Source organism: Cupressus sempervirens, chromosome 1 (genome assembly GCF_028749045.1).
Source record: "Cupressus sempervirens isolate cs-2001-9-10 chromosome 1, ASM2874904v1, whole genome shotgun sequence".
NCBI lineage: Eukaryota > Viridiplantae > Streptophyta > Pinopsida > Cupressales > Cupressaceae > Cupressus > Cupressus sempervirens.
This window is the reverse complement of record NC_143118.1, coordinates 349,050,773-349,122,861: the sequence shown is the minus strand read 5'-3', so window position 1 is coordinate 349,122,861 and position 72,089 is coordinate 349,050,773. Positions and strand designations below refer to the sequence as shown.

At 33.2% G+C, this 72,089-nt stretch overlaps 2 protein-coding genes and 1 pseudogene across 4 annotated transcripts; 1 reads left to right on the top strand and 2 right to left on the bottom strand.

The window, feature by feature from the left end:
- Positions 1-2,967: 2,967 nt before the first annotated feature.
- Positions 2,968-9,048, bottom strand: LOC149577667 (beta-fructofuranosidase, insoluble isoenzyme CWINV4 pseudogene; annotated as a pseudogene).
- A 32,758-nt stretch (positions 9,049-41,806) lies between these two features.
- On the bottom strand, positions 41,807-53,224 carry LOC149577666 (uncharacterized). 3 transcript variants are annotated; one of them, XR_016363750.1, is made up of 3 exons: positions 53,068-53,224; positions 48,003-48,120; positions 41,807-42,153 (listed from the first exon to the last, which is right to left on the bottom strand). XR_016363750.1 is itself a non-coding variant. In XM_089824938.1 (2 exons), the coding sequence occupies exon 2, from the start codon at positions 43,111-43,113 to the stop codon at positions 42,748-42,750; it is 366 nt and encodes a 121-aa protein (XP_089681064.1). In that variant the 5' UTR covers positions 43,114-48,120; positions 53,068-53,221; the 3' UTR covers positions 42,161-42,747. The 3 variants fall into 3 exon arrangements, 1 of the variants encoding a protein (XP_089681064.1); XM_089824938.1 differs by lacking the exon at positions 41,807-42,153 and having other exon boundaries at positions 42,161-48,120; positions 53,068-53,221; XR_016363747.1 differs by lacking the exons at positions 41,807-42,153; positions 48,003-48,120 and adding an exon at positions 49,773-50,145.
- Positions 53,225-54,205: 981 nt separating this feature from the next.
- On the top strand, positions 54,206-58,980 carry LOC149577665 (3-ketoacyl-CoA synthase 12-like). Its single transcript, XM_089790636.1, has 3 exons — positions 54,206-54,647; positions 56,297-56,693; positions 58,142-58,980. The coding sequence occupies exons 1-3, from the start codon at positions 54,230-54,232 to the stop codon at positions 58,821-58,823; spliced, it is 1,497 nt and encodes a 498-aa protein (XP_089646762.1). The 5' UTR covers positions 54,206-54,229; the 3' UTR covers positions 58,824-58,980.
- The last annotated feature ends 13,109 nt before the right edge of the window (positions 58,981-72,089 follow it).

The window sequence follows — 72,089 nt, the reverse complement described above, 5'->3', positions numbered from 1 at the left end:
TTGGTCAAAATTTCGAACAATGCTTGGTAGAAAACTACTAGGCATTGGTCAAAATTTTGATCAATACATTAGTCAAAATTTTGACCAATACATTGGTCAAAACTTTCAAAACTCATAATGTGATTTCTACTAAGTGTTGGTCAAAATTTTGACCAATGTTTGGTAGAAAACTATCAGCATTGGTCAAACTTTTGACCAATATGTTGGTTGAAACTTTTACAATTCTTGGTGTGGTTTCTACCAAGTATTGCTCAATATTTTGACCAATGCTTGACATTTTTCTACGAAGCATTGGTCAAAATTTTGACCAATGTTTGTAGAAAACACCCAAGCATTGGTCAAAATTTCAACCAATGTTTGTAGAAAAGAACCCAAGCATTGGTCAAAATTTTGACCAATGCTTGGTCAAATTTTTTTTGAGGCATTCTATAAAATAGTTCACATGCCTTGCCTGTGATTTGACATTTTGCATGCATCCTACAGTCTCTCATCCTGATGATGGATTACAAAGAGTGATCTGAAATGATGATGCTAAAAAACACACACAATCAAATCCAAAATGAACTTGCCTTACAAATGGATTGTGGAAATCTAATATTGTTAATTTTGCATGCATGTCTACCAGGACAATCACAACTTAAACATATATAAAGAATTTATATATGTTTAAGTTGTGATTGTCCCGATAGACATGCATGCAAAATTAACAATATTAGATTTCCACAATCCATTTGTAAGGCAAGTTCATTTTGGATTCTATTGTGTGTATTTTTTAGCATCATCATTTCAGATCACTCTCTATAATCCATCATCAGTCAGATGAGAGAGTGCAAGATGCATGTGAACTATTTTATAGAATGCCTCAAAGAAGATATGAATATTGAAATACTTACAAGGGTGTGAGGCACTTCATATTTTTTGATTGCATAATATGGTTTAAGAACTTCTCCACATTGGTTAACTTGCACCATAGACCAACAATCTTCATCTTTGTTGTGGGCTCCTATCCACTATGTGAGTGTTGATGTAGAAGTTGAAGTGGAAAAAATAAGTGAAAACATGTTGAATAAGGTTTCTAATCTCAACTTGGTCAACATTGTTTATTTAAGGGCTATGGACTGAGCAATTCCTCAATGTTTGGCAATTAGGGGTAGCATTGCATCCTCTTTAACTGTGACATGTACAGCCTTAGGAGGAAATAGATTGTTGGCTGCTTCTTTTGGCCTAGAAGGATATTACTATAATAAAAAATAAGCTCAATCAAATACTCCCAAGTTCATTGTAGCTTCTACAATTTCAATTGATTAGCGTACGAATGCAAAAAATAACTATTTACCAAATGTATGTACTAGTGGAGTCAATCTTAAGCAATAGAAGAAAACTATATGTATAACACATTCCATTCGAACACATGACAACAACAAAGATTTTGAGTTCATGTGAATATCCTCAGTTCAGTGCAGTAAGCTCAACAAAATGATTTAATCAAGCCAAAGTGAAACCTTTAGATGGATTCCCATTTGTCTTGTATTGCAACAAGTTTAGACCAAAAAAGATATGATGTCCCATCATTCCCTTGAATCTTTGGAGACAAATCTATGAATAGAAGAAAACTTAGTAGATGCCTTAATGAATCTTAATTGCTTAAAAATGTGACAATGTTAAAGCTCTATTATTTTCTTCTATATTTCTCTTTCTTGGTTGAAAATATTTGTACTTCAAGTGCATATATGTTTAAAAAGAACTAATCAGTGACTAGGGCAGAAAAAGATGTAAATGTATCCACTATGGGTCCCTCCTTGTTTGAAATTATTTGTCATAATAAAAACTAAACATAATATGAACAACAATAAACACACAAATCCTCATTGTTTTCCTATTTCATATCAATTATAGACAGAAAAGCCACTAGTCTATTCCTCGTGTTTTAACCAAGCACAAAGGAAAAGGCATCATCCATATGGAATACATAAGATTGTTTACAAATGCTAAAACCTATAATATAATTCAATTGGAATTATAACTACTTACTCAATCATTAACATTGGAGAAATCTAACAAATTCCTTAAATGCTCCATGAAAATGAAATTTGCTAGAGAATAGTGATGTAGAAGGTAACCAAGTACACAAAAATAAGGTTGCTCACCCATATCAACTAGAATTTAGTCTAAAATAACTTCATCTCCACTTAGATTTATTATTAATTGAGTGTAAGCCATTTTCTTTCAAATAATTGAAACTTCCCTCTAGTCATGTTACCAATTTCATAATTTAAGACAAGTTTCAATGTCAAATTAGTTTTCAAAATATCAACACATTGTTAATGAGAAAGTATTTAAGTAGAAACCTAACTTTTGTGCTTCACCAGTTACTATTGTCTTTGCCTTTTTATCAGTGGTAATTTTAGGTTTTGTAGATGACTCCAACAAAGTCCTTTTCTTGCTAGCAGTCTCAACCTTTCAACAAGGTCTTAAATTAGCTATAAGCTAGAATTAAAAATAGAATAATACCTTCCCAAATGGAAACCTTCCCATCCATCATCATACCATGGGTGTCTTTTGATTTATGTCCTTATCACTTTCATCTTCATAAATTCTTCTGAATCATTGTCACTTCTTCTTACAAAGCAATTAGATATTGGGTCACTTATGAAAACCTTGTATAGTCCAAAAAAAAAAAAATCTCCACAAGATATTAATGTGAAAATAGTATAAGATGAGGAACAGTATTCATTTTTGCATTACTACAATATTTCATCAGTTTTAAATAAAAATGAACCAACACAAAAAAAATAGAGAATCAACCAAATGACAACTAAACAAATTTACATGTACACAATATATTCCAACCAAAAAACAATGAATAGCCAAAAGACTAAAAGTCATCAAAACACATTCAATACAATTAGTTTCTAGGTAATAAGACTACATAAATATATAGAAGGGAAATTTTGGATTGAACCTTACCTAAACACTAGACCACCACTTTGCAATATCATCCTAAACATTGTTTGACTCATTGATCCATCCCTAGAAGACCCTTCAATTCTTATGACTATCAAAAAATGTTTTGGATGCATAGAATTTTCCATAATCATATCTCAATCCATATTTTTTGTCAACACTTGTATTGTCTAGAACATACTCATCAATGTTTTTGAAGTCCCAATTGTATAATACTCAAATCTTGTTTTATCAAGGGATGCTTTCAAGACATGTTTGATCTTAGGCCCAGTAATAGAAGTATCAAAACCAGGTTTTCCCAATGGAGAAATAGGATTAAAATTAGGGCACTCCCACATTCTTTTCTTCCTAGAGGAATGCAGAGGGTGCTTCTTTTTAGTCTAGTGAACAAAATCTTCGCTTGTGTAAAGAAGGGCCTTTCCATTGAGATGTCAATCTTCCTTGCTTCTTACAATAATTCTCAACCTTCCATCTTTTCCAAGCCATCCAGTGGTTAGATCTCTAAAAGAACTCCCATTGAGTCCTTTCTCTAGAACAATGATGGGATTTTCATGGATCTTCACCCATTCTTTTAAGTAGGGATCAAATGGGTCTTTAGGAACAACCATGTTTTGAACCTGCCTAGAGGAGTTGTCCCATCCTGTGTAAATAATCACTAGCTTTTCTCTAGAAAAAAGCATAATAGAGCCAAACCAATAACCTTTTATGTCATACCATTCACTTGGAATGATTGTGAAATATAATGACTTTGTAGTGCTTGCCCTCGTTCACATTTTTTCTAGATACATTTTTTCTATCATGGTCAAACTTTATTAGACTAGTTTTATGTTGATGGTTAGCAGCATTGTTTTGAGACTATCAGATATTGTGTTACAGATTTAGTTGATATATGATGTGAATACTTAGACTCTACATTTCATGTATGCATGATGATGATTACATTACTTTCAGTTATTGATGATGATTAGTTAGATTGTTTATTATCACATGTGTTTTCTTATGGATACTTACCCCATACTCGCATGTGTATGGTGTGCATGTTTTTTCTCTTTATGTATGGCATTTTTGATGTGGTTAAGGAAGGGAGATGTAGTAACCTGCTAGTCAGAATCTACACAATGCACCACTTCGTGCTATTGCCTATTTAGCTTAGCATATATATATTGTATGTACATGCATAGATTTTATGTAGGTTGTAGGTACCGGGTATCGACTTTCCTGAATTGCCAGGATGAGCATACCCTATCGCACTGTCTCAATGGTAAGAGAGGGGAGATAAATTCTCAAGTCCAAATCCTCAACCCTTAAACCATTTTTCCTAGAAAGGTAGGACAAGTATCTAATATGTTTTACCCTCTGAATGTGTCGGATGACATAATTCGTGATTTTAACCCCTTAGACTAACTTTGTATGGATTGTGCTTTAATGGGTTTTTATATTTTATCTTGGAGGTCTATGGTGAATTTTCTATTAATTAAGTCTAAAATTAAAAGATTTAATTAATAATTTAATTATTTTAGAAAAATTAATATAATATCATGATCTTTAGATATTTTGATTTTAATTAATCAAATGGGAATTAGTTGAGAAAAAGAATTAAATAAAAAAAATTAAAATTAATAATAATAATAAAGAAAAATAATAATAAATAATAAATAAATAATAATAGAAAAGATAAAAGAGTTAAAATAAAAGTTATATGTCTACCTAGGAGTAAGTGCACCTCTTGATTGCACATATGTCTACAACACAGGAGTTAGTGCACAAATTAAGCACATGGTATCTACAACCTTGTGACTTATCTAAAAGGTTGGAAAAGACGCGTTCTTAGTTGTCAATGCTTATCTCATCTTCTGGTTGTTTCTAGAGACATTCTAGGTGCTTCCTGAGAGTTCTTTATATTCAGGCACTCCTAGAAGCTTGGGGAGCATTTTTGGAGGACTCGGGAACATTGGAGAAGGAAGGAGCTTGCTCAGCAATTTCTGAGGAGAAGTGATTTAGCATTAGTGTCTAGGTAGACATTCATGATTTTTGCATGTTTTATTTTCACTTCTTGCACTTCCTATCTTCTTCGTGTCTTCTGAATGCTTTCTGAAGATTTTCATATGTTGAATATCTTGGTTGTATGCATTTTGTCATGGGTAGTTAAATTCTATATGAGAAGATTCCACATGCGTAGATCCGAAGAATTTAGTGGATTGGAGTTTTAGATGCTTATGGACAAACCTATTAGAAGGATTAATGGGTAAATTTAGAGAACAATTATTTTAAAGGGAAATTCTTAACTTATAGAATTGGAAAGCCCCTTTTGTTTTTTAAAAAAAAACTGTGTATGTTTTCTTTTTAAAATATACAAATTTTCTAAAACAAATACATACATACATACATACATACATACATACATACATACATACATACATACATACATATATATATATATATATATATATATATATAATTGTTAGAAATAATAAGATCGAAATGAACTAAAAAATAAAGAATCATAAATTAATCCAAGAGAGTTTGTAATGAGCATAATTACCATACTTTGCAAGAGCTTTCCAAGATCAACACAATAATGGAGGCACAGATTTTTGAAAGGGGAAAGCAAAGAAAACCCCTTGTGAATTATATGAATGAGGCAAATGCCTAAGAATGAAGAGGGATAGAGAGAGAGGAGATAATGAGGAGCCATAGGGCTCATTACATGAACTACATCATAATTGTGTATTGTAGAATGAGAGAGAAGCATCTCTTATAAAGAGATGAGAAGAGGAGTTATTTGTAACTCCCAAGTGAATGATTGCCTCATTCATAAGTGTGTGCATAACAAGTGTCATGATCCTCTTAAGGAGGAATAACTATTTTCCTTAATAAAGGAATTACAAAAAACACTTGTCCTCACATGTGGACTAGAGGACAAACAACATAAGGGATGCCTTGGTTTATCCCATTTAATAAATACAACCAAAGAAAGATTATGAATTCTAACAAAAATGTTGTAGTGTTTATTAACAATCTGCATATATATATCTATATATATATATACATATATATACATATATACATATATATACATATATATACATATATATATATATATATATATATATATATATATCAAAACGATGCTTATTAAATCGCAATGGAAAAAATATTATTAAAAAAATCCAAATCGCATATGGGAAAGCATTTTTAAAAAAAAGTTTATAAATATATATATATATATATATATGGGAGGGGCGAGATATACACCCCCTGTACCCCATGCTTACCTTTGCAAGCCAACAGCATCGTACCTGTAGTTGTAGGTACTGCAATAGTAGGCAGGGCCGCATGGCCCGCTGCCTAAAGGCGACGGCCTTTTTTAAAACAAACGTCGTCATCAACATTAATTTGTTTTTTTTTTAAATAAATTTTTATGTTATGTTATATAAGTTATGAAATGAATTTTTGATTAATTCGATTTTCATAATTAAAATTATTAAATATTATTAAATTTTAAATATTAAATATTATAAATTTTATTATTTATAATTAATAATTATTATATTTATTATAAATATAATTTAATTATTAGTTTTTCTTTAATAATTAATTTTCTTTTAGATTATTACTTTTTTAAAATAATTAATCATTTTATAATATTTTAGTCTAATAATATAAATTTAGTTTAATCGGATTTAAATGAAGGATAGATAAATGAGGATGAATTGTATTTGTTTACATTGAATTTTCTTCATGTCTTAATAGAACGATGGGGGTATTTTTCAAATATTGTATAATCTTAGAAACATCTTAAAATATTGATTTAATGGGTTATGGGAAAAGTACTTTCATCTATCAAGCAAATATGTGGGTTAGGTAAAATGTACAGATTTCTCCACTTAATATCTAAATTTGAAAATGAAAACTAAGACCTCCACACTTTATTCAACTATGTAATTTTAGCAAACCAAAACATGTGCTTGCATTTGTGTTTTCTCTATGCTTCTTGTTTTGGGTTTTTGGCTTGACTAGTTTGTTGACCAGTTATAGGATGTTTATCAAAAGCTCGAGGGTTATGATTGTGATGTCATGATGATGTCTTTTGATCTCGATCTTTTAAATCCAACCATGGTTATGAGATGGTATGCTGATTGATATTGTTTTCAGTCTTCTTGTGTAAGCTGTGAAATATGTAACCATTTATGAGTTATTGATCAATTGTATTTGGATTAATTTCTAGTCACTTGATGGGATTGAATTGTTTATCTGATCTTTATGATGTCATGTTGTGACATGATTTGACTCAACCATTTTTGGAGTCTTCAATCAATATTACTTTGAGATACTTTTTGGTTGCTTGTTGAGAACCAATGGATATTGTGATTATCAGTGATACCTTCAGTTACCAATAGAGAACTGTTGTGGTCATATTATCTATGGATGCTTTTCAGTTGCTTATGGAGATTTGATGTTCTTATTATGGATTATCTTTTGGTATTTTTCTAGTTGCTTGTATAAGACTATGGTGATTTTGTGATTTATGATTCCATGAGCTTAGGGTAGGTTATCTACTTGTAGTGTTGGGAAGTGGCTTGCAATGGGGGCCGAGGCCCTAAGTGGCTGCCAGGGTAACTCATTGTAAGTTGTTTTAAAAAAGTGAAAACTTTTACACTAAATGGGGATTAAAATGAACCTAATAAGATAAGTGTATGTTCTTGCCCATGCCTCGAGTGCTAATACAGACTAGGATGGGAGTAGAGAGAACACTTGGTTGCGACCTTGCATTCCGTAGTATGCCTCATCAATATGAGAGGATACTAGTGGCCGCATAGGGATCACTAGGGGGTCAGGGTCTATTTAGAGACTACCAGGGTAACTCTAGCGTGATCCATGCAATGTCACTTTTTTGCTTACATAGTAGGTTTCCTACATGTCTTTGTTGTGCCTCTGGGATTAGATGTCATTTTGTGATTGAAACCTTTGAGTTAGTATACTTTTAGGATTCCTATACTTAGAGTGTATTTGTGTTATGTGGTTTGATAGCCTATTTGGGACTTGAGATTATCTCCTCATAATGTTGGGAGTGGACCACTTAGGTTCCACGTGGTCGGGTGGTAATGCTTTTTCACTCTTACCATTTGAGATCCGTCTGAGACACCATGGCTGATGCATTCTTGTTTGATATCTATCTTCATTCTATTTATGGACTATTATGGAGGACACATATCCTTATATTGATGATTAGCATATGATAGATGGTGTTATTTACTTGTCTTATGCTTAATTTTGCATGATTAGATATCTTATGCATGTGTGGTAGTATGTTAAAATTCTTTCTGCATATGTTGTAGTATGATTTAGGAGTGACATTCCTACTATGTTAATACTGATGATCTCTTCAATGATTTGTGATGTTACGCATGGAGGGATGGCTAGGGCTCATGATGGTCTAATGATGTTATTTACGATTGGGAGGAACCGTGCACTTAGTTAATTATGTGTTATGATTTATGGTTATCTCTTATGATGATGTATCATGTATGACATGTGGTTTCATTTACTTTAGTGCACTTGCATCATGGATTAGATTGGGATGATGTACATATGTATATTCTTTTAAGCCTTTCATACCCTGTGACATGTACAGTGGATGATTAAGCATTCTAAAATGTAATTTACCAAGGGATATATGGACCAAAGTATATTGTTTAAGAACATTGGACTTTTCATTATTATTTCATGATTTCATGTGGATGTGGTATTAGATGGAATTAATATTAGTTAATTTAATGGTGATTCAACGTTAAGGGATCCTTAAAGAATGTAACATGTTATGTATGTTTATGTTTACTTTCAGTTGAATGATGTTATTGCTTTCGCTACTATGTTGTGAATGGTTTTACTTTCATGATTCAAAAAAAAATTCTACCAAACTTAGTGAAACTTTAGGTTAATCCTTTGGATCCCTTGGTAGGGCGTTACAACCTTCTAATTAATTAGATCCTTCGACACACCATGCCCCTGCACAATGTTTCCCCATACTACCCCATGAGGATTGTACTATTAAAACAAATGGTACAAACCTTTGTAGAACATGGGCCCTGTAGAACACCTTGGATGTTATACTCATTCTCTTTTTGAAATTTTAGATGAGCCATTTACACAAATCAAAACTTCAAAATGAAATTACCAAACCAATGAAGATGAACAAATAAACTCACCATTTGGATATGTTCGCAATTTATGATCCAATAATAGACATTGAAAAGATCAAATAGAGAAAAATAATCAGATTAAAATGCCTAGAGCACCAACTATATAAAAGATTGAACTTCAGAGTTATTTAGCTTGTTTGCAAAAGAATTTGATGAACTAAAAGAAAAGTAGAAGATTTCTAATCATTTTAACCAACCAAAAAATAATGAATAGCTAAAAGAGTAATATATTCATTGTCTTCATGTTGCAAGATAAATTTCCAACTTTGCATACTCTCATATATTTGTGGGCAATCTTAACCCTATATCAAAATAATGGACCATTTTATAGATTTCAATCCAGCTACATCTAGGTAGCTTTTTTATTCATCTATCTTTTATCAATCCTCTTACCTTTTGAAAATTACTAGATCTCCCCATTTTTGCACAAAGACATAATGTGTTCCATTATTTGGATATAGGATTAAGATAGGAATGATGCTAGAAAAGGTTACAAAGTCGCACTTTGTACCTTACAATTGTGCTTTTTTAAGAAGCTCCAATTCCCTTTCAGAAAAACCCCCTATGTGCATATCCTACAATGATTGTAATCTATGTGACCATCTTAGGTTGACACATTTTGTCAAACATTTTATGTGCTTTCTATATGTTACCACATTTCACATACATGTCTATTATCCTATTCCCAACTCTAGCATTTGATGAAAATCTACATTCAATTATGCTTTCATGGATGTCCATGCCATTTTTCAAAGCTCCCATTTTAGCACAAATGGGGGAGATGCTAATGAGGTTTAACTAATTGAGTTAGATATTAGTTTATTGTACTTGTTCAAAAAGCTCCATAGATGTTTCAATAAGTCCATATTGTGCATATCTAGATATTATTACATTCCATGAGACCACTTTTGGTTGAGGCCATTATTTGAAAAGTCTTAATACCTTAGTGAGATCACCATTTTGTGCATTCCCTAAAATCTTTGCATTCCTGGAGACCATGTCACACTGGGCATTCTGTCAAACAATGCACATGCCTTCCCTATACTTCCATATTTTGCATACATGTCAATCAGGGAATTCCCAACAATGATATTAGAAAAAATTCCATTTTTTATTATGTTTAGAATGATATATGTGCCCTTTTTCAAATCTTCAATTTTATCACAAGTTGAGAGGATGATAGAAAAAGTGAACTGATTGGGTTTGTTACCAATTTGTTGCATTTGACTAAAAGCATCCAAGACTTTTTCCACAACCCCATTTTGAGGACATCAAAAAATGATTGCATTCCATGATCCCACATTTGGTTGAGGTATATCTCTAAAAAAAAGTAAAGCATCACCAAAACTATCATTTTTTGCATATCCCACAATCATTACATTCCATGGAACCACTTCTCATTCAGGCTTTCTATCAAATAGTTTGTGTGCCCTTTGCAACCTTCTGCATTTTTCATACATATCCACCAGGGCACTCTCAATTATAACATTTGGAAAAAGTTCCTTTTTAATTGTGGTTTGATGGATATAATGTCATGTTTCAAATCTCCCATTCTAGAACATGCTAGGAGAATACTAGAAAATGTGATCCAATTCAATTGAACACCTACACATAGAAATTTCCAAAAATATCTCAAAAGAATTCCCAACAAGACCACATTGTGTGTATCCACAATAATTGCATTCCATGAAATCACATTTGGTTGAGGCATTTTGTTAAATAGCATTAGAGCCTCTTCTAGAAGACCATTTTGAGTACATCTAGCAATGATTTCATTTCATGATATCAAATTTGATTTAGGCATCTCTTTAAAAACCCCTAAAAGCTCATCAACAAAACCATTTTGTGCATATCATGTGATCATGGTAGTGCATGAAACCACATCTTGGTTGGGTGATTTATCAAATAATTTGTATGCCTATTGTATACTTCCACACTTTGTGTACATGTCCATCAGGGCACTTACAACTACAATATTAGATAGATATCCATTTTATTTTATACTTTTGTCTAAATCCATGCCATGGTCCAAATTTGATGTTTTGGCACCAACTAAGGGCACTGGCTAAACAACTAAAGATTTGCACCTCGACAAGTACCCCACATTTTTCCTGCACTACCGGTTTGCTATGAAACACAAACGTATTTCCTGTGGGGTGTATATGTGAAGCCCAATAGTATTTCATTTATTATGTACAATTTATTATTGTTTCCCTCCAATTTAACAACTAAAGTGAACAACTAGACTAAATATAATAACGCTAACACATCAAAGATATGTAAATTGATTAAAAAATCACCTTATTTGGATGCACATACACACAACATAAAAATTGCAAATGTAAACTTACTTCAAGTATTTTCGGCCATCAAAGCCACCAAGAGCATACAAAGCTCCACCCAAAACTGTACCTACTAAAGCAAATCACTGCCAAAGTAGAGATCTAGACAAACAAAACACAAAACATTTATATTAGCAATAAGTACAAATAGATTTAGTAAACAGGAAAAAACTACAGTCAAGGGAAAACAAAATTGAAGTATACCATGATAGAATTATAGGAACCCTCCTCCTTTATTTTACTGAAAGGGGTTAAATGTTTTCTCAAAAAATCAAATTCAAGAAAGACAAAGGCGATATGCTTATTCAAAAGATGCTCTAATGAATATAATTAATTTTATTGAGTTTCACTAACATGTTAGCAATAATGATTAGGGAGCAAAATATCAACTTTCCAACTCATCATTTGATTGAGTTTCACTAACATGCTAGCAATAGAGTCAGTAGTCTCGTTGGACGCACTATAGACATGAGATAAAAAATAATGCTCTATAGTGCTAAGGAAGCACTTAGTTTCTTGAATTATATAATTAGTAGTTCGTGAAGGTTTTGATATCCCCTTTAAGCAATTTATAATATTTTTTGAGTCACCTTCCAACCAAAGATTAGAAATACCCATGTTCTTCACCATTTCGGTAGCTTTTAGAGTCATCATCACCTCCACTTAATGATTGGACTCCCTAGTTAATGATCTGTTCTTTTGGAATTTCTTGACAAGAACTACCTAACTCTTGGATTTTCAAGTTACATTATTCCTTCTACATTTTTATTTAAGCATTGATCTTTGAGGTCATGAACCTTGAATACCTTAAACTGGATTTGTTGAAACTTGGACATTTTCAACACTAGACATTGGACATCTGGAGAAATTTCAAAAGATTTTGTTTTAAAGTGTTTTAATATTATTGGAGCCTTTAACCATGCTTTGTGGCCACAAATTATGCCCTATTCATTTCGTTATCACTTGTGATTTCTCCAGCTGAAATGAAAGTTGTTGTCTTCATCTTAATAGGGTTTAATTAAATTTTTCCAAGCAAATTAGAATTTGCAATTGAAACTTGGCCTTATTCATGCAATGCTTCAATGCCATGGAAAATAGAAAGGTTGTGTTCATATATTGAAGGTCTTGTTGCTATATCACCTTGTCAATGTTATTCAATCCATTCTTCTTTCTCACTATTTCATATTTTAGATTGCATAGCTGACATAACTGGAAAGAAATATTAGTGAAGCTACCAATCCTTCATCTAAGAGAAAAACAAATTATTAAAACAATGTAAGTGGAGTGGATATTTAATAAATGGTATATAGTGCAAAAATAAAAGGTAGTCAACAAAGCATGGAACTACAAGTCCTTCCTAAAAGGTAAGGTTTAAAACAAAAATATCACAAGCAATTGCTACAGCTTATGCTATAAAGCCTTTCTGAAATTATAAGCATGTATACATGCATATGAGTTCTCCCTAGCCAAGTACTCCAGAAGACTTACTGGGCTTACAAGTAAACTCATACATTTTAGGAGATTTCTATGGCTCAGTTTATGATGCTAGTTTGAGATGGAATGCTTCTCATTGACAAGGTATTTAAAAATGCAAGAGTCTATTGATAGTATTGAAAGTGAAATAACCATTCCATTTATTTTCCCAACATGTAGAGGGAGGAATTTAAAAATGCAAGAGTCTATAAAAGGAAACCATTCCAATACTACAACAAGCTAGCCTTTATTATGGGCAATGACATGGTAGATGGTAATATAGCTGGCACTACTATAGAAATGGAAGAAGGGCACATGATGGATGAGACCCTCTATCTAGATGATGATGGGGATTTCTGTATACTAGTTGATGATAATTTGGATGATGATTGTTCTCAATCCAACCAATCAACTAGAACTACTAGACAAATAATATCACCATCATCCTCAAAGAAGGGAAAGAAGAAGAAGGCAAGCATGGTCAGTTCCATCGATACTATTTATGAAGCCTTGAATAAGATCCATGAGGGCATGTCAAAGCCTTATGTTATCAAAGTGGATCAAGAGGATTCTAATTTAGTCACAAAGAAAATGTATGATGCCCTCAAAGCCATTCATGGGTTTACTAAAGAGACAATGATAAGGGCATATGACGCATTCTTGGTTGAAACAGAAAGAGCAAAAAGCTTTTTCATAATGACCATCTCAGAGAGAATGAAATACATACTACTTAAGTATGGAAGTCTCTAGAAGCAAGACAATATATTTATGGTTGCTTGATAGCATTCCTTATGACTTTTATATACAATATATTTTTGATTATATACATTTATAGTCGTCTTTAAATATGGTTGCTTGATAACATGCCTTATGACATTTCTATACAATATATTTTTGATTATATACATTTACAATCATCTTTAAATATGGCTGCTTGATACTATGCCTTACAACATTTTAATCAGCTTTAAATATATCTTCCTTTCTTAGGGTATGGTTGTATGTTGTATTTTGATTGAACTATTTTGAATATTTTCTATGTTATATGAACATGTTGCCTATGTCATTGGTGGTATTACAAGTTGAACAAGTGGCTCCTACTATGGATGTAGTAGCTCCTACTATGGTTGTAGTAGCTCCTATTAGAATTTGTGTTGATGCAAATCCTACTATGCCTATAGTCACTACTATGGTTGTAGTTGCTCCTACTTTAATCCATGTTGATGCAACTCCTAGTTGTAGCTACTACTGTGGTTGTACATTTACAGTCATCTTTAAATATGGCTACTTGATGGCATGCCTTATGAAATTTTTATACCATTATAATCAGCTTTAAATATATCTTCCTGTCTTACTATATGATTGTATGGTGTATATTGATTGAACTATTTTGTATATTTGCTATGTTATATGAACATGTTGCCTATGGCATTGCCGGTATTACAAGTTGAACAAGTGGTTCCTACTATGGTTGTAGCAGCTCATACTAGAATTCATGTTGACGCAACTCCTACTATACCTGCAGTTGCTACTATGGTCGTAACTACTTCTACTATAATCCACGTTGATGCAACTCCTAGTTGTAGTTGCTAGTATGGTTGTAGCTACTACTATGGCTATCTTCAAATGATAGTTTCTTTATGTTTTATAATGAGAGGTCCATTTTGAAGCTACTTTTTAGCAATTTTAGTTCGTACCAAAATAATAGTTGTTACTTGCCTTCATTTTTACATTGTTTGGGTGCTTGAAAATTTGAATATATTAGTTTCTTTCTACACATTAAGACCTTCAAATTTACTATGCTATTTTATTAGTCACAAAGAATAGCAGTTGATGTGGATATTTTATTTGTCAGTTTGATTGCTTATTTTCTTTGGTCTTGTTTGTTCATAATTTTATCTTTTGTGTGATTAAGCTGATTGAGAGTGTGTACATTGAATAAACTTGATTGATAGCAGTCATTCACAAGACAAATGGTGGCTGATCTGTTGACATCAATGTGAGAATGAATTAACTCAGTTGATGGGATCAATTGGAATATTTTTTTACAAGGAGTCATACTCACTATGGAACCTAGCTACACATCCATGGTTTAGGAGGTAGACCATGACAAGAGTTGTATAGGCAAGAATATCAATCCTCTGGTCCATATCTTAAATATAAAAATGTTGTTCAAAAGAAACAAAGGCGAACGATCTTGATCTTCAACTACTGTCATGATTTCCCTTCTGATTTCAATTGAATGTTTAATTTTCTGAATAATTGTTTTGTGTTTTTACTGATTTGAGTATCATTGATATAGATTCCATGAAGTAAAGAGAAAATATGATTTATAAACATTTATTTATGCTAATATATTTGATTTTTTGTAGGGTTTATGGCTTTAATGAATGTGCCAACATGTCGTTGTGGTGCTAGCCCATGTTTGTTAAAGACCTCTAATACACCAAAAAATCTGGGGTGAAAATTTTGGTGCTGCTCAAATAGAAAAAAGGGTGGTTATTATAACTAATTTTTAAAAAATTAGCATAATGAATAATTAATTATTATGCTAAGAACTAACAAAGATTTTCTATTATAGGGAAATGATAGATGTGGATTCAATGGTTGGGTTAGTGATGCACAAATGACAAGTATGGTGTGTGATGAAGGAACAACAAGGTGTGATGAAGGAACAATAAGTACAGTGCATGATGGAGGAATAGAGTGCAAGTGTTGCAAGACTTAAAAGGCTGAAATTTACTTTTTACGATGTTTACTTTGCCTTGTAATTGCATTTATTTGCTGGGACCATATGCAAAAAAGACCCTAAGTAGAACTTGTATAGAATTTTTCTAAAATGACAAAAAAGACTCATATTAGATTTGAGATCTTTTATCAACATTTACAAAATTATCATTACAAATAAATCTTATGTCTACTTTTTAATTAAAATCATGTTGAAAGATCATTTAAATATGACTAATTTGTATTTTTTTAAAATATTTAAGTTTTAATTTTTAATATTTTAATTTAAACTAAGTTGAAATGTCACGTTAATGCTATCAAAACTATTTAAATAATAAATTTTTGATTTTTAAAAAATAATAAACCAAAATATTTAAAAATCAATTATAAGTAATATTGAATATAATGTTATTTAATTTTAAATACTTCCAAAGGTTGTGCTATACATTAACGTCAATTTTATTTTTTTTAAATGATACTTTCTTTTAAAATAATTAACAAAAAAAATTAGTTTTAAAAAAAAATTATTATTATATTTAAAATATAACCAAACCTCAAAAATATAAATTATTAAAATTTTAAAAAAGAACTTATTCCAATTCCTATTTTAATTGTTGCAACCAAACAAAGAATAGACATCTTCTGATTCCTCTTCCAGGACAACCAAACATGTTCAAATGCTATTCCTAAAGTTATTTTAAGAATGCACAAATTCTAGAAGAGGGTTTATTTTTGCATTGACAAATGTCGCATTCAACAATTCCTGCAACCAAATGGGCCCTAAGTGAATTGGTGAATGCATGAATAGTATTATTTTGCACTACTATGGCCTCCTACAGTTCACATTAACCCAACTAGAAAACATGCTAACATTATGTTTCGCACTGGCACACCCTCCAAGTATTTAATGTTAATTTTACTTGTGAATGAGCAATGAAAAGTGTCACATGTCATCGCAGCCTGCAATAATATTCATATCATTTAACCTGCATTCCAGCGAATAGTAGTGTTTTGCACTTTCGTGTCATGCAAAAAATTTGATTTATATGATTCTAAAAATGTGTGAACAAGACATTTTCATTTATATGATCGTGCATACCACCGAAAAATATATTTTCAAATTAGAGGTTGTTTGGTCATTTTATGGAATTAGAATTCAATTTTGAGAAGTCCCCATAGTCATCAATTGAAGAGGAAGACAGATGTGTAAATTGAATTATGTTTTCATCTCTATAAATTGAACAATGAAAATGTTATGCATTTTTTATATTAGCCGATAGCTCGAAAACATATTTTAGTGTTTTCTGATCATTTTGATGCCTTTCAATATACATTTTCTAGATAATGTTGATTGTCAATTTTATATTTTGAATTTACAAATAACTTTAATAATTTTAGAATAAATCTAAATATTTATCAATACATAATAATTATTTTATTATTAAATATTATAAAAAGATTTAACTACAATAAAATTTAAATAATAGAAACTAGTATTATTTGTAAAAGTTGCAAATTTAGAATAAATCTATAAATTATATATTTTATTATAAAATATATCAAATTAATTAGGAAAATTCCTAATTTCATAACTTCATATGTTTTAATCTATCTTTAAAAAATTAAGCCTAAAAGTATAAATGAAGCAACTAAAGATAATCATTGGATCTAAGCAATAGAGGAAGAATTGGATCATATAGTGAAGAATCTTACATGGGAGTTAGTTCCTAGACCAAAAGACAAGAATGTGATAGGAAAAAGTGGGTAGTTAGAAATAAGATGAATAAGCAAGGCGAGGTTGTGAGGAATAAAGCTAGACTTGTATGTAAGGGTTATTCATAGCAAGAAGGAATAGATTATGATGAAACATCTACACCTATAGCTAAAATAGAAGCAATAAGGATGTTCCTAGCTTATGTAGTGAACAAGAAGTTCAAGGTTTATCAGATGATAGTTAAATCAGCCTTTTTGAATGGAGAACTTGAAGAAGAGGTATATATTGAGTAGCCTAAAGGTTTTCCCTTATCAAAAGACAATGACATGGTATGTAGATTAAAGAAAGCTTTATATGGTCTAAAGAAAGCAATGAGAACTTGGTATACAAGGTTAGATAGTTACTTGGCAAAGCTTGGATTTGCTAAAGATATGGCAGACATTAAGTTGTATCTAAAAGAAGTTGAAAATGGTTTGTTGATTATTGTAATATTTGTTGGTGACATAATTTTTGGAGGTAATGGTAATGATGAAGCTAGTGATAAATTTGTTGAAGAGACGAAGAATGAATTTGAAATTAGCATCATAGGAGAAATGAAGTTTTTTCTAGGATTGTAGATTGTGTAGAATAATGATGGTCTATTCATTTCACAAGCTAAGTACCTGAAAGATTTGTTGAAAAGGTTTGTTTTGGAAAGTTGTAAACTTGTTAGTACACCTATGGTAACTAGTCACAAGTTATCTAGCAAAGATGAGACACCTGCAGTTGAGCAGAAGAAGTACAGATCCATGATTGGAGATTTACAGTATCTAACTTACACTAGACCAGATATAGAAAATCCAATTGGGATTGTAGCTAGATTTCAAGATGATCATAAGGAATATCATTTTGTAGCAATTAAGAGAATATTCAGATATCTAAAAGGTACATCTGACTATGGAATTTGGTATGATAGATTGAGTGATTTCATTATATGTGCATATACTAATGTAGATTGGGTAGGCAGTATGGATTATAGAAAAAGAGCCAATCGTGGAGCATTCTTTCTTGGAGGAAGATTGGTTTCTTGGTTAAGCAAGAAGCAAGATTGTATTTTACAGAGTACTGTTAAGGCAGAGTATGTTGCAGCGGCAAATAATTGTAATCAAGTTATGTGGATGAAGCAAATGCTGAAAGATATCAAAATTAAGATTGAAGAACTTGTTATCATTTACTATGATGACACAAGTACAATGAGTATGTTTAAGAATCATGTATTCCATTCTAAGGCTAAGCATATATCTATTAAGTATCATGTGCTAAGAGAGAAGGTAATAGAAAAGTAGATCATATTAGAGTATGTAAGTACTAAAGATCACATTGTAGATATCTTTATGAAGCCTTTAATTAAAGATACATTTGAGTACTTGAGAGGTATGCTTAGAGTTATGTCCCTCCCTACTTCTGAGTAGATGATGCTAAGAGAGGATCATTCTAGTGTTATAGAGCACTATTTTTTGACTAGATTGAATGTTTATGCTTCCCATATGGGGGAGTTTCTGTAATGGACTGAATCATTGAGGACTCTTGGTATTTGTCATTGAATAGTGTCTTTGGACACTCAAGATGATTGAATATTTTGTGCAACATATTAGCAATTTGTATGTAACAATTGGTACATTGAGATTGAGGTCTTTTACATTGATGTCAATGGGGGAGAATACGCATGAAAAAAATCTCCTAAGGCATGGGAAGAGTATGTATGAGAAGAACTCCTAAGTTATGGAGGAGTGATATCTCTTTAGAGGAGCAAGAAGAAGCAGCAATAGAGTACTACCTGGTATTCTTGGAACTTAGATGTTTTTCATCTATGTTGTCATCAATGCCAAAGAGGGAGATTGTTAGCATGAATGATGATGATGATACTACTCTGGGGAGTATCTTGAGCATTGGAGAGTATTGATATGTTGCATTCATGATTGTGTTTCTCGTTGGTGTGAACATAGCACGGTTTCTATAAAGACTGGTTGTGTAGCATAAAAAGATCTTGATGGTATGGACAATGGTTTGATTGTCTCACCATGCTTAGTTATGGACATATTCAGCATAGTATCTTGATGACATGGTCAAGTGTGTAGAGTCTAAGTAGAAGACATCCAAAAGTTGTACCCGATTTATAGAGAGTAGTTCAGAGTTAAAGTAATTGGGAAAGTAGTTCCTGATGTTTGTCGGTTATCTTACATCTGGGATGTAATGAAGAGATGCAAGGTCAAGTAGTTACAGAGGACATTCCATTGATGATGCTAGCAAGTGTGCAAGCCTTAGTATCACACATGTGAAGTTTTGTATAGACTGTGAGCCAACAATGCTATCATAAATGTAATTAATTAATTACCTTATTTTGATTAATTGGGAAAGCCTCAAGGTCGACTCAAGGAATTATTATGAAGATATGGTATAAAGAAAAGATGTTTTCCTTGATTGTAAAATCTATGAAGTGTATGATGCATATTGAGATTATTGTTGAAGTGCGAATTACAAAATAGAGCACAGTGCTTATTGAATGCATATAAGCGATCCAAGGGATTATTGGATGTGAGATTTATGATCTAGTTACAAGATTAGAAGGAGCAAAGATCTAGTTGACAAGACATAAAAAGAGGAAGGAACAATATAGTACCATTATATTATTCTGCAAGGAATAATACAAAGATCAGTTGGACAATGGGTTCATTGGTCTTGCCCTTGAAGTTTTTTGGCAAGTGGGTCCAGCTATCTTCCACAACTCCTAGCAGGGTTGACACAACTCCTAATAGGGTTGGAATCTCCTAACAGGGACTCATATGTATTGAATGTTGTAATAGACTCCTAAGAGGGTCTATCCTCTAACAAGGAATATTTATATTAGTACATCATCTTGTGGGTGCCATCCCCACTAGGGTTTTCCCTCTAATCAGGGGTTTCCATAGTTAATGTATCTATTGTTATTGTGTGTGAGTATCTTTTTGTGGTTTTAGTTTATATTACTCATATGGTTAAGATTCTTTAAGGTTGTTAATTGTGATATTAGTTGGATAATTGATTCAACACCCCCCCCCCCCCCCCCTCTTAGTTATATCAATGGACTATATATTGTAACAAGAAAGTGAAGGAATTGTTTCCACACTTTGAAATATATAGAGCTCAATATAATACAGAGAGGGAATTAAATTTTTGAGAGTATCCAGTGGTACAAATTTTGGATTGTCGAATTGAAGCAATCATATAGTTCTAACTAGCTTTATCGATCACTCAACCAAAGAATCATGATACATTGTCTGCAAGGAGTACAGGTCCTGGTCAAACACTCAAAAGGCTACTAAGTAGGGACTAACATCATGGAGAGTCGCTTGGCATTGAAAAGCCCAAGCTCAGATCTATGTAGCTCAACTCCCTCAACGGAAGGCCAATACACCGTGTACCTCAACTCCCTCAACGGAAGGCCAATACAAAAAAGTACCATTTTATTATCTTAAGTTTTATTACCAGTCACACATTTTCTTTAATTATCACTTATTTAAAACTTTCTATCCTCCGCCAACCCTATGGGACTAAGGTCACCAGGTTGCGAGGTAGAAGCCCCCTCCATATGCTACCCTACCCTACCCTACCCATGCTCATCCTATGACAAGTGCCTGTGGGCATTCATACTCCCATCTCAACCCCCAATGATAATAACTTCCAGATGTATCACCTATTTTAGTAGAGTAAAATGAACACTAATCTATAAAAAGCATTCTCAATACTAAAAAACAAATAAACACTTAAGATAGGACCAAAGAAGACAAAATTGAGGAAAGTAGACCAAAGATGGTAAACTCCTCAAGTGCTTCTCATGACGACGAAGCTATGTCCCTGATGGATAGTGGATGTATGCTCACGATGTGCTCAAGCTCCAAATGGATGAGTGATAATAAAATATGAGTGTGGATGAATGATTCAACAATGAAGGTATGGAGGGTTTTCAGCATTATAATAGTATTTTGGTAGTTTTTAGGCTCTCAAAATAGCATTATAAGTTTGCTTCAAAAGTGGATGATTTTAGTGAAGGGAGAGGCTTCTATTTATAGGCCAAGGGGTGGAAGGATGGACAGTCAGGATGCAAGGATGGCAAGATGGTAAGGGAGGGCTAGGATGCACTCAAAGGGGAGCACATGGATTGTGCTTGTTTAAAGCCAATTAGGAGGTGACACATGTCACAAGGTGATTGGATGTGAGAGGGTAGGATATGGGTTGGTCAAAGGAGTAATGAGGGAGGTTGAGCCATAAATGGGGATGGTTGGGTCAAATAGAGATGGTTGGGTCATAAATAAAGATGGTTGGAAGGAGGATGAGATTGTTGACTTTGGCTTAGAGGTGGTTGGGAGGAGGATGAGATTATTGACTTTGGCTTGGGTTAGCAAGTCTTAACCCTTGCTTAAGTTGTGCACATGATTAGAAGAGGGATTAGGATTAGCTTAGGAGTTGGCTAACCTTGTTTAGGGAATGTGACAAGGTTAGGAGGGGATTAGGATTAGAATTGACATCTTCTAGAAGAGTCTAGGCTTTTAGGATGAGGATAAATAAGATTTTTTAGAAAATAAATAAAGTTTTATTTATTTCAAGAGTTTAGGTTGAGAAAATATTTATTAAAATATTTTTAATAAATATGAGGATTAATATTTAATCTTAATTAAATATTTTGAGTTGGGATTAGGGGTAGGAAATGATGGGATTAGCCTTTAATCAAAATTAAAGAAGGATTTAGAAGATTTTGGAAGAGGTTAGTGGTCTTAAGGAAATTGGCCTAGTTTTGGACAAAAAATAAATAAATTATTTATTTTGAGATTTTTGGTTAATTTATAAATTAAATAATTAATAAATAAGGAAATAATGTTTAAATAAGATTTAAACATTTTTGGGAGGGATTCCTTAATTAAATATTTTTAATTAAGATAAAGGGATTTAATGGCATAAAAATAAATTAAATAATTAATTAATTAATTAATTAATTAATGATGATGTCATCAGAGATTTTTTTCAGAAAATAAAAATACTTTATTTTCTAAAGGATTTTTAGGTGTCTACACCAGAAGTACCAAAGAAGATCGAGCCTCACAAGTCACCCGAAAAGTGTACGCACATGTACTCGTGTGTGGCGCACCACCATCACGAAGATCAAAACACAAGGACAGGAATGAGAACACAATGCAAAGAAAACACCCAATTGAAAGCAACATGGGAAGGACGGATTCTAAACGAATCCCAAAGCCAATAAAACCATACATCATAAAATCACTCAACCGACCTCAATCCGAGAGTATGGATTTTACACAAATCTCAATAATGCAACAAGACCAAACATCATGAACTCACTCAATTGGCCTCAATCCGAGAGTATAGATTCTACACGAATCCTAGCATTCACAAAACAAAAGAAAAGGTCCAAAAGAAACCATAACAAGTAACAAATCACTCAACCGAACACAAAGTCGGGCGTACGGGTGTGACATGCATCCCAATGCAACAAAAGGTGCAATAGTGGTCTGACTGATATCCAAATAGATCATCCAAGTCCACGACCCACATTGTGCCAAGAAAATTCAAGAAAACAAGGTGACATGCAAAATGAGGTAAAAACCCCAAAAATTTGGAAAACTTCAAAATTAAAACCCATTTGACCTTTGGGTTCAAAAACCCCAAAAATCCAAAAATAAATGGAATCGAACACCATATGCAAAAATAGCCAGCATAATGGTGTAAAATCCCAAACCCTCATCCCAAAAAAAAGAGAAATGTTCATACCCGCCCAACTGGGTAGAACTAACATACAGAAATGGAGGGGAACACTAGTTCTCAGCCTCCAAACAAACAGCTACCAAAAACATAAGAAAAAATGGAGCAGAAACAATAAAACAGGAAAGCCCTACCTCACAGCCAAAAGGACAAAATGGGAATCTGAACCATAAAATAAATATCTCGTAGAAGTAGCTGAAAATCGTGGCAATCCAAGGTTTCCCTGAGCTGGATCCAACAAGCCCAACCTCGCGATGATCCCACGCCTGTAGCTCCCATAACGAACAAAATAGTAAATCCTCATGAAGAGGATTTTGGATTTTACTCTCCAACTTTCCAATTTGAAAGTGAGAAGTGAGGAAATTAAATTCCTCTTTGGATACTTATTCACTTTTCGAGTGAATAATCGATTAGGGAAAATAACCAACCATCCTAGTTAAACCCCGAATCGACCCAAATGAAAATAGGCTATTCTTATAAATAGAAATTCATCTATGGCAAAGCTGCCAAAAATTAAAATAAATCAATTAAAAAGCCCGAAAACTCAAAAACACATAAATCTCCTTAATAACTTTCGCGACAATGCGAACCTCTAAATGCACAAACATGCTTACTGGTCTAATCACATAATGCAAATGAGTTCGGATTTAATAATCACCTAAAGCTTTAATTTAAACACTTTAATTAAGGATACGTTGACCATACTAGGACGACATTGGTAAAATATGAAAGGATGAATCACTAACTCCATGTGCCACTGCCAAGGATATAAATCCTGCACACTAAACAACACGATCAAGTGCAATTGCATATAATAACATAGTTGAAGCAATAATGCGTTAAATCACCTAATTTAACCATTTATTTAATTATATTAAAATAATCTATTTACATCACTCACGTCCGCATAAAACATAACAACGCAGGAATGAAGTAAATAACCATAACATTAATTCCATCACAAAACAAAATCAGAGGTATGTCCAAATACCAGATAACCAGATATCATCATAAAACACACTGTCATCTCAAAATGGCATCATCATGCAATATGATTAACGAAACAAAATAGTAGTCTAAAATCCATGATACTAGAATCAAAGTGTAACATTTGACCTCCAAGTCCTCTCAAATGTAAACATAACATGAGTAACAAATATCTCCCTAATCAGAAATATAACAAGGTAAATGTTCGCAGCACATAACCAAATAATCCCACATGAACAATCCATTTCTAATCATTAATGCATTTAATAAAGATTGATTACTCTACATTAAAAAGGCATTTAAAACACATAAGAAAACACAATCATAAACATGACTAACCACTGCTACAGGAACCTAGTCCAGTGTAGCATGGTAATAGAACATAGTGCAATCTCTGCACACATCTCAAGGTAATCACGAAACAACCTCATGATACCACATTGATCCTAGTAACCACTGGCACAAACCTTAGTGAACCAAAAATTACATCATAATCTCAAAGATTAGTCAAAAGCATAATAAAAGCAACTAATACAACAACATAAATCCAAACACCTCGACGGTGTAGACCACTCAGGGTCACAATCATGATCCCATCACAACAAAAGATCAACAAGGTTGCATCCATCAGGATGACTTACAAAATTCAAACGGGAGAGGCACTACATCATCCCCCCCAAAGACTAGGCTTACTCCTGGAAGCCTACAATCCAAGAATAGAAACCAAACACACCAAGAACAAAATAAAAAATGAGCAATAGGAATGACTCAAGAAACTCTCCATAAGTCAAACCAAATCACTCGCACATCCTCAAACCATCACGTTAACCCCCAAATAGATTAACCACGAGAGAATGGGTGTCACACAGACACAAGGTCCTTCAACAAGGAGCCTTCTATGTGCTACGAAGAACCCATCTAGCCATAGAGTCAACAATACAAGGTAAGGAAAAACCCTCTCTACCTCGTCAACAGGTGCCCAACTACAACATGCACCAACTACAAGACCACAAACAAAGTCAAAACAAGACACACTTCCAACAAGAGTTGGAATCATGGGGAATAACCATTCCAAATTTCCCAAGAATACTATCATGTCACACATGGTCATTCTAGAATCCATGTAGACTCACCCTTAGAACAAAGAGGATGAAATTTTACCAACAAAAGGACACACTCCAAAGGACTACTCACCACCAAGTGTAGGAGCACAACACCTCTCCAAGGTACAAAAGCTCAACTATCACGGGGAACTAGGGTAACACAACCCAACCAGACAAGATATCACCTTGTCACAAGGTTCAAAGACTTTCATCAGTGGACACAATCATGAAATGTCTGCATACCAACTCACGAGATGGTAACATGTGTCCAATGATACTATGTCATATGACACTGCAAGAGTGTTGTACGCCTTCTTGAGAAGTGTCGTACGACACTGGAAGAGTGTCGCATGCCTTAAGGAGAAGTGTTGCCCTCCCTTAGTAAAAAGTGTTGCACGGTTTTTGTAAAAAATTTGTGCATGCTGTCAGCGGGCACTTTTCTTCGTGATCCAACTTTCTGAGAGTTGTTTTGGATACCCTTTTGGGCGTTCTTCAACCCTATGTTGTTGCATTTTGAATTCTGTCGGTTTCTCTTGAAATCCTATTTTTGTGTTTCTGTTTTAGTCTCTTGGGGTTTAAAATATATCGTTTAAGTATCAATTGATGTATATTTTAATATAAGTTGACGTTAACTATACATCAACTTATATTAAAATATACGTCAACTGATACTTAAGATATATTTTAATATATGCGACAAATCTTTTGAGATAGGTTTCAAACCTCTCGGAGATAAGTTATGGATTCTAGGAAATTTCAGGGCTTCAGAAATCCAGACTTAGCTAATTTTCAGGGCTTCAGGATTTCAGGCTTAGCCAAATTTTAGGTTTTTGCATTTTACCCCAGCTTGGTGTTTTGTTGATGAGTGTTTGTTTCTTGTACCCTCATCATGTGCTTTGTCATTGTTGGCTTTGTTTGTGTGTGTCAGTTTGGTAGTGGCATTTGGAGATTCGTTGGTTGCCGAGATTGTGGTGAAGTCTTCCGTTGCGATCTTTTTTATCCCTGTATGATGTTGTCATGTGCATTCATACTTGTAAAAAAAAAAAAATCTTGGCTTGTATTTCATCCTTGTTTCCAAGGATCTCCGAGCAGGGCATTACATCGTGACATTTGTCCTTGCTATTTTCTAGCCCACAAAATTAGAAAACCACTTTCTCAAATTACACTAACTTAAAAATAATATTCCTTTGGGCATTAATCCAAAATACATTACATACATCTCCATCTAGATCCTCCATCATGGATGTAGTGTTAAAGGAAACACCAGCATTGTTCACCTGTATTACATATAACCAAACAATCTATGTATTAAATCTTATGGATGCCGCTATCAATAATATGTACACTAAAGTCTTTATCAATCATTAAATTATATGTAAACATACCACTTCTTTGAGATGTTAAACACCATCATTACCATTAAGAGTGGGTTATAACGAAATTCACAACACTCACAGTGGTACACTAAAAACATATGTATCGAATAATGTACAACCTATGGCAACTAGATACTACTTGCCCCATCTTCAATCTCTTTTTTATATAACAACATTGCTTGTTTATGATTTCTTGTTACAAGCTAGGGTATTTATTGCACCAAAAGATTGACCTATTAATGCTCGATGCAACCACTATACTTGTAGAACATAGGAGGTGATTAAGCCATGTCACAAATCTTGAAGGGGAATGTTGGTAGTTAGTCCAACAATCCCCACCTCAATGTTACCTAAGGAGATTTGAACCTATGACCAAGCTTTGATACCACTTGTGACAAGCTAAGGTTGTTGTTGCACCAAAAGATTGAACTATTAATGCCCAATACAACCATGAGACTTATAGAACATAGGATGCAGTTAATCCATGTCATGAATCTTGAAGAGGAATGTTGGTGGTTAGTCCAACATTCCTAACACCAACTTATGTTCACTCCTATATTTTATTGATGTGGAATTAACACTCTAACTCGTAGAAGCTTGAAGTGCAAGGATATGGTCCATCTTTACCATCAAATAGTCTTTCTATATTATCTTCTTTAGCGAACAATGACAAAGAATAAAATATTTATTTTGATTCTTTAGATATCAAACCAACAAGTTCACAACTACAAAGTGCATGAGTGGTGAAAATAAATAAATAATAATAATACATTATTCAATCTTCCAGAAATAGAAAATGAATCTTTTGAGTTCCTCCTTACCTCCACTATCACACTTATTCCAACAAAGGGTGTCTCCCTTTTATCCTCAACAAACTGAATATTATTTTTACTATACTCAGCTCTACAGAGGTTCTTTTCCTTCTACCAAACTTATTTTGTCATCTACAAGATCATTGTGTGCAACTCTTGTCACCAGCAACTAGGGTAGAAGGTAACACATCTATTACTCTTTGAAGAGAATTTTCCATGTAGCCTATATTAGGTAAAGATGAAGTTCCATGTCACTGGCACATTTACTAAATATCAACAAATTTCTCTAAAGTGGTAGAGTTTTTTGTGTGTATTTTCCACATAAAGGACAAAATATTATATCAAACTGATCATACCTTGTAATCTCTTCCCTTCACCAATGCTACCACCCTTTTCTATCTCTTCTTCCTTAAATAATCACTCTCATAATAGCACATTTCTTCTTCAATCTTACTTTGACCCTCTTTTGGAAGGAGGTCAACTAAGGAGACCTTGTATAGTGTGCATATGCATTGCTCTAAACACTTTGTTTGCCCTTCAAACCTGATCCTAATCTAGTAATCAACACTTATCGCCCTCTTATAGATGTACCCACTTGATTTTGATTCATAATGACATTGTTTTGTACTTCTTATGAAAGGTTGCCCACAACTAGGTGCCTTAATAAATGGGAGATTGTTAATTTGCATTCTACGCAGGTTCATTCATGCAAAGTCCCAAAACTTCTTTCCTCCATCAAGAGAAAATCTTTCAACCTGGTAGTAATATATCCTTCTTTGGGTGCACCTTTCAATTATATATTGACCCACCCCTTACATAGATGAGAACAGAACATAAATATAAACATTACTATTCAAAGGAAACTTATAGTGAATAACTAAAAAAAATCCAAACTATATATAATTTTGATCTTCATACATATTACATCATTTATCAACATTGAATACAAAGTTTGAACCTCAAAATACCATTCAAGGACTTGTCACACGTTACATCACTATCATACTTGGCAATGTCATCATAATCTATGACACTTTAAATTTTAATTCTCCTACTAAACCCATGACCAATTGGAACATCTCCCACTACTATTGTCATTGAAATAACCATCATACTAGATGTCTTTCTTTCTCTCTAAAATAAATTGTAAGTCGGTTGAACTATCCACACGCCATTTGTTTGAACTATATGAAATCAAAATGACTATAAATGATAAACACATTAATTGTTACACTCACATGGCCACCTCTAGAAAACCTAGGAGAAGTCCTAGTCAAAACAACCTTGGTCTCCTGAGAAGGTGAATAAAAAGTATTAGAGATTTTTCACACTTTTTACCTACTTGGAAGATAATCTTTTTGGGGGTGTATTCAAACCATGACATCTTACTAACATCTTTCTTGTATCCACATAAGGCATCACTCTTTCTCTAATGTAGGTTGCCTCAACTAAACCACTAATCTTTATTTTGTTGCTTAATTTTACCATCGTATAGAGTCTACCATAATATAACAAGTCTATTACTATAACCACAACTTCATGATACATTTAGTGCCCTGAAAATCCCAATAGTTTCATGATGTTGTACTTTAAACATAACACACTACAAATTATTGCTTCATGCTCTAAAAAATTAAACCCAGAGTTAATCCAATTTTGTATCTATCTTTATTTGAACTTATTTCATTTGGGAATATACAAAGGAATTATTGCAATGGTACATACACATTTATATAGGGATTCTCAATATAGTGAACCAATATATTTATGCACATGATAGTCCCTTTAGTTAAACAAGTTGGTATGTTATCAAATAAGCTTGAGAAGTTATCATATTTATAAGGTATTGTTATTATTAGGCACAACTAAACAACTACCCAACCATGACTCACATTTCCATTGACAATGTAATAATCTTATGGAAAAACCATCATTTGGCATAATTTCGTCTTCTAATGAGATTAACAAACAAACAATTTATTCATAAATTTTTGTTTTTGCAAAATATATTAACATGATACAATATTCATTGTGTATAGTAAGGTAGCACATTGTAAATTTAAATCTAAGGCACATGAACAATGTATAGTACAAAAGTATTTGTATAATAGTTCACCATTAAGAACCTCTACAATATTATTTATCAGAGGATCAACACACTTTTTTGTTCACATTATATAAAACATACTAGTTCATAATACGCAAAGTACATATCTGCGTACATCTCAACTATGACACCAGCATTTGGATTTCGGTAGCAATCTCAACCATTTAAATAATGCAAACCACAAAATGAGGAACATTCATATTTTCAAAATATTTCAAGAACACTTGTTGTGTATGCACAACTAAGACAATTGTTATGATGTCTACAAATCTCTTTACAATAAGTTTTCCTTGGGGCCTTGGTGGCATGCAATCTCTTTAGGACATGCTAGTTCTCAGGCAACTGAGATTTGCATTTTAGAGTTGAAAGGTGGCCCCTTAAAGTGACTCCTTTTGGCTGGTATACATTTTTATCCACTTACTTTTTTGTATAGTCCATTAAGTTCCATTGCATATGTAGCCTCTTTTCACCATTGGCAAACAAACATACTATGGACTTGTGATTTGCAACTTGGGCTATTAGCATAATTGTAGTGGACACAATTAAGCCATAAGTAATAAATGTTGTGAAAAGTTTATGGAGAACATTGAGCTAGATCTAAGGTCTATAGCTAGCATAAATGGATGAAATTAAATTACTTGAGAATAATTTCTTGAGACATTCCATAGCCCATATTCCAATTAGTGAGCTCCATTTATGGTTTCCATGAACTAGGGTTAGTACTTTCTTCCCACTAGTTACCTTCATATGCATATCCTTTATTTGGGACATTAGAAGCCAAACTTATATTTTCCATTAGAGGTATTCATAATTGGCCATATATCCCTTTTATGACATTGTAGAATGTATTTTAATTGGGTATATAATGCCTTTTGCTTTTCTATTGGTCATTCATTTGAAAAATTCTTGATAGACTCCTCTACATCATTTCCTTAAGGATTTTGTGAGCTTAAGGACTTTGATATTTACCTTAGACCAATGGCTCAAATTAGTTTCTCTTTTAGATCAATAATTGTAGGTCATCGATGGACTAATAGAAGTGCTCACTACTTGATCAACTAGTCAATTGCAATTGATGGAAACCTAAAATGTTTTCCCTCAAATATTGTGGTGTTTCCTTTCTAAACTAGGATTTAATAATACATAATAATAATAATAATAATAATAAAATTAAAATATAAAAATCAATGATAATAAATATATTATAATTATAAGACAACTGAATATCTCAATTTTTGAAAGTCTTTAAGAGTGACAAAATTGAGATGATAATTCTAAAGATTCAGGATGATCATTATATAAACTATGATCTCCAATGAATAACAAAAATAGTAATGGTAATATCAATATTGTATTTCTAAAGGATTGATCATATATTGAATTGATCATACACTAGTAGGAAGATTAATCACATGCCAGTTGAGGAAGTTGCAAGATGTTGACCATCAAGAGAAGTTGATTAACAATATCACCATCCAAAGGGAATTGCATCATGATATTAGTAAAAATAGCAAGCCAATATTATTAACATAATTGTGTATCCAAATCACTCAAGAAAGGATAATATTGGCAAAGGCAACAATAGATAGATTGAGCTACGATAGTTTTAGACATATACAAGTATAGAGGTTAATTTGGTAGTATTGTCAAGGTGTTGGAATCAGTTGAAATCCTATGATGGGTTCAAGAAGTCAAACCAATATTAACATCAATTTCTACTACTCACACGATAGTTTACATAGATGTCAACATGGTGCGATATCATACTATCAACAAGGAAAAATAAGAATTCCATATACTAATTACCAACACTTAGACAAGTATAACAATTGATCTTGAATCGTCATGATAGAGTTATTATGATAGTTGTGATTACAATAGTAAGGAATGGCTTAAACATCACACACTAAGCTTAATTCCTAGACAAAAAGTGTTAAATACTCAAAGTTGATTTTTTTCCCCAAGCTTAATTCTTCCCTTAGTGCCTATTTGGTAGCTAGAATTAGAATGGAATTGGCATTTAGAATTCTAAAAAAAATGAATCCATTATTTGGGTCCACACAATTAGAATTCGAATTGGAAAAAGTAGAATCTGGTATCCCCATTTGACCCCAAAAACAAGAATTCCAAATTCCTCCAAAACACTTGTTATTTGAAATTATCATTTTAATTCCCATTTTTTGAAAATGAGGATTTCAACTAAAGTAAAATTTAATTGGGTTTGACATCTGAATGCACATCTGAAGGCACTTTTTTTTTGCACAAATTTTTAAAATTTAATTTTTTTAATGGGGGGGAAAAATTTTTGCTATTACTTGCTCATATGTTTGTCACGTCTAGTTGTCAATTCATTCCACTTTTCAAAGTATTTTTTCTAGTTCAAGGCCATTAGGGAGTCAGATTATTTTTGAAGTTAGGGCGAACAATTTTCTCTAAATGCATTGTCATTATTGAGTAATTTATCAATCTTTTCTGCCTGATCCACCTCAGTACTTACTGCAAAAAAGTTTGTTTTAAATAATTTTCAGTTAAGGTAAATGTATTAGATTTATAGCATTGTTTAGTTTGTGGTCACTTATCAGGGAAGTATTGTACTACTTCATAATTCATAATTAATTATAACCCTAAAGTGGTAGAAATACTTGTATAAAAGGGCTTAGGGTTAGGATTTTTTCATAAGGTGTGATGTGAAGATTTCTTCTTGTGGTGGTATTGAGTTGTAAGGGATTGTCGATTGTAACCAAGTTGTAATCACTAGAGCATAATAATATTGGACTTGTTGTTTGGTGGATGTAGCCTAGGGTTTGGGTGAACCATATTAAATCTTTGTGTCCTATGTTCTCTTCTATGTGATCTATTGCTTTTTGATATTGTTTATATTTACATGTAATTGTTATTTGTGTATGTGGTTAAATCCTAACAAGTGGTATTAGAGTGAGGTTTTTTTTCAATTATCCTCTATAGGAAAGTCTCACAACTAAGTGGGAGTGATGGCAGATGAGAGTAAGATGAGGGTTGAAAAGTTTAATGGGTAGAACTTTCAGTAATGGAAGATGCAAATGGAAGACTATCTTTATCAAAAGGATTTATGGAAGTCATTGGAAGGAAAAACCAAGAATCAAGGATCTATGGCAAATGATGATTGGGATATTTTAGATAGAAAGGCACTTGGAAGCATTCGATTATGCTTGGCACCATCGGTGGCATTTAATATTACAAAAGAGAAGATGATAGAAGAGTTGATGAAAACCCTAATGAAATTGTATGAAAAGCCCTCCACTTTAAACAAGGTATTTCTCATGAAGCATTTATTTGATATGAAGATGGTAGAAAGTGAGTTTGTTGTAGATCATTTAAATGAGCTTAATGCTATTACTAGTTAGTTATCTTATGTGGGTATTAATTTTGATGAAGAAATTAGGGCTCTCTTGATTTTGTGTTATTTGCCTAAAAGTTGGAATGGCTTGGTAATGGTTGTGTGGATCTAACACCCTAAAATATGATGATGTGATTAGTGTTATTTTGAGTAAGGAAACTCATAGGAAAACCTCAAGTGGATCTGCATTAGGAAGTGCTTTGAATGCACAAAGAAGAGGTAGAATGACTGAGAGAGCAAGTAATTCTAGAAACTGTGGGCAATCAAGAGGAAATTCAAAGGGGAAGAGGCTTCAATTTAGAGGACTGAGAGATTTCATGGGAAACCAAGGCATAAGAAGAAAGATTGTTGGACTCGAAAGAACAATGAAAGAGATAACCAAAAGGGAACAAGGAGGCAAATGTGTAAGTAACAAAGTCAAAGAGGGTGCTTTGCTTCCATATTTAGAAAGTGTTGATGATTCATGGGTTTTAGATTTTGGTGCTTCATTTCATGCTACACTTCTTAGAGGTTATTTCATTGATTATGTCCAAGGAGATTTTAGGCTTGTTTATTTGGGGGATAGTGAAGCTTGTCAGATTGTTGGAAAGGGAAAAGCTAAGACTAAGTTGCAAAATGGGAATCATTAGCTACTACATGAGGTAAGACATGTTCCAAAGCTAAGTAGGAGTTTAATTTCAGCAGGGAAACTTGGTGATGAGGGTTGTGTAGTTACTTTTAATGATAAAAATTGGAAGGTTTCAAAAGGTTCCCTTGTAGTAGCAAAATGTGTGAAAGTGGGAACCTTATATCTTTGTACAGGTCATATTTTTCCTTCTACTTTAATTGTTTTGGAGAAAAATGAATGTTAAGAAATAGTTGCTACAATTGAGCAGGGAGAACAAATAGTAGTTGTAGATTCTAATATAGAGTTGTGGCATAATAGAATTGGGCACATGAGTGAGAAAGGTATGAAAGTCCTTCATTCAAAGAAAGTTTTACCAGGTCCAAAATGTGTTAATATGGATTTCTGTGAAAGTTGTGTGTATGAAGAATAAAAGGAAGTGAGTTTTGTGAAGACTGGGAAGGAAAATAAAAGTGAGAAATTAGAGCTTGTGCATATAGATATATAGGGACCAGCTTAAGTATCTTCTCTTGGTGGCTCTCATTATTATGTTACATTTATTGATGATGCAACTAGAAATGTATGGGTTTATTTCCTTAGATAGAAATCTAATGTATTTCAAACTTTTAAGAAATGGAAATGCTTGGTTGAAAATGAGACTAGTAAAAAATTAAAATGTCTCAGATTTGATAATGGTGCTGAGTATTGCGGTCATGAATTTAAAGACTACTGCTCCACTAATGGTATTAATAGAAAAAAAATTGTTCCAAAGACTCCATAGGAAAATGGAGTGGTTGAATGCATGAATGAGACAATAATAGAGCGTGCAAGGAGCATGAGGATACATGTTGGGCTACCCAAAAACATGTGGGTCGAGGCTATCAATACTATTGTATATTTGATTAATAGAGGTCCCTCTACTCCTTTAGGTTGTGGTGTTCTAGAGGAAGCATGGACTCGTAAGAATGTGAGTTATTCTTTTCTCAAAACCTTCAGTTGTGAAGCATTTGTTCATATAGATTCTGAAAATAGAACCAAGATGGAAGCTAAGCCAAAGAAATGTGTATTTTTTGGATATGGCATTGGTGAATTTGGTTATATGCTTTGGGATTTTGAAAATCATAAAATTGTAAGAAGCAGGGATGTCATATTCAATGAGAAAGTGTTGTACAAATATTTGTTGCAGCAACATGAGAAAAAAAAGATGATTATCTAGTGTTGGATGATACTCCAAAAGATGATATCCCAACAATTCCTCATGATGTACAACAACTACAACATCAAATACCACACACATCATTGAATTTTACATGATAAATAAGGCTAAGTAGACCTCCATAAAGATTTTCTCCGTCTTTGTATTATATTTTACTAATTGATGCTGGCGAACCTAAATGTTATGGTGAAGTTGTGCAGGTGGATACAAAGATTCAATGGGAGTCTACAATAAAAGAAGAAATGAACTCTTTGCTGAAAAATAAGACATGGGATTTATTCAAGTTACATACAAGTAAAAGGGCTTTACAGAATAAGTGGGTTTATAGGTTGAAAGAAGTAGATGGAGGTAAGAAAAAATTTAAAGGCAGGTTAGTTGTGTTGTGGTTTCACAAGGCACACCTTATTTATCCTAAAAATGGGGACCCCTAGTATATTTTTTAGTTTTCTAGACCCCTAGTCTAGGGTCTGAGTCTTTTTTAGGGTCCTATCCAATGTCTAAGCCTATTCTAACCCACTATTTGAAAAATCTAATTGTAAAAAATTGGAGGTTTTTAGGGGAAAGTTAATTTTGGTGTTGAGGTATGCACTAGCCCACCTAGTGCACTCAGCACACCCTTCAAGGTGCACTAGTGCACTAAGTCCACTTGTTGGGAGCACTTCCCTTTGGAAGTGTGCACCTACACACATGTGCAGTGCTCACCTCCAAAGGTCCACTCCATCCTGGGACCCCTTCTCCTCCTTACTCACTTTCTCTTCTACATCTCTAATAGGCACACCTCCACACCTTGAGAGGTGTGCTTCATCTTTAGAGCTTGAAGACATAATACATAAAAACCTTCATAATTAGGGTTTGTTTTAGGTTATATTTTTAGCTTTCTAGACTAATTAATGTTTGCTTCTTTGTGCAAATGAAAAGGAATCCTTAACTTGTCGAGGTCATGACTTTTGATCTAGAGCTCAGAATTCAAAACTGTTTACACCATTGGAAAGAATAACTAAAAATATAATTTTAGTCCCTAAAATAGGGAGCCTTTGGCTACCCAATTTTAGGGACTAATGAAAGTTTCATCTTGAAATTTTGAGTAGAAGACTTTTGAAAAAGCCAACTAAAAGGACCTAGAATATATTGTTAACAAAAGATATGAAAAAGTTTCAAACATCTTATCATTTTGGATAATCTAGATCACCTAATCTCTAACCAAGAAGAATTAGGCAGAAGGAGAGAAGAAAAAATCAAGCAATTTGCACTAAAGATCAAAGATACAAAGGTTGGACACATGAACCGGAATAGGTTCCTCATCTTATGTAACTATTAATGATAAGATTCAACACAAGTGCCTTAGAGTTTCAAATAGAAGAAGTAGGAGGAGTTCAAATCTATGAAAATGTTTGGCTGTAAAGAGGGCATAAATCATCAAAAAGAGAAAAATAAGTACACTAAAGTGCTTCTAGACATCATCTAAGAAAAACCCAAAAACTATTTGCAAAAGTGAGAACTTTGATTTTTTGGTGAATTGAGCACCTTGCACAAATTTTATCAAGGTGCACAAGTGCACTGGGTGTGCTAGGTGCACTATTCATAGAGGTGTGCTGACATTTAACTACCAATTTTTAATTTAGAGCTTTTCATGCACTAAAAATGCATTCTAACAATAGTTCAACTCCAAAAAACACCTAGAGAAGGTCAAGCTTCCATTTTTAGAGTCTACAGAGACTCCTACATCATCTAATGGCTTTCTTCTTCTTATTTTCTCATGCTTTCTTTGTTTTAAGACATTTAAAGGCTCATGCACCCATTAAATGATATAAACAAGGGTGAAGTCCTACTTAGCAAAAGTTAGAGAGTTAGTTTGTACATAAATAAATTTGTTTTATTAGTTTAGAAGCATATGTTTGCATAAAGAGATCTCTCACTCTCAACACAAATTGATGAGAGAATTTCTTATAAATTCAAGAATGTAATATGTATTCCAGGCCATTATTTTGATGCAATAATATATGTTATTGGTGCTCTCATTTATAGTGTAGCTATTCTTTATTGAGTGTGTTATTTTTGTGGATTCTTGTTCATGATAATAATGGAGCCAATAGTTTTGTTGTGTTGATTTGATTGTGTGATATTTCTATTCTGGTGTTTTTCGCATGTTGACAAATTTTGTTGATGTACTTAGTTGGAGAAGAGATCACCCTATTATTCTTGCATAGCTTTTTGTCTCGAATGAACATGTTTTCTATGGTCTTGTGATTTGATGAAAAGTGGAACATCTTATAGTTACTAAATTCCCATCAATAATTGCATCACTAGAATTAAGGAAGTGTTGCTCCTATTTTTATTGGTTACCTACCGATATTTTCAAAGGATTAACTCGCACACATTTTGTTTTTGTGGCTTATGTCTGTTAGGAATTTACTTTTCAAGTTATTTTCTTAAACTTCTCATTACCTTATCTTTGTTATTTTCTTTTACAAACCCTTGGTTAAATTAGGAACTCATATAGTTGCATTGTTAAAATTGCATTCATTCAAAATAGAAAATACCAAAGAAATAATAATTTTTTTTGTGGTTAATTTTGTAATAGCAAGTAGATTGATCATCTTATCAAAAATTGGTTCGAACTAGAAAAGGCCTCTTTGTAAGCAAACACATTTATCTTCAACTAAGCAGATTTTAGTAGGTCGTAAGATTGCCTAGAAACTTGGAGTAGATCCCAGATCGGCTTTTCAAGAGAGGAGTTAAAAAGGATTCTAGTCATTAAGCATCGTGCAAAATGATAGCTCAACAAGTTGTAAAAGAATTTGCACAAAAACAAGGCATTGATTATAATGAGATATTCTCTCCTATTGTTAAAATGACTTCTATTAGTATTGTTTTAAGTATTTTGGCTACTGAAGATTTTCATTTGGAGTAGCTTGATGTTAAAACAACCTTCCTTCATGGTGATTTGGATGAAGAGATATATATGGCTCAGCCACAAGGATTTGACGTCAAAGGTAAGGAGAACTTAGTGTGTAGATTGAAGAAAATTTTATATGGCTTGAAGCAAGCACCTCAGCAATGGTATCTAAAATTTGATACTTTTATGCATGAACATGGATATAGTAGGTGTCATTTAGATCATTGTGTTTACTTTAAGAGGTTGGATGATGATAGCTACATTATTTTATGTTTATATGTTGATAATATGTTTTAGATGGGTCTAACATGGATCACATTAAGGGTCTAAAATGCCAATTAGCACATGCATTTTCTATGAAGGATTTGGGGGCAATGAAACAAATCCTTGGTATGAAAATTTGTAGAGATAGGAAGAACGAGAAATTGACTTTATCTCAAGCTAATTATATTGAGAAGGTGTTGCAACATTTCTCTATGGAGAATGTTAAAGCTATCAGCACACCTTTACTTGGTCATTTGAAGTTGACTAAGGAGATGTGTCCCAAGACACAAGAAGTGGAGGACAAGATGTCCAAGGTACCTTATGCTTTAGTTGTAGGAAGTTTGATGTATGCTATGATATGTACAAGGCCAGATATTGCACATGTAGTGGGAGTTGTTAGCAAGTATATGAGTCATCCAGGAATTGAGCATTGTAATGCAATTAAATGGATTCTCATATATTTGAGAGGAACTTCCAATACATGTTTACACTTTAGGGGCTCTACTATTGATTTACAAGGATATGTTGATTCAAATTTGGTAGGGGATATTGATACTAGGCAGAGTACTACGGGTTATGTATTTCCTGTTGGTGGGGTAGCAGTGAGTTGGGTTTCTCATTTGCAGAAGATTGATGTTTTATCCACTATAGAGGCAAAGTATGTTTCTGCTACAGAGGCAACCAAAGAGATGATATGGCTTCAGTTCTTCCTGGAAGAATTGGGACACCCTCGGAGGGATAATTATTTGTTTACAGATAGTTAGAGTGGTATTCAACTTGCAAAGAATTCAACTTTACATTCAAAGACAAAACACATATAGTTGGGGTACGATTTCATTCGGTTAGTTTTGGATGATGGATAGTTAAAGTTGGACAAGATAGATACATATGACAATCCAACAAATATGTTTACAAGGTAGTGCTAAGGAGAAGCTAAATTCCTCTTTAGTTTTGGTTGGTCTTCTAGACTGAACAAGAATAAAAGAACAACAGAGTCCAAGGTGGTTTGATACAGTGGGAGCCCCATGTGGTAGTGGTATTGCTACAAGATTAGTCTCCAAGTGGGAGATTGTTGTCTAGTGTGGATTCTAATCAAACCCCAAGTGGGAGATTGTTAGTTTGTGGTGATTGATCAAGGAAGTATTGTACATATTGTATAATTCATAATTAATTATAACCCTAAAGAAATAAAAATACTTGTATAAAAGGGCTTAGGGTTAGGGGTGTTTTTCATAAGGTGTGATCTGAAAATTGCTTCTTGAGGTGGTATTGAGTTGTAAGGGATTACGGATTGTAATGAGGTTGTAATTACTGGATCGTAATAATATTAGACTTTTTGTTTGGTGGACGTAGCCCATGGTTTGGGTGAACCATGTTAAATCTTGGTGTCTTGTGTTCTCTTCTGTTCTCTTTTGTGTGATCTATTATTTTCTAATATTGTTTATATTTGCATGTAATCGTTATTTAGTCTATGGTTAAATCCTAATAGCATTGTCTCAATTGAGTTATTTACTACACTTTTTGTGCCTAATTAGTTCTTGTAAAGAGTATTATTGTTTGATTGTGTTGATTAGATGGAAAAGAAAAGATTAGTTTTTTGAGAAATTGCATATGATTGGCTATCCATGCTAGAACATTTGTCAAAAAACTTATCGCCATTTGAATCTAGAACCATCCTGACTCCATAAGCTACAACTAGATTATCATATTTTGTATGTTATTTCGGCTAGTATTCCAATTCCACAATGTGCAACCAAATGGAGGATATTTTTATTCTCACAATGAATTATTGATCAACCAAATAGTTCCAAATTAAATTCCCTAATCATAATCTAGATTCCAAATTCTATAATCCTAAAGCCAGCATTCCAAATGCCAATGGTTAATTTATATTCCAACAACCAAAGGGCTCTTAGTGTGTGATGTTTAAGGGTGACCCAATATCAAGTGATGTAATCCAAACTACTAGGTCAACAGGGAACAAGGTGCTATGTAACTCATCAGATGGAAAAGGACATTGATCCATGTTATAAGAGAAAACAATTAATAAAAAACAACAATATGATAGGGTCGATAATGATAGGACAAATACGTAGCAACAATCTAATGTAGTTAGTGGTGGTAATAAGTAATGAAAGTTAGTAAATTACCAAACAATTTGATTTGTATTGTTAGTTTGCAACTTTGCAATCAATGACCAGTGACTAAGCATGGAGGAGTATTATTGTAAGTAATGAAGTGAATATGCATTAATAATGGGAAATTAGCAACTGGGTTAGAGTAGTCAACTTTTAGACAAATACGATTTTAATAAGATTTTTTAAAAAAAAAAAAAATTGTGGAAATGTGTGATGAAGTGAAAGTTATGTCACTTCACCATCTAGGACTGAAATCGTTGAACCTTGTAAGGCATAAAAAGGGTCTCTAATTCATTCCTCAAAAGATCACCAAAGAGGTAGAAATAAATGCATACCCTTAATGTCGATATGATTTTCTTATTTATGTTGGATTTAGACTATTTAAGGGGTTTATACACCTGAGAACAATAGTTACCAAAGCTATAAAACTAGCACTTGCATCCAAAGGAGCAAGGGGTATGCCAATAGTGACAAAAAGTGGATGCTTATATAAGATGGTTTCACATATATTATTTTTGGTTGGAAGGATTATTTTTGTTATAATATGAAAGGATATTTAAAAGAGGAAAATAGAATAAATATAGTTTTATAATAAATATTGGATTGCATACATACTTAATTCTTAAATTATTTTTTCATTCTTATCAATACCACTAGTTTGTCGTAGAAAAAAATTTCTCTATCACTTCTTTGCAAAAAATTGTGAACCTTTGATGCAAGAATATGGATGTGGTATGCAAGTTATTAATAATATTATTTGTGTGTTATTTGTTACTTTTAAGGATAGATGGAATGCCACTTGAAAATAATTATTGAAATTCTGGTCATTTAGTATCCACAACATAAAGGTGAAGAATAGAGTATAGGATTCTAGAGTTAGTTAATCATATTTGAAATCTCACCACAATATTTTTTCTAGTAAACTTGAGTTCCCCACAAGGAAGATCCAAAATTCATCTATTCTCTAGCCAATTGAGTTTTGGGAAATTGTTTCATGTGGATGCGAAGGTTTTCATGGTGGTTGGGATGCATTCATCTAGATTTTTCTTTAAAAACACATAGAAATTGTCAAAGAAACCTTTTAAAAAAAATTAAAAACATGGCACCCCTTCTCACTCTCCATAATTTGACACTTCTCCAATAAATGAATATAGCAGTAAGGGTCTTCAAGACGTGGCTTTTCCCAAACTCTTCTCTAATGGTACTACATGACACTTGCAACCTTGATGTAAACAAGTTGAGATATATGAATATGTTTTGTACTTGATGAGATTTCATGATAATAGATTAGGAAGTCATTCAAGGTTCAAATATTTTGATTTGAATCTTATTATGGGACATCACAACCAAGGACTTTCTTCTATTTCCTATGAAGAAAAGTATAGAGGTTACATGCTCACACTCCTTGATAATCTTCACATCCACTCATAACAATTTAGCCACACATGATTAGATGAAGATACTTGGAGTAAGCAATTTATTTTACAAATCTCATTATTTGAAAACTTTAAACCAATGTGAGAATCTTAGGAATTTCTTCGTAAGAAAGGTAAAATCTAAAGTCCAAGATCTAGTTCTATTAAAGTTAAATGTTAGAAATGTAAATTAATGCAATCTTTGTATTTATTTTACCTTATTGTTTGGGTTTGTTTATAATTTAACAAATGAAATTTTTTATAACCCTTGTGCTCAAAATCTTCGACATAAGAAATTGGTAAAAGTTGTTTATAAAATTTCTCAAGATATAGAATATATTATATGAGGTTGTCAACATCTAAGAAATTGGTCACACAAATGTCTCCTACCAATCCATATGAATGCAAGGATCAAATCTATCCAACAATAGATTGAAACCTTAGAAATCAAAACCATTCAAAATGGTTTGGACATGATGAAAGGTAGAGTTGCATTTGATCCTCCATTTGTAGAAGCTCAAAACAAAGTCATGTACTTCTATCTCAATCCATATATATAAACATTGCCTACTTTTCTTTCTCTTCTAGGTATGCTTGTCCATTCATTGCTTGCTATTCTAGATACATCTTCAATATATGGAATCTGTGGAAGACCAAGATTTTTTACCATTACTAAAGGATTGATCATGTCAGTCAAAATATTCTCTAACCACAATAATTGTTACAAAAATGATTGGACTTCATACACTTAACAAACAAAATATAGAATAATACAAATAAAAATCAATTAGAAAAATGAAAGTCTATAAAGTATCCTAGCGTTAAGCCTCAAAATCGCAACTCAAAAATTTGTTCAAAATCATATGATGTAAACACACACTCAAGTGATTTGAGATGGAAATGAAATGGTCAAATCCCAAATGCACATAGTATTTAATTATTCTTCGAGAAGAATTTATGTTCTTAATGTTGTTACATTCATAAAGTTCTTGTTCACTCAACCATTTGGTTAGATGTTTCCTTTTATTATGGGATTTATTGCCAGCCAACAATAGGCATAAATTTAAATAATAATATTTAGTTTATAATAAATAATTTTTGATGAATTGAAATAACAATGTTAGTTGATAGTAAATAACATTTGATGAATTAAATCTAGACTGAAAATGTCCCCTTCTTGGTGGAAGGGGGTCTCAAAAGACCACTACACGTATGAGAAGGCTGCTGAGAACTCTTCTCAGAATCTGTCTTCTCCTGGCATCTTGAAGAAGGTTCTTCCTTCAACTCTTTCCATGGTGACTACTAGCCTGTCTCTGGTTTTTATTCCTATTCCTGGTTTTCCTACTACTGCCCCTGTTTTTGGGGTGGATTCTACTTCTGTCTCTATTATTTTGTCCCCTCCTCTAGCTCCTTCAGTGGTGACAGCAGGTCCATCTCTAGATTTCCCAATTTCTGGTTTGGACTCTGCTCCTGTCTCTGTTGGTCTGCCCTCTTCTGAATTCTTGTTGATGGACCCACTTTTGGCTCCTTCAGTTGTGGTTGTTGGTCTATCTTTTGGTGTTTCCAAGGCAGTTCCTCCTGTGGTACCTTTGTTGAGTGCCATTGTTCTGTCTTAGGTCTTTGGTGTCACATCCTCTTCTTCGACCTTTTCCCTAGCTTCTGGGGTTTTAGGTTCTGGCTGTGATGGTGCTGATTTTCAATGGTAGAAGGTTTTTGGTTTGGTGGAGGAAAGATGGACTATAGTAAAAGGAAAAAAGGTAACTCCATCCACTCCCTCTTTTGACATGGCAATGAGTTCTAACAAGAAGGGTTCAAAAGGGAAAGTCTGACTCTCATGGCTTTTGGCTAGTTATCCCCTGGCTCTTTTGGCCTTTTGCTCTTGGTAGTGTGTTTCATTATGGGGTTTTAGGAGCCTAGTAAAAACCTATTTTTGTGGCTATTGTTGTCTTGTTTTATGTTTTGCCATTTTGGTCACCTTTTGTTTGGTGACTTGTTTCATCATTGTTGACTCATATAGGGTTTCAGGCACCCTTCAAAACCTAGTTGTGTGGCTAATGTGTACTATTTTATTTGCGATGCCACTCTAGTCACTACTATATCATGACTCGTTCTTCCTTAGGACTGTAGTTTTGTTTGGTTTGGGCTTCATTGAAAATTATTGATTTGTAAAGGGTTTTAGGGTCCCTTCAAAGCCTGTTTATCTTATCAAAAACATTTGATGAATTAAAATAATAGTTTTTAGTTTATAGAAATAACATTTTTGTTTGTGATGGATGGTTTTATTGATGTTAGTTTTGTACCACTACATAACATATAGGAATTGAATACTTGATATGGAATATCAAACACTCAACCCTCTCTTGAAAAGTAAATACTCATGAAGACATGAGAAAAACTCATGTTCCTTACACCTATGGATACTAACTTAGTTATATTAATGTGTTTTGTTGGTTAATCACATAGGCGACCTTACATTGTTCTTTTAAGGATTGCCAAACTCTCGTTGTGATGGTGATGATGTATGGTTTTGTAAAGTATATGAGTGTCAAATAATGTTGATGGTGATAATGGAGGGTGTGTCTACCAATGATACTTCTCCTTTTCTAACTTTCTAAGAATGAACTCCAACTACTCAACTACTTGTTGCTCTACCTCTACTCCTATGAATGGAAAGACTAGCAAATGGACGGAGATCAAATTTGATGAAAGCTTACCATTAGCTCTACCTCCATAGATGAAATGATTCAAAGGAAAAGGACTAGATTACCATGCAAGGCTTCCTAACTACCCACTAGGATGTTAATGACCTAGTTTATAAATCCCTACCAAACATCCACTAATATCACCATACAACTATCCATCTACTCTTACTTGTAACAAATTTCTTGAAATAAAATCTACTTTAACAACTTCAAAGGAATCTAATTCTAACTATTGGATGTAGAATCCATTCAATAACACCAAGTGTCCCTAATCACGATGCAAGTCACAAAAATGATAAGAGAAGCAATTTTGGTATTATCTTAAGAAAAAGAATTCTTCAAACCTTGGAGGTAGAAAACATGCAATAACACCAAGTGTTCTTAGTCACCATGCAAGACACAACAATGATAAAGAAGCAATTTTGCCATGATCTAATCAACAATTTTCTTAAACCCTTTACAAATGAGAAAAAATGGCCTTATATAGGGGCCAAAATTACAACCAACAATAGAGATTAAGAGGCAAAATCAACGGCCCACATTAGATCCCATAAACCCTAATTACGGTTGCCACCCCATTGACCAATGAGAAGATGCCACCTCATCAATGGACCAATAAAAAAAAGAAAAAAGTGGCAACCAATGAGAAGGCACCAAAATGGTAGCCAATCAGAATCAAACACCTATCCTACCCAAAAAGAAGGAGAATTTGCCACTTGGGCTTACATCAAATGATGCTCTAATATAATTCTACCCTTTTCTTTCATATTTTAAGCCAAGGCAATGAACTTGGCTAGCCTATTATTGACTTCCTTCATGGGAGGGGAAATTGTATGCTTCATCTTGAGCTTAGTTGAATTCATCATATTGCTTCTTACTTGTAGTGTCTTCTCATGATCCTTCTCATACTCTTTCGCATATCTGATAAAGGCATTAAGGGAGGCAAGGGTGTCCAAATGCTTCTTCTTAATGGAAACCTTCCCAACTCATCCAATCTTGACCCAAATTCTATCTCATTGACATTCTCCTCCTTGATATCTTCAAAATCAAGTGTAGCCCCAACATCACTCATCATGGTTGAAATGGAAGTGTCAACACCTAGGCTGTGTTGTGCAATCTCATTTCGTATCTCTTCAAGTATCCTTAACCTGATGGTTAAGGAAAAAACCAAGACTCAACCATACTCTTCATCTACCAACTTGGTTCTCTCCAAAAATATCTCTGGTAGCTCGATAAATGCCTATAGCTTGGGAATGGCTAGGTCCTGGACTGGAAGGAAATCCTCCAACTCCCCTTCAAATGTTCTAAATTTGTCTCTAATAGCCACCAATGACATGAATGTCAAGATAAAGGAAGGAAATAAATTTCGCCCATCTTGAATTATATCATTAATCCAATATTTGATTTTGTGTAGCTAAGTCGATATTTCTTCTATGTTGCTCCCACTATCTTGTGGAAGCACTGCCTAGTGCAACTGTTGGATAGGCTGACAATCTCTCCAATAATTATTTTCGGCCTCCAACTTTACAATCCTCTCATTTGCCTTCCTCAACCTTTCTATGATTGAAACCATGCCTTCTTGGATCTCCTTACATTCCATGTCATCTATGATTCTTCCCAAGTTATGCTCTACTATCTCATATTCCTGAGCTACAATCTCATCCACTGCTTTGCTAACTTTTGGTATAGCAATCTAAACTTTTTAGTGACCCTCATCATTGCTCCTGATTACCTTTGCTACCATTTTTGCAATTTTTTTATGTTTCTCACTATATTCCTTTTCCATTAACCCTTGAATATCTTCAACTGTTCAGACAATCACCACCTTGCCTCTTGGCATAAGCATTTTCCTTAACCATAGTGGTGCAATGCATCTCCCTAAATCTAGATTTGATTTGACTAGCAAAGCATCATCAATGGCCTCAAGTGCTTGGCTTATTTCCTCAATATCAATTGGCCTATCCTCTTCTTTACTAGTGACTATCACATCATCTCCATGTTGGTTCTCTAAGAGAGGAGAGTACTCAGTATTGTCATTGTAACTACTTGATTCTTAATCAAAGCTCAGCTCTACCGTGACCCTTTGTCCACTTGTATTATCCCTTTGGCTTCTAGCCTCATTTATGCTCTCCCTTAACGGCACTACATTCCATCTCTTTATTGGAGGCTCATGATGTCTTTAGTTTTCTCAACCTCCAAATTTCTCTTCTTGCTCTTAACTATTCCTTGTTGCTAGCTACTGCCTTCACCTTTCTGTCCGACTGACTTTGTTGGACCTGCCTCCTTTGGTTTCATCTTCTCATAAGTAAGGCGTACCTTTCAACTCTAGATTTTCACTTATATTTCTAGCCCAATCAAATGTTCTCTTTCTATTTTCAATTTCATCAATAAAATAATACATCCAGTTCTCAAATTGCATACCTTGAGCCATGCCCATGATTTGACTGAGAAACATGATAAGGTGACCATACTCCGACTTGAAATCTGACTTGGTGAGTTTTGATAACTTGGTAACTCCCTTCTTGCCTTTATGCAACCAAATTTTTTTTAGATGAATGAAGTAGTCCTCCTGATTATCTTGAATTAACTTGGCCGCTTGATCCATCATTACCACTATTATGCCTTTATCCTAGGGAATGTTGAATACTTCTTCAACCACTTGTCTGTTGATGTTAGCCAACACTCTCTTCCCTTCATCAAAAATGATGGACTTGGTCACAATATCAAACCTAGATGCACATTCCATTACCAATTTTGGACAAGGAAAGGTAGGAGGGAAAGCCACCACATGTACAATTATGCTCTTGTAGATCTTCTTTGCCATAGGGGATCGTCATTTTTTCAATCTATCCTTCAACTATACCATGTTGATTGTACCGATATTGGTATCACTTATTCGCCTCACTTTCGAGAAGAAGGTGGTCTTAGGCATCATGCCTTTTTTTTTTTTGTATTCATTCCCTTTGGGTTCTTGTTTGCACTAACATTTACCATCCTAAACACTTATTTATGCCCCTTCATTCTAAATAATATGGACTACATTTATCAATCTGCAACCTTCTTTCTATCAATGGAATCTAGCTTATTTCTGCCTCTCCAAGTTCTATCTCTACACTTATCAATCTCCAAACTTATTTCCTAGGGATGGGAATACCACTTATGTTTGCCTCTTCATTACCTTAGGATGGACTACACTTATATCTCCCAACTTTAATCCTAGGGTGGTCTAGCTTATTTCTATCTGTCCTATCATGAAATTTACACTTGTATCTCCCAACTTCAGCCTACCAATGGAATGATGAAGTGGTGGATGATGAGTGCAAGAAGAAAATGAGATAAACAAACCAAGCGAGAGTAAGGAATAAATTTTGCCTTTAAAACCAATCTTCACCTCTAAAAAATGAATAGAATTTTACCTTAAATCTACCTTTACCAATAATCAAGCCCTCTTCAAGTTTAGATCATATCTTAGAAATTTTAATCCTCCTTGCAAATATGATGCCCTAGCAAAAATTAGAATTCACCAACCTTGCAAAATATGCCCATACTTGCCAAAAATCAGACATTAAATCACATTGTCCTTTCACCAAATAAAATTGCCCAATTTTTGGAAGGAGAAATCGTTGCCAAAGATAGAGAAATCAGGCTTCAAAAAAATCACCCAAGCTGGAAAAAATCAAATCTGCTCCAAAAATTGTCCCAAAGCAAAAATCACCCAAGCAAGGAAAAGAAAAATGCCACAAAGAAATGGAAAAAAATTGTCCCAAAATTGCCCAAGTTTGAAATTCACCTCCCTTAGAAGAAAATTGCACATCCAAGGAGGATGAGGAAAAAGAAATGAGGAAATAAGAGAAGGGGAAGCCCCCTCTTATACCAAACCTTTTACCTCTCCAAGTGGGCCGACTTGCCTGGAGGGAAAACAAAATTAAGTTAGTCCCTTAATTAATGACCCAAATTTAAATGCAACATTAAATTTACTTAGCCCATAGTGAAATTGGCCCATTTAATTACCAATTTTGATAAGAAATTACAAAATAGAACAAAGAAAGCCTAGTAGATGCCAACATTTTCATTTAACAATGCTTTGGCAATTAAAATATCATTAAAATCGAATCTAGGAGGCCAAAATCAATTCTCAATTCCAAATTACCAATTTTCTTTAACATTTCTAAAATTCTCTAGGCGAACTTTCAACCAAATTTATGAGATTTTGCAATTTAATCCATTTTCAATTTTGCAATACACTACAATTTTTTAACAAAATAAATCCTTTTCCTAGCAATCAAAATTCAAACTCTAAATCCAATTTCACTATCAAATTTTCTTTTTCACCAACAAAATTCAAGATTTTCCAAAACGACTAAATCTAAAAATTTCATTTTGAAAATGCTCAAGCTTATACAATTATATCAAATCTTCAAAATCTATCTAAGTCAAAAAAAAATTGTAATTTATCCTACTGGATATTGTTTTAACCATCGAAAAATGTTGTTTTTGAATTTTGTTTGGCCAAAGGATAAAATTACATGTTCTGGAAAAATTAAGTTTCGCACAGGGTGAAAACAAATCAAATCCCTTCCTCGCCCAAAGGTGTCCAAGGTGTTAAATTGTCAATTCAAAAAAAAAAAAAACTTTGGACAACTCCAAATTTGCCAAGGCAAATGAAAAAAAGGGGTTCCCCAAAATTTTTGGGGCGATGGTGTGAAAACCTCACAATAGGTTTCAAATTCATCATTTTGTACTTCTGATCTAATGTCATAAATAATTAGTTGTAGAACATGACCTTTAATATTTTTTTTTATATGTGTTGGTATTTATTGAGTCTATTCATTTTAAATAATACATACAAAATTACTAGGAAAGGAAAAGAGGCTTTCCTACACTTTACTCCCTACAAATTTTAATTAAATCTTTTGTAGACAACCTTTAGCAAACTTCATTGTACATGAGTTTCTAATCTAATACATTCACACCACCATAATGAATAGGTGCAATAATTCATTTATTTTAGCCATATTATATTTTTTCCCCTCTTTGTTTCATTTTCTTTGCAACACAATATAACATTCTAATATCTACTATTAATATTAACATAATAGTAGGCACTCCCTTTTAATCCATGTGTGTGTGTGTGTGTGTGTGTGTGTGTGTGTGTGTGTGTGTGTGTGTGTGAGAGAGAGAGAGAGAGAGAGAGAATTATATGCTCATCAAGGTCTTTCATGCCACTCTTGCACACAAAGAAATATAAATGTGAACATCTACCTCATCTGTTGCCCAAATTTGTGTTCGCCTTATCATTTGTAGCAAACATAACTTTTATAGAAAATGGGTCAGAGAATGATTATGAAATCAAGACGAGCCATGTGAGCATTTGGATTCAAGCAAGTAGTTAGAGAAACAAAAAAATGGTGTTGAAGGTGAAGTCAAAATTCTACTTTGAACATGAATTGTCAATCTACGTCAAGATTGTAATTTAAAATTATATGTACAAAAAAAACTACATTTTCAGATACTAAAATTAAATTAATATATTCTTATTTACATATAAAATTTTACACTCTTGTAACATATTAACTTATATAATAAATTTATTCTAAAAGGATTAATCATTCAACATTGTACACATCAAACCTTAGTTTGAGATCTTGTCATTAAATGTCCAAATCTAACAACATAACTCAAAACCTTAAAGAGATAATAATTGTTGTTCTTTTGTTGGAATGATTTCTTCACTCAAATCATATTATATTTAATATGTTCTTTTGAATCTTGATGTCCAAGGCAACAAAGGAGATCCAGTAGCAGGAGACTTCTCTCTAGCATCCACTTGCATATCACAATTATGTCACCATAGGGATTTTTTTCCTCTCGCCAAGAGAGGTCATAAGATTAATACCCAGGCTCTATGCAAGCAAAGATTTCACTACAATAAACTTGTCAAGGCAAAAAAACATTTTTTGAAATTAGTTCATTTTGCTATCAAATATTTTCAACCTGGGACAATGTGCTCAAGCAATGATTGTGGAAAACAAGACATTTAAAATAGTATTCTTATTAGCATAAACAAAAAAATTGTGCATAATAAGCAAACCCATTAAATTCTAGGTAAATTAAGACGCAATGGTAATAAGTGGGATGAAGAAGAAGTAGCTTGTGGAGACATAAATCACAGTCACCAAAATTCTCCTCCATCAATTGCATGAAAAAAGAACGAGCTAAAAGTTTCATATTTTTCCCTTTCAGTATCAATGAAATATTCGATCTTTTGAATCACACCATGTGATCCATCATCAAGATGAATATGAAAGAGAGCATTTTCTCTTATGCTCTCTTTCATGTTCATCCCAATGATGGATCATATTGTTCATCTCTTTCATGTTCATCTCGATGATGGATCACAATATGATCCAAAATATTGATGCTTATGCTCTCTTTCATGTTCATCATGATGATGGATCACAAAGTGTGATCCAAAACATTAATGTAAAGACTCTTACGCAATCAAATCCAAAAACAAGCAACTATAAACCTACAACTACTAGAACTACATTTGATTGATTTGGACAAAGAATATCTCTGAAACTCTATTGAGAAAATGGGGATTGTAGAGAAAATATAACAAATAAATTGCATGATAGTTTCCTTACCGGGGATTGTAGTAAGCCCACATCATAAGCCATACTCATTTCTGCATCGAATAACCCAAATTACGTTCTGAGGTTGGTCTGCCCTTCAGATCCTCATTGAAAAGAGAAAAGATAAAGGTTTCAATGGTTTTATTGGGCTTCAGCGGGGTCCCTACCATGGAGGTTACCTCTCTTCATGCCCGCCTTCATTCCCACGAAAAATGTCTCCCATGTATCACAACTAGATGGTTGCAAGGACTCATATTTTCTGAGATCCACCCCTCATTATCTACGCATGTATATAGCGTAGATTACACATAGTCGAGACATTTTCTTATGCGACACATTTCAAGATTTGGCATTTATCTTTGAGGGTTTGAAATGTGTGAACTCTACCGCTTTCCATGTACTCATGGCCCTCTACCGCTTTACCGCTTTCCATGTACTCATGGCCCTCATCACTCCTTCCCCTGTAAAAGGGGATGATATATTCATAAATACTTGTTTTTCATCTTCTTCTAGATGAAAATAGCTAATTATAAGGGCACTATCTATATTATTAATTAATTATAAATTTATATATGAATATTCATTTGTTAAAAAATATAGACAAATTGATTATGAGGTGCATTTTGGCCCCTCCATAGCCAAAACCAATAATAAGAGTGCCTTGTGTAGTCTTGCCTTAATAATATCTAACTGTAACTTCTAATAAGCTTTTTTACTACCCAAAACATGCCCATCCATCACTCGAAAAGAAAGAGGTAAACCTCCATAAGCTTCAACAAAGCTATCTACCAAATTCTCGGATCCACTTTGACAATATTTCTCATGAAACGCATGACAACAAAACAGAGGATAGTGCACATAATGGAGACAGGTAGTGCACGTAATGTTTACTCCATTTAAGGAGAGAACATATATAGAGGGTAGAGGAAATCGAAAATCCACTCAGTGTTGTAGCTGGAAACGAATTAATTCATTGAAAATTTTTGCCCAAAAACAATCTAAGTGCAGATTTCATAAATCATATAAAGATTGGTTAAGATTTTAGGAATCATGCAAAGATTCGTTGAGATATTAATAAGACTGCCGAAAACTCAAAAAAAAAATTATTGGAGATTGCAAAAGATTTTCTTTTTCTTTTTCTTTTTTTTCTTTTTTAGATTGCAAAAGATTTTCATTTATTGTTTGTTGAGTAGTTTTGAAGAAAGATTAAAACAGTTGATGGTATTTGGTATGAATGAACAGGTTTTGTGTGAAGTCTCCACCTATAATAGTCCATTAGCTAATTAGAAGGGCTTTTTCATGTGTAATATGTTACCAAATATATATGAAGAATCTAGAAAGAATCCATTGACAGATATTTTTTTAAAATTGGAATAAGAATCTAAGAATTACAAAGCATTTAAAACATTAACGATATAGTATGAAACAACATCATTACAACATAATCACTAGAATATGCTCATGATATCAGACTTGACCATCACTACAACAATGCTGGATAAACATGAATTGGCCAACGAAGTAGAATGATATGGCGCCTCATAGGCCACACTGGTTTACCTCGAACAATTGTTGTGAAGGTTTTTCGCAAAAGATGTGTCGCTTGGACAGATTCTATATCTCACCAAATCTTTATGTTATCCCTACTGACTCAGGGCATTTTGTTCATCTTGACTTGACAACAACACTCTCAGATCACCTTCCTATTCTTACCACTCTTTCCCTTACTGGAGGAACATCTCTCCCTTACAAACTCCCTTACAAAATCAACATCTCTTATCTGCAAAATCAAGATTGCATTGATGGCCTTCTTGCTACATGGAAAGCTAAACCTAAACCTCAGAATGATATTCTTTGATAGATACTTGTGTTTATAACATTAGCCAAAATCAAGAGGAGAAACATCTTTTAGAGACTATGACATTAGATATAATAATTTGCTAAAAACTCTTCCATAAATAATTAGGGCTTTCACCAAAAATGATTTCAAAACCCTCATTGTTCACAACCAGATTTGAACACATTAACAGATCAACAATATTAATGCAACAACATTAACGCAACAACAATGACTTCTACCTTGTAAACTAGAAGAAAGTGCAACAATAATAGAAAAAAATATATTCAACATTTCAAAAACCCCACAAAAGCATTAAACATTAACAGATCTACAACATTTGTCCCTTATATTAAGAATAAAACACAACTCCAGTGATCTACCTTTTCAAATAGATCAGTGATCTGCACTATTCTCTTGCAGTTGTATGCACCAGAAGCCACACCACGCCACACGAAGAAGCCAACTCAGAATATGAAAAGCGAAATAAGGAATCGATGCCCATTATGTTGTCAAACCATGGAAAACTTATCATTTCAAGTTGACACCAACTAGTCTACCCTACTCTTCAAACTGACACCCATGGTTATACAGCCACGAAAATGTACTTCCTTTACATTGTTTTTTTTAACTGTTCAAAAAAAATTCTAAGTCTTCTCTTTAGTAAAGAAGTGCATTTTCGTGGCTGTATAGATGCCACGAAATGACGACGTCTATACAGCCACGAAAATGCACTTCCTTACGAAGGAGAGGACTTAGAATTTTTTTTAAAAAGTTAAAAAAGCAATGTAAAGGAAGTACATTTTCGTGATTGTATAGCCACGGGCTGCTCTTGACACTTGCACACCCCACAAGTACTCATGTTACTTATGGTATGATATACGTACACTTAGGCATGGAGGATTTGTTTGGAGATTAGCTTGTTCCATATTTAATAGTCAGAAATGGATAATAAATTTAAAGTTATTGTTAATCAAAAATTTGATGAAGCATTAATGGTAGATGTGTGAGAAAGTATGTAAAAATAATATGGAAGGTTGAAAACAATGATAATCATTTGCCATTTTAACTAACATATGATACCTATCATTTCAACATGTCTTTTTCTTTCTTTACTATGAAATATCTTTTAATTTTTTTTTTTAATATCATATTATTATTAGAAAACTTCCAAGATCAATATACACTATAAAAATAAAATAGTTTTACATCATGATGTTTAAAGATAACAAAATGGACCTCTAAGAGATGCTATAATTATCCTGCCTATCACAATTCTGCATCCGACCAGTGTATAATCGAAGTCTTTAAAATTTGTGCAATAATTAGTCTAACCTTCTCATCGTTGAAGAATGAATGAAGTCGTTCTTCAGGTAGAGAAGCGCATTGATACAAAACATTTATATCGTCAATGCCAAGTTGGTGAACAATTTGATAAACAATCAAAATTTGTCTTAAATAGCCCGCCTACCCTTTCAGCCGACTGCATCATAAAAAATATATCTGTAAACCATTTTTCCCGTGAGGATTCTTTCATAGCGAAAAATGAAGCTTTTTGCCAAAGTCTATCTTCCCGCAAGCATTTTCATTGTAATTATGTCATGGGGGTTCTTATTTCCAGTAGCTTCTGCATATCCTTATAATTATCTGAGGGATTCTGGACAGTATGAAGATGGCAGTAATTGGATACTACGCGGTTTAGCGGGGCTGATTATATTAATTTGGGTGATCCGCCATTTTTGGAGGCAGAATGAATGTTATCTGGTGGAATATTGCTGCTTCAAGCCGCCTGAAGACAGAAAAATGTATACTGAACTCTGTGAGTATTTCGTCCGAAGGCATGAAAATCTCAAGGAGGATGATATTAAATTTCAGCTAAAAGTCCTGCTAAAATCTGGTCTGGGAGAAGAAACATATGGGCCAGGATACATGTTCAAAGAAGATTATTTTCCCTCTCTTAACGGTAAGAGACCTATATTATCTTCTTGAGCAGAGTTTGAATTTAATGTGCTTCAGGACATGAATAAATGTACTTTGCTCTGGGCTTTCTTTATATAGTTAATTTAGAGTCCTCCAACCTTCTGATACTAGTGCATTTTTCAAGGTAATGTTTATAGACTTTAAGTACTTTGGGTATTACTTGTATTGGATTGATCGATATTTTATTAGAAAAAGTTTAGGAGGATGGTTTGGAAACTAAGTGATTTAGGGGATATGTCCTCCCAAGATTCAGATGCAGTAGCTGTCAGGGGGTCTATGTTAGTCATAGATAATTCAAATTATTGCTTTTAAAAAGTTTCAAAAAATATAACAGATGTACAAATAGACAATAACACATTTACTAATAGCCAATCATACAAATACTAATAGTTGATGATTTTTTAACTTTCTTGGTTGCTGATTGGTCCACTTGTGCCAAAAGTACTATTGTTTCTGGTGAGCAGCCACTATTGGGGGGTGAGCATAATGGGTAGCGAGTGTTTTAAAATGACAGTTTTAGACCACTTCGCACTCCACGGCCTCTACATAGGGATCCGTAAATGTCCAAACGCTGAAACCTTAGTCCTTAGCTTTAAGCTCTTGAGTCACCTACGGAGGTACGCCAACAAAATCAGCAGAATTCAACTTACGGTTTAGGAGATCCAGGTGCGACAAAATTAGCCTGGGTGACTACTAGATCTCTTCTCCTACTATTTGTTAATTTCTGTTGAGGATTTATATGTTGCATACTGATTGTAACTATTAATTTTGTGAAAAGTTGTTAATTTTTTATGATTCATTTAAAGAAAAATTGTATTGCAGATTTTGTCTTAAAGATTTCTATTTATCTCAATTTTTATACCAGCATTGCCCCCCACCACCACTCCACTGCCATACCCTCACCATCCCTAGATTTAGACCCTTTGGTCTCATCTCTCATCCCGTCGTGATGTTCCTCCACTACTATTTTTAAAAATCAAACGTGAGGATTTTGGTGGGGATAGACGACATTTCATTATTAGTAATCATAAGATTTCATAAAGTTTGTTTTGATTGTCAGTTTAGTTATTATTTTAGAAATGAAGTGTTCTTAAAAACATTTTGAAATAGATAATGTTTTATGAATGGTGGTTTACAAGAATTCATCTTTAATAAATATAAATGACATATAAATGACTTCTTATATTTAAGAATGTTAATCAAAATCAAATGTTGAATCTTACTTTTATATTCTGTTAATAGTGATTAGCAAGAATCCATTTATTATGAACATGAGTGAACATGAGTGGTATGTCTTGTACTTGTTGCAATAAGACGATGCTCACAAGTGTGAAGTATTAAGGCTCGCAGGATTGATAGTATTTTGTGAATAATAGTTCACAAGAATATGTTTTTTAATAAATTTGAGCCACCTGTTTAGTACTCATTGGATTTATTTAATGAACACAAAGCACTTAAAAGGGAGGTCAATAGTCTAGAACTTTGATCTAAATTCCAATACTCATTTGTTCATGGGCAGGATGAAGCCCTAGAGATTTCTAGTGTTAGAATTGATTTGACAGAAGTTGTCCAAATGTTATTATCTTGTGAGATTTAGATCTCCTGACAAAGTTCAATAAACATTGTTTGCAGAGGGAAGATTAGAATTCGATGAAACTTCCACATACACACTGGATGGGCTATTTGAAAAGACAGGCATTTCCCCCTCTGAAATCGATATACTGGTGGTGAACATTTCATGTTTCTCTCCTTCCCCATCACTGGCAGCGAGCATAATAAATCATTATAAGATGAGAGAGGATGTGAAGGTATATAATCTGGCGGGCATGGGTTGCAGTGCAAGTTTGATAGCAGTTGATCTGGCAAAGGATCTGCTGAGAGTACATAAGAATTCAAATGCTGTCGTGTTCAGTTCAGAGAGTGTTTCACAGAGTTGGTATGGAGGGACTGAGCGCTCCATGGTGGTCACCAACTGCCTCTTCAGGGTCGGTGGCTGTGCCCTCCTCCTCACTAACAAGCCTTCATTTAGGTACGTATGGACTCTAGTTATTAATCAATCAATGCTCTCAATACAGGATATCCATTTTTTCTTAATGAAATTCATGTTTGAAGGTATTGTTAAGTGCTTATTTTTTGAAATAAAATTTGTTCTAGTTGGGCTCCGTTCAAATTGCATATTCTAAACTTTGACTTTGTAGGTGGTTCATCTGTAATCATAATAGTAAGTGGGTCTATTTAAGCTTTGACTTCTTAGTTTGCTTAGTTGAAGTCATTTCGGTAAATGGATTCATTTTGTTATTTTTGTAGGCGAGCTTAATATCTGCCAGAATTTCACATGAATCATTTAAACAAGTCAAAACGAATTCATCTGTGAATGTGATTTCAGCGAATCATTTAAACAAGTCATAGTTTGTTGTTTAAGCTTATTAAAAAATTGAACGTGAGTTTAAATACTTTAAGTGTACACACTAAAGCTTAGTGTGAGCTATTTAGTTTAAACAGTACATTCAAAATTATAATTTGTGTAAATGGCTCATTAAAAATCAAATTAACAGGAGGATTCTAGCTATGTTTTGAAGTGTTTACATAGTTCTTTTGAATTCACATTGGTAGGTGGACTCATTTTGATTTGTGTAGGTGGCTCTTCTAAAATCACATAGTACTTATGAATATGATATCAGATAAGCCACTTAAACAAGTTGAAGTGGGCTTGTCTATTTTTGTGATTTCAGTGAACCACCTAAACAAATCAAAACTTAGGATGTGTTATTTGAGCTTAAGTTTAGAGTGTGCTATTTGGCTAAAGTAGTACATTCCAAGTCTTGATTTGTGTAGATAGCTTATCTGAAACCACACTACTAGGTGGGTTTTATCGATAAGTTTAGACTTGTTTATGTGGTTCATCTTAAACAACACAAATAGGTGGGCCCAATCTGACTCATTTAAGTGGCTCTTCTAAAACCACGTTGTTAGATAAGCTGAATTCATCAATATGATTTCTGTTGAGTCACCTAAACAAGTCAAAGCAATCTCTTCTATTAAATATGATTTTATGTGAACTTTCTAAACAAATCAAAGCTCAGAATGTGTTGTTTAATTCTAAAAAAGTAAGTTCAAAAAGCTTAGCGTCTTTTAATTTCTTCAAATGATTCACTTGAAATCAAGTTAATAAATGAACCTGCTTCGACTTATTCATCTATCTCTTCCCATATTACATTGATAAGCGAGTCAATAGAATTTCAGATGATTCATCTGAACAAGTCAAAGAGGACTTATCTAATAATGTTATTTCAGAAAAACCACAAATCAATGTGTTTCTTGAGGTTCATTGAAGTTCTAAGAGTACAATTTTAAATAACCATCTATACAAAACAAAGTATACAATATGTCATATTAAAGTGACTGCAGAGCTTTCATGGTAGCGACAATTCTTTGAACACTTTTTCTTACTAATTATACACTGTTTACCTTGTTCAGGAACTCTGCAAAGCTGAAACTGGTTCACACTGTGAGAACCCACATAGGTGCCAGCTCAGACGGTTACCTCTGCGTCCAACAGCGTGAGGATGATGAGGGGATTACCGGCTACTCCCTCAGCAACCGGCTGGTTGACTCTGCAACAGAAGCACTGAAGAAGAACATCACAACTTTAGCCCCCAAGGTTCTGCCTATCACTGAACAGCTAAAATATGTGTACAATGTCATGTGGAAGAAGAAGAAATCAGAGAAACCATATGTGCCAAACTTCAAGACAGCCTTTGAGCATTTCTGCATCCATCCAGGTGGTCCAGTCATAGTTGATGGTGTGGGCAAGAGCCTCAATCTCAATGAGTATGATGTGGAGCCGTCGCGGATGACATTGCATCGATTTGGCAACACGTCAGCAAGTTGCCTGTGGTATGTGCTTGCCTACATGGAGGCCAAGGGGAGGTTGAAGAAGGGGGATAGGGTTTGGATGATTGGGTTTGGATCAGGGTTTAAGTGTAACAGTGGGGTTTGGAAGGTGGTTAGAGACTTGAATTTGGATGAGTGTGAAAAGAATGATGGTGAGAAGTATTGTGGCAATGTTTGGAAGGAGTGTATTTGGAGATACCCACCACCTTCTATTGTCAATCCCTTTGAACAGTTGTATAGGAACAAGATGCTCAAAGACAAATGAATAGTTTAGCTCAGTGGATGAGATGGGAAGAGCTTGTAAATATTGAAATAAGAAAATGGCTTGGGTTGCTAGATCAAATGCTGGCCATTTAGATAGTTTTGATAAATTAGTAGTAAGAGATTTCAATAAATAATCAGTAGCAGAGTTTTTGTTGTTTTCTAAATTTTCTGATCTTCTAAGTTCTAGATGAGGAAGATTATGTAGTGTGATTAGATCCATCAGTAAATGTGTAGAGAACCAGTTCTTGTTGAGATCTCTATTTGAATTCTTTGAAACTCTTCTTCTACAGTGTGAAGATTCCTTTTTAATTCTTAGAAACTCTTCTTAATTATTCAGCTTTTCTTTTATATTCATTCTATGTAAGAAGATAAATATGTTTATAATTTTATAAAATAGATTAAATATTAAATAATTCACAATATAGTTGATTTCTTAATTATTCAGCTTTTCTTTTATATTCATTCTATGTAAGAAGATAAATATGTTTATAATTTTATAAAATAGATTAAATATTAAATAATTCACAATATAGTTGATTTTTTTTTGGGTTTACGTTAGTTTATATGTAGCTTATTTATTTGTCATTCAAAATTTAATTTTTCTTATTATTTTTTTTTATTCAAACTATATGATAGATTTGTTTTAGGTATTGAATTATTTTTTAACAATTCAAACTATATGATAGATTTGTTTTAGGTAATGGTTATTGAAAGTAGTGAAAGTACTACTTTTAGATTTGTAATCTTAAAATACGTTTATAGTAATTTTTTATTGAAGTATAATTTGATTTAAAGTATATTTAAAATTTTTAATTAATTTTAATGTATTTATATCAGTTTAATTAATTTTAATGTTAATTTCAATGATTTTGTGAAATATAACAATAATATTATTTTTATTTAATTAAACAAGTTTTTGTCTTATTTATTTGTACTTAATTTTTGTTTAAATGTAAATTGTGTATTTAAAATTGATTGACCCTTGTACCATAGTTTTGACCTTTAAGAGTGAATTTAATCTTCTAAATAAATAGAGGAGTGGATAATCATATATTATTTTGTATTCAAATTTTATAAATGTTGATAGAGATTACTCTAACAAGTATTTAACATCTCTACCTTGAGTATTTAATGGTTTTGTGTGTTTGTAAAATACTCTAATAAGTAGTGATAATAATTTCTTAGTCCTCACTATATGGCAAGCTAGATGTCAATTTTAGTGATCTACAATATCTAAATATAGGCAGTTAACAATTATGACCCATGGAATTTTGTTATATTATCTTCATTATCTAAATACACTCCCTATAATGGTGTAAATGTGCTCCCTACAATGGTGGAGGAATTCATTAATATATTTTGATGAATGAGGAACTAAACTCTTGAGTCATATTTAGGAATCCAATAAAATTTAGTTGTATTATATTTAGAAAGTTTGAATTTCTTAAAATTTCCTAAAATTCCCATTAAAAAACTCTCACAAGAAATTTGTATGATCTTCTTTCTTAAAAGTTGTGTATAAGATTTCAAATGTATTAACAATATTCTCAATAATTTAATCTTATATAACATACATGTAAACAAGAAAAATAAAAATGAATGATAAATACTTACTTATAATTGGTCAATTTGTTTTTAAATAACTAGTTAACTAGCAAAATCAAAACTCATTGTAATAGTACTTAGCCTAACTACAAGTATTGATAAGGAACTTCATATAACAAAATTGATGGTTATATAAACTTTTCAATATCTAGAAAACAAGGAGCTCTATATATGATCAAAATTGAGTTACATCAGTCTCTCTTCTTTCAATGTTTTTATGTTTCCTAACCTTCAAGGTTCTTTGAATTCACTCAATTCCCTAAATAAATATAATACACATTTATATAGATCTCTACAAAAATGCTTATATTATGATAATAGATGATGTATAGAACGATAAGGGAATTGCAAAACAAAGATAATGAATCTAGGAGGATCTCAACCAATTAGTTTTTAACATTGAAAATGAGGGTGAATAAAGCATGGTGAGGGAATTCCAAAACAACTAGACTAAACATATAGAATAATCTCTACCAAGACCCATTTATAATGAAAATTGAAGCCACAATAATCTCAAATTTCCAAAACAATTAAACTAAACTCTTGAGAGGATGCCTATATAATTTACCTTCTATTGTTTTGCTTGATTTTTCATTCATATTCTATGTCACTCATTATATGATGATAGGAAGCAATATAAGATATTAATTATTTGTCTATATCTTGTATCATTACTCTAAAAATATTCCTAATTAGGGGAGCTAACCTAAGAGAACATGATACTTATAATCAAGTGACTTTACCAAAATAGTTTGAAAAAAAAAATGTTAACAAACAACAAGAAGTAAGATATGTAGTAAATTAAAGAGAAAATTTGTTCATTGAACTAGGCAGATCAATAGTATATAAGATATATTCATGTTTTGATTGACTTTCACAAGCTCTAGAGATTTGATGATTTGAAAATATTTTCCAAATAGACTACAATAGTAGTAGGAGGTCGAGTCGTTATTATAGCACTTGTGCAAGCTTAAAATATTTAGTCTTGCTACATAGTTATATTTTATATTATAAATAATTAGTTTACATATAAACCTTCAAATAAATATTTAGTCTTGCTACATAGTTATATTTTATATTATAAATAATTAATTTACATATAAACCTTCAAATAACCAAACATTGGTCAAGCAAGATTAATACTTGAACATGTGGGAACTTATGAATGTTTTACAAAAAGTATAAGTACATTCATGTCAACAAGTCAAATAAACTATTTCTTGTTTCAACTAAAATATAATAATGAACTACTACAAAGTATTTCGTAGTAAAATAAGATGTTTTTGGATCAAGTATTATTTTTTATTATCGATAATCACTTTTTACTGGAGCTTTGAACTAGTGAAGTCACATTTGGGGGACCTTGTCCCCATGGTGAATTCAATAATCATTGTTAGGGCATTAGCACATCCTCAATATTTTTGGTTCTTGCAGACATCTAATTACCTAGATAACCAATTGCTCAATATCTATGCCTATCTAGAGACCATCAACAACAATCCCTTATCTCTCCATCTCCTTATCCCTCCATCTTACCTCCTTGTCTCTCCATATGTTTATCCCTCCAAACCATCACTTTATCTCGCCATCTCCTTCTCCTTCCATATCACCACCTAATGTCTCCATCTCCTTGTCCCTCCATATCATCATGTCATGTCTCCCTTCTTTTGTGGTGATGTCTATGAATAGAGAATCTAACTAGGCATGTGTGAGAAGGAAAATTTGCATATCGAAGAGTATGCATGATTAGTGGAGGAACATAGAAAGACCAATATCTAACAATGGCATATGGGTCATCACTTCCTCTAGACAATGCCAACACTATCAATAACCACATACTTCCAATTTGTAATTGCAACGTCAAAATTATTGCACATATGGGGAGTTAATCAAGATTTCAAATGGCTGACACTAACCAACAATCAACAACATCTATGTGGGTATCGCATCAAACATGGGCCTATGAGTCAAACATTAGACCTTGTACATACAAGGCTTGTGACACAACTATTACATTGCAGGGTCCATCCCTTTTTGAACAAGTATTGTTGGCATAGTGATCAGGGTGAACCCACAATAATGGGTTCCACTTTAGTGGGATGAACAAAAATGAAAAAAATTGCAAAATGAGAAATTGAGTTTACCATATGTTCGCGCGAACACGCTTATTGTGTTCGCACGAACTTTTTTTTAATCATGTTCACGCAAACATATTTCGTATGTTCGCGCGAACATATGTGATATATATGTTCGCACAAACATGATTTGCATGTTCGCACGAACATGCAAAATCACAAAAAATTTAACCTTTTTTTCTTTTCTTTTCTTTTTTGCTCTTTTGACTACCATAATTGCAGGAGAATGATCTCCTACTGTAAAATAAAAAATGTCAAAATGTGCTGCTCGGAGCAAGCTTTCCAACGACTATAATTTTATTATATAATTTAATCATTAAGACTTTCAAATATGAGTTTAACTCATTATAGGTTCATTACCAATTGAACATCAACCGACTTTGACACCTTGAGAAAATTAGTAAATTAGGTCAAATTTTTTTGAAAAATATGGAGGCATTGTCTTATTGAGATACCTTTCTATTCAAAAAAAAAAAAATGGTTTATGATAAATTGACTTCAAATTATCTGTGTCAAACGGAACGTATGTCTGAATTACGGTTCATGTCACTTCAAAACTTCATAAACTGTACAATATTCAACAAAAATAAATCAAACCAAATGTAGACACTAGATATTGATGTTACAAATCCAACGTCGAAAGAATTACTTCATTATCATTTTTAGAAAAAAAGTTATGTGTGTCAAATGGACTGTCACTTTTTAAAATATTGAATTTTATTATGTACCACTTTTTGGAGGAGATAAAAAAAATTGACATAAACAAATTTTTTTTTAGATTAAAAAATATGGTTACAAAGTAGGAACAAAGTACTCAAAATCACTAGTTTATGTCATCTTGAAATTATTTATAGTTTTGGAGATATAGTCACTTGAACATGACGTTTGTTGCAAAAATATTGATTTCAGTGTCAAAATTGGTCAAAAAGTGGAACCCATTATTGTGGGATCACCAATCAATTATTATTTTATTTTATCTAAGAATATTAGGGTAGAGATGTTAGAGTGGTGGTTTTCATTGTACCAAAATATTGACCTATTAATGCCCAATACATCTACTAGACTTATAGAAAACGCACGAGGTTGTTAAACCATGTAAAAAATCTAACAAGGAATTTTGGTCCATTTCCAACACAATCCCCCTCACACCATTACTCGCCATGGCCTGGAAGGATTCAAACCTATGACCAAGCTCTGATACCACTTGCTAGAGTGGTAGTTGTCATTGTACTAAAAGATCAGCCTATCAAAGTTTGATATAGCCACTAGATTTATAGAGGACACAATAGGTTGTCAAACTGTATCGTAAATCCAATGAGGGATGTTGGTCCTCTACCAACAAGCAATGTATATGTTAGGAATGAAGAATTTAGAGAGGAGGTGCGTTGAATCAATATTCTTGGTCTTCATTAACCTTAAACCAATTTCATAAATACCATATAATTAAAATACAAAGTAAAATACAACACAACATAAAAGAAATGCAAGAACTCGTAATATTATCATTTTTTCCTAGAAACCATGTTAATGGAAAAATCATAGTGGGAGTTTGTTAGAAAGTAAAGTCCACCGAGATAACTAAAAGGGGGGGTGTGAATCGGTTATTTAATTATTGAAATATTTATCAACCTTATTAATCCTTAAGCACGTGAACAATATAATAAATACCATAAGAAGATACTCATACATAATGACACTAGATATGTTAAGTGGGGAAACCTTTGATCAAAGGAAAAACCCTAGTGGGGATGGTACCCACAAAATAATGTACTAATATATATTCCTTGTTAGAGGGTGGACCTTGTTAGGAGTCAATAAAACACATTCAGTACATATCAGCCCCTTTTAGGAGACTTTGAATCCATGTTAAAAGATTCCAACCCTATTAGGAGTTGTAGAAGGTGGATGGACCCACTGTCCAAATAGCTTCAAAGAAAAGACCATCGAACTCATTGTCCAACTAGTATCCATATTATTCCTTGTAGAATAATAGAAATGAAATATTCTTCAGCTCCTCTGTCCTCTTGATTGGACTTATCTTCTTCTGATCTCAATACCAGATTTCAAATCTCGCATCCACATAATCCCTTGGATCACTTACACGCATTTACCAACTTTGCATATTATTGTCACAATTCACACTTCATACATCAATCACACATTTCATCACAAGGAAAATAACCCTCCTTTATACCATATCCTCAAAATAATTCCTTGAGTTGTCCTTGAGGCTTTCCTAGTTAATTATAATAGGACCTTTTTAAGATAATCAATTATTTTACAACTACACAACACTAACGTCTCATAGTCTTTACAACTTCTCACACGTGCAACATCTGACCTTGTACACTCACTGACATCATCATTAGATGTCTACCATCATTGTCTGACTTTTCATATCAAGATTCTATCTCTGTTAGGAGATACAATCCAAACATCAGATACTACTTCTCAGGTACTCTGTCTGTATAATGTCCTATGTAAATTAGGAATATCTCCTTCATGTCTTTGAATCTTTGAACACACTCTTTTCCAATTTATCAAGACACAATCTAGAATACATTCTAAACTATGTTTGACCTTATCATCAATAATAATTTTGTCTGACCACATTCTTTGTCTGCTACTATGTCGGTCTTTACAGAAACAATGCTATGTTGACATCAATGACAAACATAGTCATGAATGCAACATGTCAATCATGCTAACAATATCTCCGAGTGTTCTAACAATGCTTAGGATACTCCCCCAAAGGAATATCATCAGCATTCATGCTAACAATCTCCCCCTTTGGCATTTGTGGAAACATAGATGAAAAACATCTAAATTCCAAGAATACCAAATCAAACTTTGATGTTGCTTCTATTGTTCTCTTCTTTTCAAATCCTCTTCATCAATCAAATCTGAAATAAATTGCAACACTACTCTATCCATTCTTTCTCATTCTTAGGATTGACATCATTTGTTCACACTTTGACTCTCAAGAACAACTCTCATTCTTCCATGGATGGTCGTTAATTTTCACACTTCTTGCTTACAGGAACAACTTCTTTATCTATGTTTTCTCAATCTTACATGGATGGAAATTAATTGTTCACAACTTCTCCCTCATTCAATGTTGCTCCCCATTGACATTAATCACTCTCATCCATTATAACATTTCTCCCCCATACATAGGAGATTTTTTTCATGTATACTTCTCCCTCATTGACATCAATGATAAAGGCTTCATTATGCCAATCATCTACTCCAAATATTCAAATAGCTCAAGTGTCCAAAGACACTATTCTAAACTATCTACCAAGAGTCCTTGATAACTCTTCTCATCTTAGATACTCCCCCATACAAGAAGCATCAACATCCAGTCTAGACAAACAATAGTGCTCTGTACCATTGGACTGATGCATTCTCTACATCATTTATTCAAAAGTAGGTAGGGGCATAATCCCAAGCATACCTCACAAATACTCAAATGTATCTTTACGCAAGGGCTTCATAAAGATATCTGCAATATTCTCTTTTGTACTTACATACTCTAATCTGATCTCTTTCTCTACAACTTTCTCTCTCAAAACATGATACTTAATAGATATATTCTTAGTCTAAGAATGCAACACATGATTATCAGACATACTCATTGTACTTGTGTTATCACAATGTATGATAGCAAGTTCTAAAAATTATATCCCAATGTCCTTTAGCATCTACTTCATCCACATGATCTAAATACAATTGCTTTTTGCTTCTATATACTCTACTTTTGTTGTACTTTGTGAGATACAATCATGTTTCTTTCTTGGTCAAGAAGGCAATCTTCCTCCAAGGAAAAATTCTCCACCACTAGTGCTTTTTTCAATCATCCATATTGTCTGCCCAATCTGCATCAGTATAAGCACACAAAGTGAAATTACTTGACCTATCATACCATAATCCAAAATTAGATGTACCCTTTAGATAGTTGAATATTATCTTTATTGCTGGATAATGAGATTCCTTAGGATTAGCTTGAAATCTTGCTACTATCCCAATTGCATTTTCTATATCTAGTCTGGTCTGAGTCAAATATTACAAACCTCCAATTAGAGATCTATACTTCTTTTTCTCAACTTTATGTGTCTCATCTTTCTAGATAACGTGTGACCAGTTATCATAGGTGTACCAACAAGGTTACAATTTTCCAAACAAAATATTTTCAACAAGTCTTCTAAATACTTAGCTTGTGGTAGGAAAATACCATCACTATTTTGCACAGTCTATAAATGTGAGAAAAATTTCATCTCGCCAATCATAATAATCTCAAACTCATTCTTCATTTCATCAAAAAACTTATCACTTGCTTCATCATTACCTCCAAAGATTATGTCATCAACAAATATTATAATGACTAGTCCATTCTCAATTTCTTTCAAATATAAGTTACTATCTTTCGTACCTCCTAATTTTTCCAAATATTTGTCCAACCTTGCATACCAGGTTCTAGTTTCTTGCTTTAGACCATATAATGCTTTCTTTAATCTGTATACCATGTCCTTTTCTTCTATCAAAGGAAATCCTTTAGGATGCTCAATGTAGACTTCTTCTTCAAGTTCTCCATTCAAAAATGTTGACTTTACATCCGTTTGATACACTTTAAACTTCTTATTTGTTGCATAAGCTAGGAACATTCTTATTGCTTCCATTATGGCAACAGGGGAAAATGTCTCTTCATAATCTATACCTTATTGCTATGAATTATTGGACATATAAGGTAGGAAAGGTTATTGAGAGGGGAGGAGTGAATTGGGACCCAATAAAACTTTATCTTACTTCACCAATTAATCCTTCATATAATATTTTGATCTAATTGCATGCATGAAAGAATGAAAAAATTTAAAGCACTCATAACACTTTGACATAAGATATGGTGACCCAGAAACCTTCCAATTAGAAAGTAAAACTAGGGTGGGCAAGATATCCACAAGCTTTAGTACTACAATATAAAGTTAACCTATTAAGGCTTACAATTGACCACTTCTAGTTATCTACCCTGTTAGGAGCAATAAGGACTATGAGGTCTACCTTGTTAAAGGATTTACAAATATGCAATGAAGTATGCACTCGATTAAGAGATTTGGCAAAGACTATTAAGTCTATCCTGTTAAAGGATTTGACTAATGCACCTATTAGGATGAACCAGTGGTTCATCTGTGATCTATAACTTTGATTTTTTGGTTCAGATTTCTTGTATTACAATGATCACCGGACTGTGATAGATAAAACTCTATTGTCCCTTATACTGCTTGTAGCCTTCTTTAATTCACACTTCTGCTCATTATATCCTCTTTACATACTTTCTTGGATATGATATAATGAATTACATATATACCAATCCAAATCACAACTTACTGGAGTCAACTATAATACCAATTTCATCATAATTCACAAAGTCAACCCAATCGGTGTAACTTGGGTTCTAAAGACAAACTAGGTGATGTTTTGATACACAACAAACATTAACAATGCTCGACAATATTTAGGACTTGATTGAACTTGAAGCTTGGTCCATACTAATCACTTCCAAGTAGCTTGAACTCGGTCAGCACTATGTGACTCAGTGAACTCTGAGAAACTCAGTTGCAACTAGATCACTAGGTTGACATTGCATGACTCAGTCAACACTAGATCCACTTCGTTAACCTTGCAAGCTTGGTAGACACTATTGGACTTTCTTAACACTACAAAGCCTGGTCAGCATTGCAGTCTTTTTCAACTCCACTGACTAGCTCAATAGCCTTTGCTACACTCAACTTGCACTAAACTTTGTCTTTGAAGCTCGATAAACACTGTGTATCTCAACAAACACTACAAACTAACTCTAGTGCTTGGTATACACTATGTTTAGACTACTTAACTTGGGAACAACTAAATCACTTGGTTAACACTAAAAACTAAATGATAAGCTTGGTAGCTTCTGTAGAGATTGGTAGCAATATAACCAATTGACTAAGTGTTGAGTCACTGATAGACAAATTGACCTTAATGTCAACAATCTTCCCCTTTGGCATTAATGACAAAAAACACTTATCAAAACAAAATTTGATTAATCAAAATTATAAATCAAAAGTTCCTTTTCCATCATTTTGTGTCTTCAACTTGGTTTTGACTTCTATATATTGTGGCTTGGTAACATACTCTATTTTTTTTATTTTTCAAAGTTTCTTTTATAAAGGGATTTTCTGCTCATCCATACTATACTATATTTCTCCCCCATACATATATCTCGCCTATACATACAAATGGAGTATAGTATACTTTTCCTCCTTTACATATTACTTCTCCCCCATTCTTATTCATATAATATACATGTCTCCCTCTTTTTGAAAAAAATGCCAAAGGTGTATAATATCAATATATTAATACCAAAATGTGACAAAAACATAGAATGTACCTTTAGAATAAGTACCATTGACTTGTCCCAATTTTATTGTAGCACTTTGCTTGCATGCAATGCAATTTAAACTTCTACTAATAATTTCATCATGTGATCAACTATGGAGAAGTTGTTATCATGGATGAGTGTCTTTGCATGTACATTTTATTTCTACAATGCATCCATATTTGCAAGAATCATGCCTTGGATTTTTGCAAGTGTGGCCCTAATCCTAGCTTCTTCCTTTAATAATTATGCTTGCAAATTTATTAGATATCTGATCTTTGAATAATGTGCATAACTATGGCTTGGGTCAAGTGACAACTAGTGTGCATTTTCCTTCATGTCTTCATCTATCTTGGACAATTTCTCCTTGATATCCTCTGTAAAGATAGATGTGTCATTCAACTTGACAAATAATAAAACAACATTATTCATAGAAGTTTCTAGTGTACCAAGAATAGTAGCTAACTCTACTTGATCTATTGCAATTCTTCATGTAACTTGTTCTAACACTCTGTTCTCAAATTTCCTTTCTACTCTTTGAAGTAGCTTCTCCTATCCATTCAAGTCTTCATTTAATTTGTGGACAATTTCTACTAACTAATCAAGAATAGGTTGAGTACCATCAACCTAAATACTTAGAGTATCAACAAATATGCTTTTTATATCTTCAAAAACTTTATTTTCTTTCTTCTTTTCTTCTCTAAGCTTTTGATGCTTAGCTCTCTTCTTCAATAGTTCACCCATGGTATTCATTTGATTAGGAGTGAGGGTAGAGATATCCCAATTTGGAATAACTATATCCTCATCCATATCAATAGCTTCAATATCTTTTCCCTTTTCCTTCAAAATGGTGGAAACAATTTGTTTTCCCTTTTCTAGTACTTCAATACTCGGTTGAGACTGGTTCTCAATACAACACTAGCAAGAGAAATACCTTGTTTTTGCTCAATCAAGCTTGATGATGAAGGACCTTGCTACTTAGCAGATGAAGTGTTGGGCACTTCAGTCATTGTAACATTCAGATAAATAGATTTAGAGCTTGGTTGGGTGCTTAGTATAGAAGTGGTATCCACAAGCAACTCAATAGAAGCTATCTTTGAACCAGATTGCACTAAGGCTATGCTTAGAGAGTGATGAAATGAGGCCATGACTGTTGCTAAAATTTCTCTTCATCAATTGTGTCAATACCTTGTATCTTTGGAAGACTTACTCTAGTAGCTTCTTGTTCTTCCTCCTCATCATCCAAATTGAGATCATCTAGTTCATCATCTTTTATTTCTATATCTTCTTCCTCATCTTTATCATCCTTGTCATCAACATGAACAACAAAGTCACTGGGTTGATGCAACTAATAGATGTTCTTTCATGTAGTTGCAATTGCCTTCACTACATATTCAATGTCCTTAAGCAATATCATACAAGTGTTCATCTTGAGAGTGAACTTCTTCTCATTTTGCTTCAAGGATTCTTTTACCTCCTTTTTATTGAGATTAGGCATGAGTTGCTTCAAAGTCTACTCAAAGATGTCCTTTGCTATCTTCTTTATAGTTTCCCATCTAGCCTTTATTGCCTTCATAAGTTCATTAGGATTTTTTGTGCAAGCTCATCTAGTCAATACTTCCATTTACCTAGCTTGGTCATAACAACATTCTCAATCTATCTTTTCTCTTCCTCATTCCTAGTCTCATACTTGAGAAATTTGAAGTTTTCCATACTAGCTTCTTCTTCAATCTTCTTTAACCTTTCTTGAAGTTTAGGTGCAAATATTTTGAATATTATCACCTTGGCTTCATTTTCCCCTAACTTTAGTTTCTTTCTTGACTTGGTTGCCCTTCTAGTGAATATAGCAAGGGATGACTTGGTAGGTATGGTTATGATAACCTTTCCTTTCTTTGTTAGAGGCTCTTCTTCCTCAAATTTGGCTTCTTGTTCTTCTTCCTCTGCATCATCATCTTCAATATCATCACCTTTTCCCTTGGTAAGCATTATAAGGGAACCTTCTTTCTTTATGCCTTTTAGTAGCTTCTCTACTCTTTTCTTTCATTTATTTGCTGCTTGAGGTAGCTTAATCCCAAGCTCTATTTTTTCCTTAGCCTCATCATATATTCTAAAGTATGTATCTTTGGGATCCACAAACTCATTCAACAAAGTCTCTATAACATCCTTGGTGTCATCAATGTTAACCTCATATTCTAGAGGCTTAACCCATGCTACTCTAGGTCTGACTGCCTAAATGTATACTTTTTCATAGTACACCATGAAATAGATATCATCCTTGTAATCTTCTACAAGTTTCTTAGGAATCCTAAATCTATTATTCATTTTCTCCTTAAATGTTTCAAAATAGTTATCCATGATGCTATCAAAATTTTCACCCATCTCTACTATATACTCATTAATCTAATATAAAATAGGAACATTTTTCCTCCATACTACTATACCTTTGGAAGGGAATATTTTTTGAAAAAAGAAGAATAAACATGTTAAAAGAGATCCAAACTTACATGGATAATTCTTTAATCCTCTAATGCTCTCCATTTTTTTTGTCGAATTGGTTCAACAATAACTCAGCAAGGTCGAAGGATAGATTATTCTTCACAACCTTGTATGCAAGATCAAAATCTTTACATGATACATTGTTTTATCTACTAGAATAGTAAATCTTGTGCACAATAACATGAATGCCAAACTTTAGCTTCATGTCTGTTACACCACTAATCTTCATATATGTTCTGTCCCACTCGGCAAGAGTTTATTTTTCCAATTTGACCTAACCTAGGGTTTTAGTTATCTATGCTTTATTTAGAATTGGGATCCTAGTGATTCTATGAATCATTTTCTTCATTAGCTAAATAGGTTGTTCCAACCATAGTTGCCCATTGTCTACACAACTTAGAATATATCTCATCCACTTGACCTGAAAGTCTCTTGGCATATGAGAGATATGTGTCAAGTCCTTGGTTTCCAAATGTTGATGTTCAGCTTTCAATGCACCATCCACACAAAATTCCCTGAATGCTTCATTCATCTCTAGGGTTTTGAGTTCTTAGATTGAATAGTGATAAAAAGAATGAATTTCATGCATGAGTAATACCTTAGGGCAAAATTTGAG

Excerpts from the sequence above, each read along its gene's own strand:
- LOC149577666 (XM_089824938.1), bottom strand. The coding sequence starts at position 43,113 with ATGGCACTCAACAAAGGTACCACAGGAGGAACTGCCTTGGAAACACCA.
- LOC149577665 (XM_089790636.1), top strand. The coding sequence starts at position 54,230 with ATGAAGCTTTTTGCCAAAGTCTATCTTCCCGCAAGCATTTTCATTGTA. Across the intron at positions 54,648-56,296 it reads TTATTTTCCCTCTCTTAACG|AGGGAAGATTAGAATTCGAT; the intron begins GTAAGAGACCTA and ends CATTGTTTGCAG. Across the intron at positions 56,694-58,141 it reads ACTAACAAGCCTTCATTTAG|GAACTCTGCAAAGCTGAAAC; the intron begins GTACGTATGGAC and ends TACCTTGTTCAG.